The 60,948-nt window shown below is 38.6% G+C and overlaps 1 protein-coding gene across 4 annotated transcripts; it reads right to left on the reverse strand.

The window, feature by feature from the left end:
* Nucleotides 1-15,073: 15,073 nt before the first annotated feature.
* Nucleotides 15,074-58,708, reverse strand: NDNF (neuron derived neurotrophic factor). 4 transcript variants are annotated; one of them, XM_033215143.1, is made up of 4 exons: nt 58,466-58,708; nt 30,982-31,170; nt 25,640-25,764; nt 15,074-23,437 (listed from the first exon to the last, which is right to left on the reverse strand). In XM_033215143.1, the coding sequence occupies exons 2-4, from the start codon at nt 31,167-31,169 to the stop codon at nt 22,044-22,046; spliced, it is 1,707 nt and encodes a 568-aa protein (XP_033071034.1). In that variant the 5' UTR covers nt 31,170; nt 58,466-58,708; the 3' UTR covers nt 15,074-22,043. The 4 variants fall into 4 exon arrangements, with proteins under 4 accessions (XP_033071034.1, XP_033071032.1, XP_033071035.1 ...); XM_033215141.1 differs by lacking the exon at nt 58,466-58,708 and adding an exon at nt 57,557-58,191; XM_033215144.1 differs by lacking the exon at nt 58,466-58,708 and adding an exon at nt 56,759-57,108.
* Between the last annotated feature and the right edge of the window lie 2,240 nt (nt 58,709-60,948).

The following is a 60,948-nucleotide window of genomic DNA, read 5'->3' on the forward strand; positions in this document are numbered from 1 at the left end:
GTGAGAGAGGGCATCCCTGTCTTGTGCCAGTTTTCAAAGGGAATTTTTCCAGTTTTTGCCCATTCAGTATGATATTAGCTGTGGGTCTGTCGTAAATAGCTCTTATTATTTTGAGGTACGTCCCATCAATACCGAATTTATTGAGCGTTTTTAGCATAAAGGGCTGTTGAATTTTGTCAAAAGCCTTTTCTGCATCTATTGAGATAATCATGTGGTTCTTGTCTTTGGTTCTGTTTATATGCTGGATTACGTTTATTGATTTGCGAATGTTGAACCAGCCTTGCATCCCAGGGATGAAGCCCACTTGATCATGGTGGATAAGCTTTTTGATGTGCTGCTGAATCCGGTTTGCCAGTATTTTATTGAGAATTTTTGCATCGATGTTCATCAGGGATATTGGTCTAAAATTCTCTTTTTTTGTTGTGTCTCTGCCAGGCTTTGGTATCAGGATGATGTTGGCCTCATAAAATGAGTTAGGGAGGATTCCCTCTTTTTCTATTGATTGGAAGAGTTTCAGAAGGAATGGTACCAGCTCCTCCTTGTACCTCTGGTAGAATTCAGCTGTGAATCCATCTGGTCCTGGACTTTTTTTCGTGGGTAGGCTATTAATTGTTGCCTCAATTTCAGAGCCTGTTATTGGTCTATTCAGGGATTCAACTTCTTCCTGGTTCAGTCTTGGGAGAGTGTAAGTGTCCAGGAAATTATCCATTTCTTCTAGATTTTCTAGTTGATTTGCGTAGAGGTGTTTATAGTATTCTCTGATGGTTGTTTGTATTTCTGTGGGGTCGGTGGTGATATCCCCTTTATCATTTTTTATTGCGTCTATTGATTCCCCTCTCTTTTCTTCTTTATTAGTCTTGCTAGCGGTCTGTCATTTTGTTGATCTTTTCAAAAAACCACTCCTGGATTCATTGATTTTTTGGAGGGTTTTTTGTGACTCTATCTCCTTCAGTTCTGCTCTGATCTTAGTTATTTCTTGCCTTCTGCTAGCTTTTGAATGTGTTTGCTCTTGCCTCTCTAGTTCTTTTAATTGTGATGTTAAAGTGTCAATTTTAGATCTTTCCTGCTTTCTCTTGTGGGCATTTAGTGCTATAAATTTCCCTCTACACACTGCTTTAAATGTGTCCCAGAGATTCTGGTATGTTGTATCTTTGTTCTCATTGGTTTCAAAGAACATCTTTATTTCTGCTTTCATTTCGTTATGTACCCAGTAGTCATTCAGGAGCAGGTTGTTCAGTTTCCATGTAGTTGAGCGGTTTTGATTGAGTTTCTTAGTCCTGAGTTCTAGTTTGATTGCACTGTGGTCTGAGAGACAGTTTGTTATAATTTCTGTTCTTGTACATTTGCTGAGGAGTGCTTTACTTCCAATTATGTGGTCAATTTTGGAATAAGTGCGATGTGGTGCTGAGAAGAATGTATATTCTGTTGATTTGGGGTGGAGAGTTCTATAGATGTCTATTAGGTCCGCTTGGTGCAGAGATGAGTTCAATTCCTGGATATCCTTGTTAACTTTCTGTCTCGTTGATCTGTCTAATGTTGACAGTGGAGTGTTGAAATCTCCCATTATTATTGTATGGGAGTCTAAGTCTCTTTGTAGGTCTCTAAGGACTTGCTTTATGAATCTGGGTGCTCCTGTATTGGGTGCATATATATTTAGGAGAGTTAGCTCTTCCTGTTGAATTGATCCCTTTACCATTATGTAATGGCCTTCTTTGTCTCTTTTGATCTTTGATGGTTTAAAGTCTGTTTTATCAGAGACTAGGATTGCAACCCCTGCTTTTTTTTGTTCTCCATTTGCTTGGTAGATCTTCCTCCATCCCTTTATTTTGAGCCTATGTATGTCTCTGCATGTGAGATGGGTCTCCTGAATACAGCAGACTGATGGGTCTTGACTCTTTATCCAGTTTGCCAGTCTGTGTCTTTTAATTGGAGCATTTAGTCCATTGACATTTAAGGTTAATATTGTTATGTGTGAACTTGATCCTGTCATTATGATATTAACTGGTTATTTTGCTCGTTAGTTGATGCAGTTTCTTCCTAGCCTCGATGGTCTTTACATTTTGGCATGTTTTTGCAATGGCTGGTACCGGTTGTTCCTTTCCATGTTTAGGGCTTCCTTCAGGGTCTCTTGTAAGGCAGGCCTGGTGGTGACAAAATCTCTAAGCATTTGCTTATCTGTAAAGGATTTTATTTCTCCTTCACTGATGAAACTTAATTTGGCTGGATATGAAATTCTGGGTTGAAAATTCTTTTCTTTAAGAACATTGAATATTGGCCCCCACTCTCTTCTGGCTTGTAGAGTTTCTGCCGAGAGATCTGCTGTTAGTCTGATGGGCTTCCCTTTGTGGGTAACCCGACCTTTCTCTCTGGCTGCCCTTAAGATTTTTTCCTTCATTTCAACTTTGGTGAATCTGGCAATTATGTGTCTTGGAGTTGCTCTTCTGGAGGAGTATCGTTGTGGCGTTCTCTGTATTTCCTGAATTTGAATGTTGGCCTGCCCTACTAGGTTGGGGAAGTTCTCCTGGATGATATCCTGAAGAGTGTTTTCCAACTTGGTTCCACTTTCCGCCTCACTTTCAGGCACCCCAATCAGACGTAGATTTGGTCTTTTTACATAATCCCATACTTCTTGCAGGCTTTGTTCATTTCTTTTTCTTCTTTTTTCTTTTGGTTTTCTCTTCTCGCTTCATTTCATTCATTTGATCCTCAATCGCTGATACTCTTTCTTCCAGTTGATCGAGTCGGTTACTGAAGCTTGTGCATTTGTCACGTATTTCTCGTGTCATGGTTTTCATCTCTGTCATTTCGTTTATAATCTTCTCTGCATTAATTAGTCTAGCTGTCAATTCTTCCACTCTTTTTTCAAGATTTTTAGTTTCTTTGCGCTGGGTACGTAATTCCTCCTTTAGCTCTGAGAAGTTTGATGGACTGAAGCCTTCTTCTCTCATCTCGTCAAAGTCATTCTCTGACCAGCTTTGATCCGTTGCTGGCGATGGGCTGTGCTCCTTTGCAGGGGGAGATGCGCTCTTATTTTTTGAATTTCCAGCTTTTCTGCCCTGCTTCTTCCCCATCTTTGTGGTTTTATCTGTCTCTGGTCTTTGATGATGGTGACGTACTGATGGGGTTTTGGGGTAGGTGTCCTTCCTGTTTGATAGTTTTCCGTCTGACAGTCAGAAGGACTGTCTGTTGGTCTGTTGGAGATTGCTTGAGGTCCACTCCAGACCCTGTTTGCCTGGGTATCAGCAGCAGAGGTTGCCGAAGATAGAATATTGCTGAACAGCGAGTGTACCTGTCTGATTCTTCCTTTGGAAGTTTCCTCTCAGGGATGACTCCACCCTGTGAGGTGTGGGGTGTCAGACTGCCCCTAGTGGGGGATGTCTCCAGCTAGGCTACTCAGGGGTCAGGGACCCACCTGAGCAGGCAGTCTGTCCGTTCTCGGATCTCAACCTCCGCGTTGGGAGATCCACGGCTCTCCCCAAAGCTGTCAGACAGAGTCGTTTGCCTCTGCACCGGCCCCCGCTGCTTTCCCTATTGGACCTCAGCTGTGGGCTGTCCCCAGAGGTGGAGTCTACAGAGACAGGCAGGTTTCCTTGAACTGCTGTGAGCTCCACCCAGTTCGAGCTTCCCAGCGGCTTTGTTTACCTACTTAAGCCTCAGCAATGGAGGGCGCCCCTCCCCCAGCCTCGCTGCTACCTTGCGGATAGATCGCCACAGACTGCTGTGTTAGCAGTGAGGGAGGCTCTGTGGGCGTGGGACCCTCCCGGCCAGGTGTGGGATATATTCTCCTGGTGTGCCTGTTTCCTTAAAGCGCAGTATTGGGGTGGGAGTTACCCGATTTTCCAGGTGTTATGTGTCTCAGTTCCCCTGGCTAGGAAAACGGATTTCCTTCCCCCTTGCGCTTCCAGGTGAGGCGATGCCTCGCCCTGCTTCAGCTCACGCTGGTCAGGCTGCAGCAGCTGACCAGCACCGATTGTCCGGCACTCCCTAGAGAGATGACCCCAGTACCTCAGTTGAAAATGCAGAAATCACCGGTCTTCTGTGTCACTCGCGCTGGGAGTTGGAGACTGGAACTGTTCCTATTCGGCCATCTTGCTCCGCCCGAGTCCTATATTTTTTATTTCTAATAGAGACAAAATCTCACTATGTTTCCCAGGCTGGTCTTGAACTCCTGGGCTCAAGCAATCCTCCCGTCTTGGCCCTACAAAGTGCTGGGATTATGGGTGGGAGTCACTGTGCCTGGCCTCTGGCAGTTTTGTTTTGTTTTGTTTTTTCTTTTTGCTCCCTTTCTTATTTTATTTTGGATTTGTATTGAAAGTGTTTCTAAAGTCCTGGGTACCTTCTTCTTCCTTTGTTCCCCATGCTAAAGGCTCAGAAAATATCTGGGATTCTATCTGTTGGCTATACGTTGCTACTGCTGGAGCTGGAAGTCACCTTGATAGGCATTGCCTCCACTCAGCTATCAGAAAAAAATAGTTTAGTAATCAGTAGACTAGACTTTCTGGGAATGCAGTGACCATGTCTGGTTTTTCCCTATTTTCTGCCCATTATCTAGCATGGTGCTTGGGTCACGGGAAGCACTCCATAAATATTTGCCAAATGCATAAGTGAATAAACCATCATAAAACTCGTCACAGGTTGTTTTTCCCAACAGACCTTCACTATTTGTTTCATATCCAGTAACTTCATACAGTGGATACATTTGTCTAGATGCTAAGGGGTATATTTACAACTAGAACATCCTTGTGAATTTATAGGAAACCATGTTTTCCAATATTAGTCATGTGCTGATAGTGTTTTCCAGCTTTTTCTAAGATCACAGGGCAACATGTATTGTAAAATAATAAACTTTATTTTTTAGATGTACATTAGATTTATAGAAAAATTATAAAGGGAGGACAGAAGGTCCTCATCTACCCCATAGCCGGTCTCCTATTATTAGCATCATATGTTAGGATGGCACATTTGTTACAATTAGCAGACCAATACTGATACATTATTATTAAACAAAGTTCACACTTTACAGAGATTTCCTCAGTTTTTACCTAACGTCCTTTTTCCTTTCTAGGATCCCATTGAAGTTACCACGCTACATTTAATAGTCATGTCTGTTGGCTCCTCTTGGTTAAGATAATTTCTCAGGCTTTCTTTGACTTTGATGACCTTGATCGTTTTGAGGAGTACTGGTCAGGTATTTTACAGCAGGTCCCTCAACGGGAATTTGATTATCTTTTTCATGATTAGATTAATATAGTAGGATTTGGGCACCCAGAAAGACCATAGAGATAAAGTACTATTTTTCACCACTTCATGTGTCAGAGTACTTACTATCAAGATGACTTATCATTGCAGATGTTGACCTTAATTATCTGGCTGCAGTGGGGTTTTGTCAGGTTTTTCCACTGTGAAGTTACTTCCTCCACTTGGCTTTCCATACGGTACTCTTTGGAAGGCAGTCACTGTGCACAGCTTACACTTGAGGAGCAGAGAGTTTTGCTTTCTGCACCCTCCAGGGAGAGTATGTACATACATTATTTGGAATTCTGCCTGGAAGATTTATCTCCTCTTCCCCACTTATTAATTAATTAATTTACATTAGTATAAACCCATGAATATTACTTATGCTTTAAGTTGTAATCCAATACTACTTTATTAATTTTGTTGCTCAAATTGTTCCTGGTTTGGCATTGGGAGCACTTTCAGTTGGTTCCTGTGTTCTATTGACATACACTTAGCATTGTGGGGTTTAAAACTTTTTAATTATTTTTTTAATTATTTCCTTACTTTCTGGTGGTATAAAATGTTCCAGGCTCATCTTGTATATTTTGTGTCCCAGTCACAGAATCAATCATTTCTCCAAGGAACGCTGAATCCTTTTTTGGAGAATGGTGTTAGAAACAAAGATTTGGGTACTAGATGTGTTCATTGTGATTAGGGTGTCATTGCTTCTAGGCCCTCTCAGCTAACAGAGCATAGGAATATGTGTATGTATATTAACCTTTGTATATACAAAACTGATAAATATTATATTTCTGCATTTAAATATTTATATTAATAAAAACATGAACATATACTGGCATCTCTGACTTTCATTCATTATCACATGAATCATTCTAGCCTTCTGTCCTACTTACCTGTAAACTCCCACTCCAACAGTGAGAAACCTGCCTTCCACCATTTGTAATCCATTTACCTAATTGCACAATTTCACTATACACGCGTAGCATTCTCAGAATTGTATAACTTTTGCCCTCATTGGGAAGAACTTTATCAAGTAGACTATGGTGCTTACATACAGCTTATTTTGGCCTGAATCTTACAAAATTTATTTACCAAGTTACTGAGGTCAGCAACTTGTTTCCACACTTTCTTCAGTGAGGTTGTTTCATACATTTGTAATACAGTAAGAATCTATGATTAAAGTCTGCATTCTATTCTGGGATCCCCCAAGCTCCTAAATGATTTTTTAACATTTGTATACATAGTCATTGTGCTGTAAAGTTTAATGGATTTTTTAAAAATGAAAAGTGTGCAACATCTACTTTTTTAACTGGCCAAAATCATTATGGCCACGTTATACACTGTAAAAATGTGTATTTTTAAGCAATTACTTCCCATGTATAAAATGGAATCGTTCTTTATAAAAATCGTGTTGTTTGTGGTTGAATACTCTATGTGTAGTTGAGATGGCCCTCCATTCTGTGTATATTCTTGCTTAGATTCTTCAATTCCATGAATTGAATTCCACGTAATTAACACATCTTCATGTTTTGCTTTTAATGTACATGGTTTAAATTTCAATCCACAACTCAAAACTTCAGATCCTCACCAGAGAATTCAATCTGAAGTGACTATGCTATTCTATCTTTATCAGAATCTCACCTTAGAAAAATATTCATGATCAGACTAAATCAAGGCTATGTTTTGTGGAACACTGACTCCCTTGTAGGATGTTCTTAAGTTCTATCAAATCAGATTATCAAGTACATGCTGGTGCCATATTGTCCTGGCCCCAGGCAGATTGTCTATATGGACCTTGTGTTTTAAGGTTAAGCCTTAGGATTTTTGTTGAGGGATTAGAGGAAACAGCCACATTAACAGCCCTCACTGCACTTGCTATAGGAAGGCTGTTGAAGATATTTTTATTACATAACCTCATCTCTCTACCTTCCAGACAGGAGTTCCAAATGAGAAATGCAGGCATTTTTTAATGAAGAGCTTTTCAGAGATTCACTTAGGAGAATGTAATTATTCATATAAGCTTTTCAAAGAAAATCACTCTTAGCTAGGAAGATAGCTCCTCCTAATATGATTGTTCAATTTTGCACAAACAGGAATGGGATGAATACGACACACGTTTTGCCGGTCAGGTCATATGAATAAGCTGTGGTAAATAAATGTGCTGACTTAATGCCAGATCACTCTCACATCCAATTCTGTTTAAAATTTAGTGCTAGGAAACACTTTATTTCTTTAAGGAATTGGCATGATACCATTCCTCTATGGCATTATGATCTATGTAACTGACCATGTCTCCTTTTTAACCTGGCCATCAAAAAGAGTTTAGAATTTGAAATTCAACTTGAATAACTACCTAACCTTTGTAATTAACACATCACTGTTACCAATTTTGTATTCTCATGATGTATTACTCCATTTTCATGCTGCTGATAAAGACATACCTGATACTGCACACTTTACAAAAGAAAGAGGTTTAATTGGACTTACAATTCCATATGGCTGGGGAAGCCTCACAATCACAGAGGAAGGCAAGGAGGAGCAAGTCACGTCTTACATGAATGGCAGCAGGCAAAGAGAGAATGAGAGCCAGGCATATGGTGCAAGCTGTAGGTGGATTTACCATTCTGCGATCTGGAGGACAGTGGTCCCCTTCTCATGGCTCCACTAGATGGTGCCCCAGTATGAACTCTGTGTGAGAGCTCTGACCCCATATTTCCCTTCTGTGCTGCCCTAGCAGAGGTTCTCCCTGAGGACCCTGACCCTACAGCAAACTTCTGCTTGGGCATCCAGGCATTTCTATACATCTTCTGAAATCTAGGCAGAAGTTCCCAATCCCAATTCTTCACTTTTGTGCACTTGCAGGCTGAACACCACATGGAAGCTGTCAAGACTGGGGGCTTGCACCCTCTGAGGCCATAGCCTCAGCTCTACAATTCCCCCTTTCAGCCATGGCTGGAGTGACTGGGATGCAGGGATCCAATTCCCTAGACTGCACACAGCATGGGGACCCTGGGCCTGGCCCACTAAACCATATTTTCTGCCTAGACCTCTGGGCCTATGATGAAAGGGGCTGCCATGCAGACCTCTGACATGCCCTGGAGACATTTTCCTCATTTTCTTAGGGATTAACATTTGGCTTCTGGTTACTTATGCAAATTTCTGCAGCCTGCTTGAATTTTTCCTCAGAAAGTTGGATTTTCTTCTCTATTGCACTGTCAGGCTGTAATTTTTTTGAACTTTCATGCTCTGCTTCCCTTATAAAACTCAATGCATTTAACAACACCCAAGTCACTTCTTGAATATTTTGCTGCTTAGAAATTTCTTCCGACAGATACCCTAAATCATCTCTCTCAAGTTCAAAGTTCTACAGTTCTCTAGGGCAGGGGCAAAATGCTGCCAGTCTTTTTGCTAAAACATAATAAAAGTCACCTTAGCTCCAGTTCCCAACAAGCTCCTCATCTCCATCTGAGACCACCTCTATCTGGATTTCATTGTCCATATTGCTATCAGCATTTTCAGCAAAGCCATTCAACAAGTCTCTGGGAAGTTCCAAACTTTCCCACATTTTCCTGTCTTCTTCTGAGCCCTCCAAACCGTCCCAGCCTCTGCTTGTTACCCAGTTCCAAAGTCACTTCCACATTTTTGTGTATCTTTTCAGCAATGCCCCACTCTACTGGTACCAATTTACTGTATTAGCCCATTTTCACACTTTTGATAAAGACATACCTGAGACTGGACAATTTACATAAGAAAAAGGTTTAATTGGATTTATAGTTCCCCGTGGCTGGGGAAGCCTCACAATCATGGCAGAAGGCAAGGAGGAGTAAGTCACGTCTTACGTGAATGGCAGCAGGCAAAGAGAGAATGAGAGCCAGGGGAAATGGCTTTCTCCTTAGCAAATCATCAGATCTCGTGAGACTCATTCAGTATCAGGAGAACAGCACAGAAAGACTTGCCCCATAATTCAGTTACCTCCCACCAGGTCCCTCCCACAATACATGGGAATTCAAGATGAGATTTGGGTGGGGACACAGCCAAACCATATCACATGTGTATTTTTACCATTATGCTTTTCAAAAGAAATGTAATTTAAACATATTTGCAAAGGGACAAAATAAAAGCTGTACCAAACAGCTACTAACCTAAAGAAAGTTGGGGTAGAAATAAAAATATTAGACAAAAAACTTGATTAAGGAAATGACTATATAGTATAAATATTATTCTTTAATGATATAAGGGAAATTCATTGAAAAGTTATAAATATTGAGCTCATATGCACATAGCAACACAACTTTATAATATATAAAGCAAAAACTAACAATATTACATGGAATATTTGATAATTCTACAATTATTGGAAATTTTAATTCTCAGAAATCATGTGTCAAATAAACCAAAAAGAAAGGATATAGAATTTTTTTTGTTTTTAAGAGGGAGTCTTACTCCATCACCAGGCTGGAATGCAGTGGTGCGATCTCAGCTCACTGCAACCTCCACTTCCCATGTTCAAGCAATTCTTCTGCCTCTGCCTCCCAAGTACCTGGGATTACAGGCACGCGCCACCACACCCAGCTAATTTTTGTATTTTTAGTAGAGACGGAGCTTCACCGTGTTGGTCAGGCTGGTCTCGATCTCATGACCTCATGATCCGTCTGCCTCAGCCTCCCAAAGTGCTGGGATTACAGGCATGAGCCACCACCCCTCACCAGGATATAGAATGTTCGAAGCACACAATTTACAAGCTGTGTGAATGGGCATATTTTTTGTAGAAACTTAATGGTCTGAGAATACATGTTCTTTACAAGCTCTCACGAAACATTTATACAAATTGAACGTGAATAAGACACAAAGAAAATCTTAATAACTATAACTCCTATAGAATTAATTGCATACAGACCACCTTCTCGGACCATAATAAAATTGTCTATATAAATAACCAAAAGAAAATAATACTCCAATTCTTGAATAATAGAAGAAATCATTGTGAGAATTATGAATGTCTTATCACCTAACAAAACATTTTATATAAAAACAAATAGAACACTACTTGAGTTATACTCAAAGGGAACGTTATTGTGGCACCCAGAAGGAAATGTAGGGTTGGAAAACCATATATTAGAAAGTAAAAACATAAAAATAAGTAAGCTAAATGATTAACTCAGGCAATTAGGAAAACAGTAAAAATGCAAAGAAAGCAGAAGAAAGACAATAATAACAATAAGACTAGAAATCAACAAAACATAAGACAAAGAAACAATTTAGAAGATTAACAAAACTAGAAGCTGCTGAAAAAATACAGCAATAGGTAAGCTCTTGGGAAGATTTATTTTACCATTATAATAAAGAAAATGATAAGACACAATTTAAAACATAATAAAGGAAACAATGCTATAAATAGGTAAAATATTTAAAGACTATAACATAATACTATGAACAACTTGAGGGCAATAAATTTGAAAATGTAAGTCAAATGGCAAATTTTAAAGAAAAATATAAATTAAAGTTTTGACTCAAAAGGAAATAGAAAACTTGAGTAGAATATAATCAGTAAGGAAGTAGAATAATAAAGTAGTCATAACACCCCAAATGATAATAACATATGATAAAACACAGCTGTGTTTTTTCAAATATTCAAGAAAACAATAATTCTTAATATTATACAAAATTTTTCTTAGATAGAGAAGGAATGCCTCCCAATTCGTTTTGTGAGGCAAGGATAACGTTTACAAGAAAACCAGACAAAGGAAGTATGAGAAGGAAAAATTAAAAATAAAAGGCATTCTCATTCTGGAACATGAAAACATAAATCTAAGTATGTAAATCTAAATCTAAGTATGTAATGGTTAATATATGCCATATATAGTTTTTATACATAACCTTATATCCTCTGTTTATTCATATAAAACACACATACATTCCTGTAAATACACATAAAATCAGGACATATACAACAAACCAGATGTTAGCATAACTGTGTATTTTATCATACCTCAAATGCAGATGCAATAAAAATTTTTACTATATACTCCTTAAATATACTTTTCAAGTCTTAGTCCTCTGTGGATCCCTTGAAAGTAGTTTCAGTTTACTTTTTTATTGTCATTTCACTTAACCAGAATTTGGAATGAGCATGCAATGGAAATTTTAAAGTATCTTTGCTCAAGCTCTTTACAGAGACAGCTGTCGTGACATTTAATTCCCAGACAGCAGAGACACTGAACCCGCATCTCTATCTTCTTTTGTGTCTGCCATGTGTCAGTCTTCTGCCTGAACATTCCAAAGAGCAGCATGCAAAGGAGAAAGTGGCCAGAGAGCTTGAAGATGTTTATCTTTTTCACCTATGCCAGAACTGTTTGGCAGTAATAGATGAAAAGGTAAGAGTCTTTCTCTTCCCACTACCTGCTAACCAACCAAGAAATTGTCAAACCCTTCAGAATATTTAATTGTGATTCAGAAATACATGTAAAGATTTACTTTGAAAGGGCATGTTATGACACCAAAAGCGCAGGCAACAAAATAAAAATAAACAACTGGGATTATATTGAACTGAAAAGCTTCTGCACAGCAAAGGAAATGATCAACAGAGTGAGAAGGCTATGGTTCTATGGAACCTATGGGAGAAAATATTTGTAAATCATGTATCTGGTAAACAATTAATCTTCAAAACATATTTTAAAACTCCTACAACTCAGTAGGAAACAACTAATAACTAGGTAGTGGGAAGTGGGGGATAGGAAGAGATTAGTCAACGGGTACAAAGTTACAGTTAGATAAGAGGGAAAAGTTCTGGTGTTCTGTTGCACAACAGGATGATATGATTAACAATGTTATATCATATATTACAAAATAGCTAGAAGAGAGGATTTTGAATGCTCTTGCCAAAAATGATAAACGTTTGAGGTGATGCATATTCTAAATATCCTAATTTTATCATTACACAATGTATACATGTATCAAAATGTTGCACTGCGCCTCACAAATATGGCCAATTATTATGTGTCTATTAAAAACAACATTTAAAAAATGGGCTAAGGACATAAATAGACATTTCTCCAAAGAAGACATACAAATGGCCAACAAGTTTATGAAAAAAATGCTTAACATAGCTAATTATCAGGGAAATGCAAATTTCAACCACAATAAGATTATCACCTCACACCTGTTAGGAGGTCATTATTAAAAGAAAAAATAAATAAAAGACAAATATTGGTGAGGATGGGAAGAAATGGAAACCCCTGAAAACTACTGGTAGGAATGCAAAATGGTGAAGCTACTGTGGAAAACAACACGGAAGTTTCCCCCAACATTAAAAATAGAGCTACCAAATGATCCAGGAATCCCACTTTTGGATATTTATTCAAAGAATTGAAATCAGGATACTGAAAAGATATTAGCATTCCCATGTTCATTGTAGCACTATTCACAGTAGCTAAGATATGCAAACAATCTAAACATCCATTGACAGATGAATAGATAAAATGTAGCAAATACATACATTGGACTACTATTCAACCTTAAAAAAGAAGTAAATTCTGCAATATGCAACAACATGCATGGAACTTGAGGATATTATGCTGAGTGAAATGATCCAGTTGCAGAAAGACAAACACTGCATTATTCCACTTATATGATGTATCGATCATAGTCAAATTCATAGAGTGAAAGTATGGAAGGCTGAGTGTGGTGGCTCACACCTATAAATCACAGCATTTTGAGAGGCTGAGGTAGGTGGATTGTTTGAGGTCAGGAGTTTGGGACCAGCCTGGGCAACACGGGGAAACTGCCTCTCTACAAAAAATTCAAAAATTAACTAGGTGTGGTGGCACACACCTGTAGTCCTAACGACTTGGGAGGCTGAGGTGGGAGGATCACCTGAGCCTGGGGAGGTTAAGGCTGCAGTTAACTGTGATTGTACCACTGCACTCCAGCACTTGAGTGACAGAGCAAGATTCTGTCTTACAAAGAAAAAAAAAAAAGAAAGAAAGAAAAAGAATGGAATGGTGATTGTCAGAGGCTGAGGGGAGAAGACATAGAGCGTTACTAACCTATGGGCATAAAGTTTCAGTCAAGCAAGATGAGTAAGCTCTAGAGATCTGCTATGTACATTGTACCTATAGTCAACAATACTGTATCATACACTTAAACTTTTTTATTAAGTAGACTTCATGTTAGGTGTTTTTACCACAACAAAATAAACTTTTTTAAAAAAGAAAATACTTGGTTCCTTGCTTTGATTAGATCAAGTGGTTGGGGGTAGAGGTTTGTGAGGAGATAGTAAAAGAGAAACCAGGTGATGACCCGCTTTTTAAAATTTATTATTTTTTATTATTATTATTTTTGTTTCTGATCCCACTCCACCGGGATGGATGACCTGCTTTTAACCCAACCTCTTTGTCACATGTACTCAGGAAAAATTTCTATACAGAATGTCATCTTTACTTGCCAAATATCAACTTGATTAGTGTGAGACAGAAACAGTATTCAGTAAAATTTTAATATAAAAAACACTTAGTTGGGCTTTAAGAACATTTTGTTTGAACTTATATTTAAATGTATTTGTCTGATTCTTAGAATAATGTGTCCATGAACCCCTAAGCGATATCCCATATTGTCTGGGAGACACCCCCACAAAGACACGATAAGTCTAAAGATGAAGACAAGTTCTAGAATATGTTACTTGTTGGGAGAGGAAGCGCATATGCAACAGTGAATATAGAAGAGGTAGGTGATGGTTCAGCATTAAATTTCAGGATGATTTAATATGTGTGTTCATAAGACACACACCTTCACAAATCATTGGAGAATGTCTGGGAAGAATTGATTTTTTTTAAAGGTCAAGTTGGCAGGTAATGTAACTCAAAATATCAAATTCAGTGAAAAAAGCAAAACTGTGTATTCAGTATAATTCCATATTTGATAAAAATGAAAGATAATAAATATTTTATTAACAGGAAACAAAAAGTATAGGAATGCAAGTAGAATTGTTAAAAATAGTTTTCTTTGGGGAAAATAATAAGGGCGAATGTTCAAGTTTCATGTCATGTGTTTCAATAATTTGTAGTTTATATATATCTATAATATTACTTTAGCAATTAGAAAAAATATTTTCAAGTTGGAGGAGGACCCAGAGAATCAACACGGCCATCATTCCTCCCTAGCACTGTCCAGGATGGAGTCCAACCAAACAAGCGCTGATGACACTACCTGAATCTTGTCATCAGCTGGCTCCTTTCCCATGCAGGACATGAAGTTCACTAGCTCTCAGCCTGGGACTCTGGAAGCGGCTGTGCGAACTCTTTCACTATGAAGTAGATGAGGAAAAATTTATATAGAAACAAAAGTGTAATAAAGCAAATCACAAGAATGTCAGTAGTAAGTATCTCATGAGCCATCAAAACAAGTGCTTTGTAGACCGAACACAAGTCTAACAAATTTTAAAAGTAGATTTGTGCCAATGAGTTCCTTGAAAAGCAGTCAGAGGATCTTTCCCAAAGGCAGTAAATAAGTATCATCCCTTCCTGCACTGGCATGATCTAAAACCCTGAATTGGACACAGAACTGCACCCCATATTCGCTGCATGAAATTGGGGAAGTTACTAAACTTCTCTGACCCTCGGTTTATTCATCAGTAAAATGTGGAAAATAGTAATGTCTACTTCATAAGGTTGTTATGTGGATTAAAGAGATGCCTCAGCTCAGTCTATAACTCTCATCTCAGGATGTGGCATCTAATGAAGGCCCAGTAAACATTTGCTGCTAAATAATGATAACAGAAGTCAAACATGTGCAAAGGCAAAGCAGGAACAGAAACAAAGACAACCACAGACAACTCTTGATATGCTAAAACACAAAAGCATTAAATAAAGGTTTATTAACATCATATTAAAGACACATTGTATCATATGTAAGCATTACATCAAACTCTATATTATAAGACACAAAGAAACACCAAGCAAAGTTGTTGTGGTAGTATGAGTCCCCATTAAAACGGGAAAGTTCTACACAATAACAGTAACTTAGCAATACTTTGTCAATTATTCGTCTTCGTCTTCTGTCCCTAATGCTTGATTTGTATCTACGTCAGAGAAAACTTGCTTATAAATATGCAGGCCAAGCTTTAATACACTTTAACTTTCCCCAGTTTTAGTAAGGAACTCGTCATGTATTCCATTCTGGTGAGATTCACTAAGTAGCACTGGAACTCACAAGCATACAGGTGGATGTGGAAAAATGCATTCATTTGGTACCAGATGTATCTGCGTTTAAATTCCAGCTCCATCTTGTATTAACTTTGTGACCTTGAGCACATTATGTAATTTCTTTGTTCTTTGGGTTTCTCCTCTGCTTAATAAGAATACAATAATGTCTTCATCTCAGGGTTGTTATAAGGATTAAATAACGGTATTTCAAATGCTTGGCACTCAGTATGTGCTTAAAGGTTGTTAGTTTCCCTGCTTCTCCAAAAAGGAATCTAGGAGATCATCACCCTTCTCATTTTACAAATGAGGAAGCTCAAGTCCACAGAAGTTTAAGAAAATGCCCAAAGTCCCACTTCTGCACTTTTTCCTCTGCTATCCTCTTATTAGCTTGCTTAACTTCAATAGAGAAGAGAAAACTCAGTGGAATCAAAAAGAATTCTTTTCCTCTTTTTAATATAGGTAAGCCACCAAGAGACTTTTAAAGTAGGAGTGAGTTTTATGAAAGGTAATAAGTAGTCTAAGAACTGTTTTAAATCCTCAGAGATATTAAAAACAGAAGTTCCGTTCTTCCCAGATTTCCATAGCAGAAAGTCAATATTCTGTATGCTTTGGCACCAAAAAACTCCAGAACTGAGTATTTATCTGCACATTTTAACTCGGGCCTCCTGGAATGCTTGCCCATGGAATTGGCAAAGGAACTGGCATTCAGTATTTAGAGCAGCCAAGTTTGCTCAGTCCACAGCTGTATTTGAAGCACAGCTCTCTGCCATTAGTCAATGGAACTTGCACAAAATTCAATTTAGATGTAAATGTTGTGATTCTTACCCTGCTTTCATATCTCTTTCATCTTTTCCCATACCTGAAGATCACCCCAGGACAACCCAACAGAACTTGGGATCCTGTGCATAATAGAAGGCAAAATTCCGCAATCTGTAATTTACAGCTTGACCTCTTTATTTGAAGAATGACAAGCTTTATTCAGCAGGAATGAGATATTCAATATTACTCTTTTAAAATAGCCATAAAATAGAAATAGAGTCTGCTATTTCTTTAAAAATGTTTTTAAAGTTATATTTTACCATAATAAAAGTGGTTGAATTTTATTTGATGATTTAAAACATATATGCATGCTTGTTTGTCTCTCTCACTTAAAGTTCTTACCATATCCAGAAGAGCTGGAAACATCAAATGTTGCTAAAACTAGTGTAGCTACTGTGATACATGAAAACTGAACCATTGGAAATGGGCCATATTTGTGACTAGATCAGTTGCTCTTACCAAATTGCTCATGTAGCAATCTATGTCTACTGTTATAACTGTGACATTGGTTAAGCCACAATCTTGTTACTTCAGCCATATGGACCCACAGAGCACAAACCAGGTCGGACAAATGCAGATGCCTATGAGACATTTACCAGTGGTTCTTGAGTGTGACATGCTTCTTCCAAAAACTGTTTGTTGGTCTGGCAATGTGGAAATTATCAGGCCTGTATGATGAAAGGAACTAATATATTAATCCTATTTAAATAGGTCTGAGTTCATTTTATAGGAAGGGATGAGAACGAACAGTCAGACTTCTATGCCTGTAATGTATTCATATACTTGGTTCTGTTTATTATAAACAATCTTTCTCAGAAACACACTACTGTCAGAGTTATATGGGCATTTTGGGGTTTTCAGTCTATCTTGAAATAACTATTGGTGTTATTCTGTTATATCTTATTTACACAAGTTGAAAGGATTATCCTAAAAGGTAATTATAGACAAGAAATGAATATTTGTTTATTTCCAAGTCATGGCATTTGATTGGGTATTAATCTGGGCAGGTGTTTACAAGAAAAGAGAGACACAAACAACATTTTGAAGTTGCACCTAAAAACTGACCAGTTTCAGACAGTAATACTACTACACTCAAAAAAAACAAAATAACACATCCATCATACCCCCTCGTTGTAAGAGTTACTTTTTTCGAGACTGTTCTGTCTGGATCTCATCACCCATAACCAGTACTGATCTGCTCTGACCTCTCTGTTTTACACCTCTGTTTCAATTCAAAACATTATGCCCAGTTCTGAAGAGGCTTGGGGCCTGGCTATACCCTGGGAGGTTGCTTGATTGTGTTCCTGGCTCAAAGGCTAGACGACATTTCTAACAAGTTACAGGGAAACCTTACACTGCCTTGCAAGTTCTCCTCTGTAGCATAAAGGGATGATAAATTACATTCTGGTACTTCATTCTTATTTCTGTTTTTTAATGGATCTTTTACTAGGAATCAATGTCCTTCCCTGCATTGCCCTCCTCCCCGCTATACTGTGGCATAGCCAATCTCACCCTCTCTTTTTTGGGATCTAAATAATGACAGTGTAAGATGAAATTGTGCCTAAGACCTTGAGCTATTCAATCTTGAGCTAATGGTTTTTCCGTAATGAAGATCTACAGCCTTTTATTTCTATTACACTTAGAGTGAATATTTACAAACATCTTTGAAAGAGTTCTAAGGGTCCATCTGGAAAGGCATTTTAAAAGACTTTATTTCTATACTTTGATGACTGTTTCTCAAAGGTCAGGAATGGAGAATGTAAAGAGAAATGAAGGAAATCTTGCCCAGATGCATGATCAGCCACTCCTGGGAAATGAAAATGTCCATCAGTGAGATGCAATTCTGACAGAGAGGATGGTGATCCAGGTACAATGCTCCAGCATAAGGTTACATGAAGGACAGAATGCAAACATTAATAAAATCAAATTACACTGGATCTCTTGCTTTTCTTGACTTCTTAGATCTCTCAGAGAAAGAAATGAGATAAAATTATACTTCTCTCCACACCCCACTTCTCTCCCTGTTCTCCTTTCTCCTACTTCCCACTTTCAAAACAACAAAGGCCCAAATCCCCAAAGACTGTCTATTTTTCTGGCTAAAACTCTCTGGGGAAACACAATTGTGAGTGCACCTTGGTGCTTCCCAGGTCATTTGGCTGACTACATATAAAGACCAGCTAAAGTCTGGCAGTGGCCACTCTACTTGGTCATAGGGAGAGGGCCAGAAAGTAGGTTCCCAGCCTATTGTATCTCTGTCACACTATATCAGAGTGGGGGAAGGAAGTGGCTGGAGATGCTCCAGATGACATTGTCCTCCAAGTTAGATGCTTGTTTTTGTGTTGTTTTGAAGCTAGCCAGTGAATAGAGACAAAGAAGTATACTCTGGGTGAGTTGTCCCATGCTTTCTATAGTGAGAAAGTGCTTAAGATGAAGTCCTGAGTGAACATTAAACTGTGAGTAAGGCAGTCTGGATTCTAGTCTTAATTGGGCCTCAATTTCCTCATCTGTAAAATGAGATGATATAACTAGATCATCTCTAGAAGGGATTGGTAAAATATTGGAAAGGATACTAGATTGGTTTCAGCTACAACGGATTCCTTGAATATATACAAAAGTGTGGGTGTGTGCGTGCATGCGCATATGTGTGGTTTCATTCAGAGTCAAACCATTAAGAATCATTAAGCCTTTTTCAAACTCTGAAGTTCATCTTTGTCATTTTGTCTCTTCATCATATCAAAATCATAATCGTTCAAATGTGTTCTGAGTAATGAAAATAAGTGCTTTTCAGCACTAATCCTTAAATGCATGTTTAAACATTTAATCTAGGACTTGATTATAAAGTAATTTAACAAAGAAAATAATGTTATAATTCTCATAGATTTTTTATTAGTTTTAGATTTTAAAAAACAGGGCTTATAATTAAAGCAATTGACTAATTATTTCAGAGCCTCAAGGTTGTATGTGCATGCAAACCTAGATTAGAAATACTTTGTGTCTCTAAAAATAACAAAATGACCATAAAATTTTTTTCTTACAAGTTTGAAATGGTCGATTATGGGTAACACATACATTCCTAAGGAAATCTGAAATGGTCTTGAAGAATAAGTTTCTTTGAAATGGTAAGTAACACAAAAAGTGTACTTCTTTTTTTTGGAAAATGATTCACAAATAACCCCTTTAAACCAAGAATTGGTGATTTATATTCTGGTCAGGATTTTGGAGTCTGGGCAATGCCATTACTCAGCTGTTTTGACTATGAGAACTTTTACAAATTTATTCTGACTTCTATGATCTTTAATCTCTTTTCTACACCTGAAAAATAAAAGATGGTAAACTAAATGTCCTCAAAGATTCTTCCCTCCCCAATGACACATGACTATACTTGGGACTCTAAATGCCCTGCTGTCAACAGAGCTATCCTGAAGCTCACTGAACACAAGATGGTGCTTTCATATGAGCTTCTTTCTAGTTCTTTTGTTAATTAAGAACAAGTTTTTGTTTTTTGTCCCCAGTTTAGCCAAATGCCCCTGAAATAGAAATGCATTAGTAAATAAGAGAGCTTCATTTTTAATAGGTTTTCCCCTTTCTTTAGGAGTGATAGAAGTTTCACAATGTGTATTTCATTTTCCTAATAATTTCAAAAAGGCAAATTTCACTGGGGCCATGAAAGAATTCTTAGATTTATCCAGACTATGTAGAAACCACCATCACAGCTGGCTAAAAAGCAAAAGCTTGGTTAAATTGACTTGGCCTGGTTCCCAGGGTTTCCCAGGCATTAAGCAATATCTGAAAGTTAAGTCTGTCACCTTCAGAAGCTGCAACAACTCTTTGATTCACTGTAGTCCCATTTAACACATTGTTATGTAATAATATATATATGTGAGTAATATGAGAAAGCTGATTCTTCTTCAGTGGCAGCACATTCATAACTTAGGATACAGCATCTCTGGGATGCTTTCAATTTTAAAGTCTCTCCTTCCAAGTTGGTTGGTTACATAACCATGGGGGTACTGTTCCTTATCTGTTAAAAAATTCAGGTGTCATTATTGTTGGGTACAGATGTGGTCACTTTTGTTTAGATATCTTAACACTGAGGAGTTGGATGATAACGTTTTTAGGAACTATCTTTTCCTAAGGCAAGCAGAGCACATTTTATAAGGACCACCACGCACACTACCTTGGTCATAGCCATCTATACTCCACAGGAATGTTGCTGTTGAATGCTCGCCATACGAACGGCAGGGTCAGCATGCAGGGGGCAGTAGAGGTAAAGGGATTATACCTGTCCACACTTGTAGTCACAGTACTTTAGAATCATAGAATTCCACCAAAGACACCTCTTACAATAGAAAGTATCTAACAATGTCATCTCATCTAAATCTATCACCACCTAATGTTACAGATGGGAAAGGGAGATGATGGGAGGTAACAGATTTTCTTAGTCATATTGCTTTAGGTGATGGTAAATTCTAGACTTTTCTGATTCCTGGACCAATGTTCTTGTAACCCCTCATGATTCATGTATAGAACCTGTGGAAAATGAAATTACCTAAAAGTGCCCTTTGTGCACAGTCTCTGATAAAATATTTCTATCATGATTTGCCTAAATTGTCTCTTACACTTGAAATTACTTTTTAAAAATCCATGAAAAATCAGAGTTCAAAGTAGCAGACCATTAGTTTTATAAAACAACAGCTTTCCTAGTTTTCTTCTTACTAATGAAAGTCCTTATTGGTATTTGTTAAGTTGCGTCAGCTAGAGGTTAAAGTAATTATTTAACTATTCTGCTAATATTCAAACAGATGGAAAATACTTGAAATATCTCAATTTTGTACTTAAAATAAATGCTTATAATGTGATTGTTTTAGGTTATTAAGGACAATTTGTTAAATACTTATCGAGTCAGTGTTTGGTTTGTCCTATTCTTTTAAAACAAGTCTACTGTAGCTCTCTCAACTCTCCTAACAGCTGGCTCCTATTCAACGTCAAAAATACAAATTTTAATAACTATTTCTAATGACATAGTAACTTAGAGAGATGGGGCATCCCTTTTTAGTTACTAAAAATGGGTCTGTTTTGATGCCAAACTACAGAAGGTGCAGTTTTGAGGACAGATTAGAAATTGAATACACCAAGGTAGCTGCTTGGGAAAACGAACAGTATATAATCTAATATCTTTAATTTTATGTACATGAATATAATGTATGTCAACTTTGTACATGAGATACATATAGTATTTAAACATTTTACTCAACAAACAAGAATTTACAATAGCAATATAACTGACTAGAGGGCTATTCACTTAATAATACTTAGATTAGATCTGTAATAGGAAAAGAATTTAATAGTTTACAGTCATAGAAACACTGACATTTAAAACAAGAATTTATAAAATAATTTATATATATCCTAGCATCTATAGAGAGGAATGATTTGCATTTGTGGGTGTGTGCAATGAATGGCATATTTTAAATTTTTAGGTAATAAAATAATTTAGAAGCAGTTCATGCAGTGGTCAAAGCAAGGAATGGCAAGTTCCTTTAAGAAGTCCTCTATCTTTGACACCAACCGGCATAAGACACACACTAGGTACCATGGGGCACGCTAGAGCAAGTCTCCTTCAAGAGTTACTTATATAAACATCAATATACACACGTTGATATCCTTCCTTCCATAGTACAAGTACAGGTCACAACTTCTCTCAGCTGTGGGAGTAGTCAGTTTATACTTAAAGTGATTTAATGTCCCTCCTGGAGTTCTACATAATATATCTCTATAATAAGGTAACTAACAGAACTTTCTAGTTTTCACAACCTTACTCTGATACTTTACAGAGTGCCCCCCATGTCCTATGACATAAACATCCAGCAGGTAAGATTTGCCAGGCTGAAGACCTTTAATTGTTTCTGTGGTCACTGCTTTCTGCAGGTTTTGACTGTGGAAATATTTACAGAGGACCTTTTCTGACTTCTTCCTTATATCTGGTCCTAGGCATTGGTTTTGCTCTCTTCTCTTCTGGTCTTCACTGTAGTTATCATCCACCTCTTTTTTGTAGATGCAAAACTTGTTCCTTTCCTGAGTGCCTAGCCAAGCCACAGTGGCCGAGGAACAGGTACGGAGCTTGTCAAAGGCTTTGATTCTTGTGTCTTCAGGAAGAGAGGGAAATGACTGCTTAGTAGGTCGTGTGGTAGCTAGTATTTTCAACATAGATGCTCCTTTCTTGTTTCCTTTCAGTCGAATGACGTATTTCGCTTTAGGTTTTCCTCTAAGCTGAAACTGCTGAATGCCTTCCACATTCTGAGACAGAAGAAGTTTCCCATCTCTTCTCACTTGGAGTTGGACAGCATCCAGACAAGAGTGAATAAAGAAGGTGACTTTTTGGTGAGAAGAGACTGGAGCAAACCGTAGAAACTTTGCTCCCTTCCTTTTAACAAATACATCTGTTACCTTCCCATCTTTTAGCTCAACTGTCTTCTGTTTGGCTTCTTCCTTGGTCCTGGCAAAGGTACCTACGTAAGCGGTGCTCATGTTGCTGTTGATGTTGACCACAAATACATCAAAGTAGTACTGCGTGTCGGGTTTCAGATCAGAGACGGTGAAGATGTTCTTGTTTCCTATGCAGATTTTCTGAATGTCAACCTTGGGCCTGGAGTAGACATGACGCCCCAGTTTTGGAGAAGGCTTTGCTTGGAAACTGCGTTCTTTACCTGAATTATCGGAAGGAAATCCAAAGTGGGCAAAGTCAAAGGGGCTGAAGTCCAGACCAGGTTTCGGTGCCATCATAAAAGCATCATCTGCACTCAGTTTTGCTTCTACTGCACAGAGACTTTTGAAATTGTGCTCTTTGTTGATGACCACACAGTACTGAATGGGTTGTTTCAGCAAAGAGGCAGTGGGGCTTGGTTTCCAGGCCAAAGTGACCGTGGTGCGCCCCAGTGAGGTCACATCTACTCTGGGGTCATAGGGTAGCTCAGGGTATGGCTGATCAGATTCTGGAGTTGTGGTGGCATATACTTTGAAATGTGTGTCTTTCTCTGTTGAAAGAAGATCCAACTGATATAAACCGGATGGGGAACTAGAAGATATAAAATACTCAACATCATTGCCTTTGTAGGAGAATAACTCAGTGCCTTCCTCATTAATGATCTGCTGCTTCTGCTGCTCAAGAGGTTCCAGATCACCTAGAAGACACATAAGAAGCACAGGCTACTGTCAGGGCATACACTGTGGCTTGCCAGCCTTAAGTTATCCTTTTATCTTATTTCTTCTCCATTATGAAAATAGTACATGTTCATAAGTAAAAATATTTATAAATGTATTCAAGATAATATTTATTTTGACCAATATACATCATGCTCTTATATATGTGTAAGGCTTTTCTGAATTTAAATTAATTATTCAGAGCAGAATCCAATTAGTAAAAATTTCAGGTCAGAGACTATAAACTTTTGAGATACTATGAATCCTGACTGTCAATCTGCTTACCAAAAGAAATGTATCAGCTTGCATTTGGATGGCCATTTTGCTAATTTCACTACTGTTAGAAGGACTAGACAATCTGATTAAAATACAGAATATAAAGTACCAGTAAGAATGTTTGGCCGGGTGTCATGGCCCATGCCTGTTATCCTAGCACTTTGGGGTGCTGAGGCTCTAAGATTACTTGAAGCTGAACCTGGACAACAAACAGAAATCCTGTCTCTACAAAAAATAAAGATACAAAAATTAGCTGGGCATAGTGGCACATGCTTGTAGTCCCAGCTACTTGGGAGGCTGAGGCAGGAGGATTGCTTATGCCCTGGAGTTCAGGGCTGCCGTGAGCTATGATTGCACCACTATGCTCCAGCCTGGGCAACAGAGCAAGACCCTGTCTCAAAATAAAATAAAATAAGATAAACATTTTTAAAAGAGTGTTTAAGGTTCAACGTATAGAACATGCACCCAGGAATAACATAGGAATAGTGTTAAAACTAAACTAATTTTTCCATATTTTGTTACTGTAAGTAGCAGATATCACACAGATACCAGTGTACAGATAAGTTTCCAGGGCTTGGTGAATGAATGGGTAGCTACAGTGAGAAGAAACCTTTCCCAGTTTATCACTGCAGGTTGAAAGTGAGCTATACAGAATTTCAAATTCCTAAACACAATCATCAAACGGATATGTTAACATCAAGATTTGGCCAGGTGCAGTGGCTCACGCCATAATCAGCACTTTGGGAGGCCGAGGTGGGCGAATCGCTTGAGCTCAGGAGTTGAGACGGGCCTAGGTAACACAGTGAAACCCTGTCTTTACAAAAAAAAAAAATTAGCTGGGCATAGCGGCATGCACCTCTGGTCCCAGCTACTTGGGAGGCTGAGGCAGGAGAATTGCTTAAGCCCAGGAGATGGAGGTTGCAGTGAGCCGAGATTACACCACTGCACTCCTAAGCGACAGAGCCAGACCCTGTCCTGGAAAAACAGGCCCATCAAGATTCGTTTTCTGTATCTTGGTCCCTTTACTTCCCAAACACACTTCCATAATTTTCCTAATTGTGATGTTTGCTCCTCTTTGTAACTACTATAGCTAGCCTTTATTGCTATATATACATAGCTATGTATATATAGCTATATATGTATATGTACATATAGCTATATATATAGCTATGTATATGTATAGCTGTATATAGCTATATATATAGTATACATATATAGCTATATATATGTGTGTGTATATATATAGATTATATATATGGTCTTTTGTAGGGCACCATTGTCAAGCCTTCACCTTTAACCTATGATGCCCTTAAAGAGCTTTCAGGGCGCCATACAGACTCTTCTCATTTCCCTCTTATCTTCTTATTTGCTCTCCATCATCTGTCTTCTTTAAATGCTTAGCCCACTCATCCTACTAACTTTGTTTTCATCTTGGCCTTTAACTGCTACTAAATGCCTCTCTGCTTCTCTGTCACCATCTCTTATTCCCTGGAGATTAGAGGTTCTTAACTTTGGCTGTATATTAGAATCACCTGGAGGGCGGGGCTAACAATCCCAAAGTTTGGACCTCACCCCGTGGCAATTAAATCAGCAGTTTTTAAAGCCTTATATGTGATTAGAATGTTTAGGCAAGATTGCAAACCACAGCCATAGAGGCTAGTCCAAACCTCTCCCCTTCTCCTCAGGGCATCAGTCCCCGTACCTGTCTCTCCTAACCTTTTGTCAGGATCAATGTCATCTGATGCCACCCTCCCAGGTAAGATACTTCCCTTATCTCTGTCTCATACCTTCAGCTTCACCTGTGCACCCATGCTGCTTTTTCTTACTAACACACAGAAGTTTGTATGTTTCACAAGCCTTAAAACCATCCATTCAAAGGTCCAGGGGCAGATCTATCCACTGCTTACCTGAGCCTTCCCCACTCGTGTCCTCCGGAAGCTCCTGAAGGCTCAGCTTCCACTCCAAAGGTGCGTCACAGGGCGTCACTGTGACTGATAATGGAGTATTGTCTTCTTCAACCACAAAGAAATACCTGTGGGAAAGTGAACCAGTTTAGATCGTGGTAACTCTTTCTAACATTTACAATCAAGACTTACCAGAGAAATAATTTGGTTTTAATTTTGTTTTCATTTTACAAATTTTATAAAATTTCCATAAAATGTCACTGTATTTTCTCTTAACAGAAAATAAACTTGGCGATTTGACACAAAAACATGACACGGCATTAACTGTGGAAGTCCAACAGCCCCAAGGATCTGCAACCAGATTTATCATCAACAAATACAGTGTGAAATAAAAGACACTGAACCCAAAGTATTTTGAGTTAAAAAGCAACACTTACCTGTTGTCTGGTATTATTTAACACATGCCCTGCCATTGCCAAATGAATCACAACCAAGAAAATTTCCAGGTTTGATGCCCTAAAGGTGCTGTGCTTTCCATACATTTGGTGATAAATTTGTACATTACCTTGAGGGCACTCTGACATAGTTGTAACTATTTCAAAAGATCATTTTCACAGCAACCTAGTCCTAAAGTGTATGTTTGTCTCTGGCACTATAATGCTGTATTCACATTTTTACGTTAGTGACTTTTATTCACAGCTTTACTATTTCATATCTTTTTATTTGTTTGTTTTGAGACAGGCTTGCACTGTCTCCCAGGAAGGAGTGCACTGGCATGGTCAATAGCTCCCTGCAGCCTCAAACTCCTGGGCTCAAATGATCCTCCCACCTCAGTTTCCTGAGTAGCTGGGTCTACAGGCATGTGCCACTATATCTGGCTAATTTTTAAATTTTTTGTACAGATGGGAGTCTCACTATGGTGCTCTGACTGGTCTCAAATTCTTGGTCTCCAGTGATCCTCCTGTCTCAGCCTCCCAAAGCACTGGGATTACAAGTATGAGGCACCATGCCTGGCCCATTTCATATCTTTTTGAATGGTATTATCTAATCACCATTTGAGAAATACTTTTAAAAAGTAAAGAGCACTGTGTCAGTCAGTAGAAAGACACATTCCTCTATCACAAGTTTTCTGTTGAATTAAATAAGTTAATGATTTTAAAACAAAATTTAAAAAATCAAATGTTCTACTCTGTGCTTTCCCCTCAGCCTTTATTGTAATGCCTTAAAAAGAATAAAAATATTGCTTAACTATAGAAATACCATATATTCTTACTCCAAATGACTTAAGACAGTTTCATTTAATTATCTTTCAAAACCTATAATCTTGCCAATGAGGAAACAGTGGTTTCGGTTCTAGCAAGCCCAGAGTTGCTCACTGATTCCATGCAGAGAGAAACAGGCTTTGCCTCCTGTGGATTGAACCTCCTGGATATCTCTTGCCTTCCTATTCTCTCCGTAACCCTGACCAACACTGACCGCCGAGCCTCCGACCACAGCCGTCTCCTCTGCTGGTTCCTTCTCACCTCCCTGAACTCTAATGTCGGGAGGGAACCACAGGACTGTGCTTGAACATCTCTTTTCTACCTATGCTCACTCCCTGTGCTACCTCATCCAGGCTCATACAATTAAGGAATTTTTCCCCAAAGCTAAAATCTAAAGCTCCGATAGGACTCTAAGCTGGAAATCACATAGTACATTTGCTGTTTTAGGAGATTCCTCTTGCTGCAGTTTTTGATTTGGAGTTGGTGAAAGTGGATGTATGGGAAACTACTCATTAATTCATCCAACAAACATTCCTTGAGAAGTCTTTGAGACTAAAGAAAAAGCATCCCTGAAGAAATGACTTTAAATGTGAGTTGGGGCAAAGGAGTTCTTTTCAGGCAGAGAAAACCACATCCCATAGATGGTAGGGTGGGTAGGGTTCAGAAACTAGAGAAGTCCTTTGAGGTTTGAGCACAGAGAGTTAAATGGGTAGTGACAGGACAAGAGACAGGTGAGGTAGGCAGAGGCCCTGTCACTACAGAGGTTTGTGACTCATACTCACATTTAAAGTTATTTCCTCAGGGGTGCTTTTTCCAGCTCACTCTGGATCAGGTCCTTGTATGTATTCTCAGAATGTCCTATACTTTTTACTTGTGGGCACTTATTGTTACTCGTGACTATATAATTGTATTATTATTTGATTAATGTCATTTTCCTCACAAGGGCCCTGTTAGGGTTCATTTGTCACACCTTTGTGTTCCTAGCAATTAGCACAGATTTTTGCATGTATGTACTTGATCAATATTTTAAAATATCTGAATTATTCAATGAGTAAATAAAACCTAAGAATCCGAATGCCACACTTCTTGTTCTAGCCTGGTTCATATACCTAGAGTCTGCTTCTATCTGAAGACATAGAATCTGAATTGAAATATAAGTACTTCCCCTGTCCACCGCCACCATTCTAAGATGCTTTTGGAGATGGAGAATGGCCGGGGGGCAGTGGGCAGACAAATAAAGTGAAGACCCTATAAATGCAAAAGCAACTTATTCATAATACAGTAAAGTTAAACCATCATCTAGACAAAATAGATGATTGAATTGTTTACTGTCTGGAAAGTTTAATGTACCATAAGCATTCCTGAACAGAGTGTCGGAAGGCTTAATTTTTAATGCAGTCTACTTTTTGTGAGTAGAATTTTGTCTCTTTGGCTAGATTGCATGGGAGTTATTAACCACATAAACACAACTGAACCTATCTATATTACAAAGAAATAAATACAACAATATAACTAGATTGGCATCATGTGAGTAAAAGAGTGTTCAAAACTTCTTGTTTGATTTTAGGTTTTATGTGAATAGCAGAGCTAACCCAACGGCACAGAAGAAAACAATGTCCAAGTTCGTCTATTACCTTCTGTTCTCATTTCACACAAGGAAGTAGTTTATTTCCCAAACTGTGTCTTAGTAACTTAAACATAGGTCATAGGTGACCAATTACAAATAAAACAATGCTTGCATTCCACAAGATAATCATTATGCATACAAAGCAGCAGGGAGTCCCTCTTAAGTCAACATTTTCATATGGAAGCACTTAGATTAGGAATAAATGATAATTTGAATATACTTAACAATTTGATGGTTGCACAATTCTACAGTTGCACAAAGCAACTGTACAAGAGAGTGACAACCAGAGATGACAGGACGTAATCTACATGTTCGAGATATTTACTGGCTAGTGAGGGACACAGAAACATAATAACTAAGGAAACACAGCCACACATTATAGTGCCAAAGCTGAGGGATAATCACACCATGAGCCATTTAGCCTTTGGAATTTATGTACAAACATAAGAATAATTAATGCATTTGTTGTCTTTTTAAGTTTACTGCTGTGAAACTTTATCTGGAATTTCTTTTATTATTTGGAATATCAACAACATCTATGTGTGCTTATCACTGCATATTTCACACCTAGAAATGAAGTTTCTACTTGTGGCTATAATTCTTTATTAGTATAAGTCCGCTTTTATGTTAACATTTTTTCATATTGTGGATACCAAGGGCCTCAATAACTATTGGTGTAAAAAAGATAAAAATAATGAATAAAAGAAAGAAATAAAAATAGAAAATGTTTTATAATGTCTCATAATAAAAACATGGAGCTTTTCTTCAGAAGTGTAATCTCTAAAACAACTCTTAAAGGCAACTTATTTTTAAGAAACTGGAAGACTAAACAAGATGAACTATTTAATTAAGTGATTTGATTACATAATGTGGAATGCTGTATTTAAAGTATACTGCAAAGAAGGCAGTGCACAAATGCATTTGGGAAATGAAAGTAATTTCTACAGAAAATTTTTTATTTGATTTCACTCACACGTAAATTTCAAAGGACAAAATAATATGAAAAGCCAAACGTGTTCGCAAGAACTCAGTTAATAGTTAAGAATAACTAGAAGTATGAGGACTGCTTTGTATGCCTTTTACTGTTTTCACAGATTCAATTTTAGTCAGGACCAAGACAGTAATTTCCTTCAATATAATCATTTCCTTCTCTGCCTTTACTCTCATGAATGTCATTTAAAGATTCAATATTATTTTATATGTTATTGACAAGTCAGTTACTAGCCTGATGTGGTCATGCAAACAAATAATTTCACTCGAGCAGTGCCAAAATGATATCCAAACAATAGTTCGCTCTAGTTAATGCATTTTGACTAACCAGATGGAGATATGACTGGGCCATTAAGTGGAAGGGGTTCAGACCACCACCTCCCATGATTACTGTTAATGAAAACTGAAAAGATGACTAATGATCTGATATACCTCAATCTCTAGAAAATGGGTTATTAATGTTCTGAGACAGTTTAATCCTTTGGCATGTCACTGTATCCCAGGTTAGAAGGAAAAACTGGTTTTGAAATATAATTATCCAAAGATTAACTGTGTGTTCTAAACTTATAAAGGGAGAAAAGAGTTTGAGCCCTACAAAGTAGGTAATTTTAAATGTAATTAATTTATAACATATTACTTACATTATTTATATATTTTTTAAAGGTCAAAATATTTAGAAACTTTATGTGAGCCCAATTTCTTGATGTTGGAGTAAAGGTAAATAAACAGTGTCAGTTTTTATGACTGTTTAGTTTGATTCTCTCAGAATCTGATAATATTTGTTGAAGAAATATTATACTCCTAAAACATAACGCATTAAGTGTGGTGTCTCACGCCTGTAATCCCAACACTTTGGGATGCTGAGGCAGGAGGATCACTTGAGCTCCGGAGTTAGAGACCAGCTTGGGCAACATAGTGAGATCCCCATCTCTACTAAAAATTTTAAAAATTTGCGGGGCAAGGTGGCACACACCTACAGTCCCAGCTACTCATGAGGCTGAGGTGGGAGGATTGATTCATCCTGGGATGTTGAGGCTACAGTGACCCATGATCATGCTACTGCACTCCAACCTGGCAACAGAGACCTTGTCTCAAAAACAAAAACAAAACTTAATGCAAATTCTTGAAGAATTATACATATTCATGAAAATTGATTTCATTTTAATCCTACAGAATCCTTCTTAGAAATAGCCTACTGTACTGAAAAGAAGAAAATAATCATTCCAAAATATAAGAAGTGCAAGCATTGCCTACTCCACCCAAAAGGAGATGACAATCAGCAAGAATCAAACAGCCTTTATTTCATGAGAAGTTGCAGTACCATTTTCCCCCTTACTTACAGAAAATCGGTAATGCTATTCATAGGGTGATATGTAAATTACCTAAACTAGGTCTAAAGGTTACTTTCTTTTTTGGAGGCATCCTTTGTGAGCTTTTTAATAAAGAAAATACTGCAGGGAGAGTACCTTTTAGGTGTATCTCTAAAGAGATAACTGCTAATTTCAGCTCCATCTGGAATTACTGACGAATCATGAAAAAATGCCTTGTCCCGGATCTGCATCTGAAAAAGTTCCTCATCCCGGGTGGGTAACTTCTGGGTCCTTGAGCTGAGTGGAAACAGAAGCCACAGCAGACACCAGTGGAGCAGCACCATCCTGAGGCAACAGAAATGACTGCTTTATTAGTTTTGCAGGCAGACACTCGGGCAAATCACAGACTTTCTAAAGGGTTAACACTATTTTAGCTTTGATGGAAATTTAGGGACGCATCACGTATTTTTGATACATGCACATGATCTTGAAGGCAACTTTACTACATTTTTTCTTCAAACGATTTCATGATGTTGAGAATAAATTCACTAGAATTTCAGACATTAAAAAGATTTTGAAATGAAAAGACTCTTGCTGCATTAACTTCTCTGGGTATTCAGAGAGAAAATCCTCACTTCATTACAGCAGAAGCCTATATGGACATTGTAGATAACATTGTATCAATGTCTCAAAGCTTGTATGAAAATAATCTCTTAAGGTCAGTTCTTCAAACTATTATAAAAGTTAAACCAATGGTCGGCTGGTATCACTGCTCAGCAGTCAAGTTGCTAATTGCTGATATGATTGAACTATTACATTCAACATAAGTCAGAGACTCTTTGAGAACCAGAAAATCATCACTGCTCAATTATTTTTATTCTTCCCTAAAATCTGACTAGGGATTATACATATATAACTCTCTATATAGTATTATGCTTTTTCCAAGATCAAATTTTCTTAAGTCAGGGATTTATAAATCATAAAGTTCATCTCCCTCACAGATTAAGCAATTTATCCAGAATCACAAGATGAGTTATTTGTTGATGTCTAGTTGTTATCAGGTACCAGAGTCTTCAACACAACATTGACATATACACCTCTATCGTTTCAGAAAATGGGCTTGAACCCCCACTCACACATCAAGTCAGAAAGGTGTATATTTAGAACATTTGTCTTAACTTCCAGCAGAGTACTTTCACTAAGTTACGTTTTGGCATTTGCCACTGACTTTCATCAAAGATCCTCTAAGTAATGATGGATCATTCTCTACTGCACATTGTTGTAGTGGTGTTGTCAAAGACACTGTCTTCCACATGTCTTGATGTTCCCAACAAGAAGCCTCAGGTAGGCAAGTTCCTTGACATGACAGTCATGAAAAAACTTTGCTTCCTCTGACCATTTGGTACATTTTTTTTCTCACAGAAAGAAATATGTAAATAATTGTTTTCCTTTACCTCTTTGACTTAACATGTGTCAGGGAATTAAAGCATTAGAGAAATATAGTGTTTTTACACTGAGGTACTTGAAATAGCAAATGTTTGTGATAATTCAAGATGAAGTGAATGCCAGTTTTATTTTTAAATAGACATTACTGTAATCAATCTCTACTTAAAACATCATTTGATTTTCATTTTGTCTTTCTTTGGATGCTATCAAAAATAGATTCAGATCGCAAAAATATATAGTTTGAAAAAAATAAACATTCTCCTTTTTACAGTGTGGACATGAGAGGTGGATTTTTCACAGCGAGCTTGTGCAAAAAGCATTTTACTTTTTTCCAAATATTCTTTTCTGCTCTGTGTTCTGCGGTTTTCCATACAACATATCTGCAGTGATTTAGAGCTAGTATGTTGAAAACACTGTGCTAAGTTCACGAGCTGCATTACAACTTTTAGTCCTCACAATAAGCCTGTGAAGTAGCTGCTATCCTATGCAAAAATAAACCTCCATTATGTAAGCAGAGAAAGGATATAAATACAGGTGGATCTGACTGCAGAGCCCAATGTTCATCCTCTGTAATAACTCTCCAGAAAGCCATAATAACTTATTATGAGGCTTTTCCTTCCCACTCTTATTTCTTAATTGTATTGCAAGTGTAAGAAAATTCAACTGAGAGCTAAGAAACTTGATGTTTAGTTTCAGTTCCTAACTAGATGTGTGATCTTAGGCAATTCACCTAGCCACTCCGGACCTCAGTTTTTTGAAGATTTTGGATGGGTGATCTCTAAGGAGCAATGCTTCTGTGACTGAAATAAACTTTTCTTCCTAAGAAGCTGGCAGTTTAAGAGTAAGACCAGGCCTTCTTAAGTTGCATGAAGTAATCCAGATGATTGTCAAGGAGAAATCCAAAAGAACTTGGGGATGTCAGTGGGAGCTCATGAGAGTTGCTAACAGTAGACAAGGGCTATGTCTGCAAAAGATGGCTGGATGGATCAAAATCAAGACTAAGTTGATCTAATCTAACCAAGCAAGGACGTGGTGGACTGACCGGAATGGGACCTCCCTCACCGCTCTCTGTCCCTCCCCTCTGCTCCTCTTTTGTTTGGAGCTAACAAAAACAGAAAATCCAAATGACATTTGTTATGCTGCCTCTCTTTAGAAATACCACAGACACGCCACATACAATTCTACCAGTTTATTTCTCTTTGTAGTACCATCCCCAAAACTTGCCTTGTGAGAACAGACGAGGCCAACTAAAGAAGAAAATCTCTTTAGAAATAGCTAGAATTTCACTTTCTGTACTTGTTAGAAACTTATAGCAAACATGCTACCAGAGCACTTGAAAGCGAGATACACAGGCATATTTGCCTCAGAGCCACTCAAGGCTTACCTCCTTAGGCCCCATGCTTGCCCACAAAGCTGCCAACCACAGTGCCACAGTATGACTTAGCAGGACCAGTTGCCTAAGGACCCAGGATATCCGGGATATTTAGGTCAGCCCCTGAGTTGGAGAAATAGTGTTGACTGATAGGAACTTTCCCTGCATCCTCAACTGCCCTAAGAAATAACTCTCTTTTTATTAAATCAGATACTTATAAAAAATGAATTCTGGCTGGGTGCAGTGGCTCACGCCTGTAATCCCAGCACTTTGGGAAGCCAAGGTGGGTAGATCACGAGGTCAGGAGTTTGAGACCAGCCTGGCCAAAATGGCAAAACCCCGTCTCTACTAAAAATACAAAAATTAGCTGTGTGTGGTGGCAGGCGCCTGTAATCCCAGCTACTGGGGGGGCTGATACAGGAGAATCACTTGAACCCGGACAGTGGAAGTTGTAGTGAGCCAAGATCACGCCACTGCATTCCAGCAAGACTCCATCTCAAAAAAAGAAAAAAAATTCTGAGATAAAAACAATATTAATAAATTTTGTCATGTACATGCCACATGCCAGGCATTCTTCTAAGTTCTTTAAATTTATTATTTCATCTAATGCTAGCAACAACACTATAATGTAGGCACTATTCTTTTTTCTCATTTTAAAAATGATCAAAGTGAGACTTAGATTGTAAGGTCATACAATAAATACTATCCGACATAAAAAACATGAACTATTTATTATAGGTGGCTTAAAATATGGTAAATCTGATTATTATATATTCTCCAATTCAGCTACTTAACAAATGAATATTAGTAAACAAATTCAAGTTATAGGATTATGCAGAGTAAGTGTTGGGAAGCAATTCTCCATGGGTCTCTGTGTTTGTTTTTGCAGAAGCACTTGGGAGCAGAAGTACTGACTGCTTTTGTACCACATTATCTTTTCAAGGATATTTGTATAGTGAGCAGCCTTGGAAGATAAAGCCTCTGGAGCAAAGAGCAGGCATGGCTATCACCCATTATAAAAGATTTTAGGTCCCTAAATTCAGAAATCCTCTCCTGTAATAAAATCCAAACATGGCCTAGTGCCCTCTGGCCCTCTTTGCATCATCCTGTGCAAAGTGGGGGTCAGGAAGCCAGTGGAAGAAAATAATGATATTCTGCCTGAGTAATAAATACATCACTGTGAGTAATAAAGGCCTTTGTCTCTGACCCAGGAGTATCGTGCCTTCTTCTAGCATCCATGAAACTATGACAGACTAATTTACTAGCTTGCAAGTGGGCTAAAATCTCAAATCTTTCATAGTTTTTGACACTAAGCTTCTATTTATTAAACTATTTTACTGGTTTGCCTACTTTATTGGTTCAGGTATATGTTTTTATTTAGATGATCACCAATAAATAGGTAACAGACTGAACTTTATCTCTTGCTTTATCAAAAACATCATATTTCCCAAACTAAAATTCCATCAGGCCACATTTTTTTTTTTTTTCTGAAACAGTTTTAACCATCTTAATTGCTATACCAATTATGGGCAAAGCACACTTTTCAAAAAAGTTTTAAAAACTAGTATGGACCCCAAACACAGAAATTTATACTCTGTCAGATTCTGGTTCTACAAATATTATCTAATAACATACAACTACTGTTGGGGAAAAATTTAAATATTAGGGAGCATTGATGGCTTGTTCGATTTGGTGAGGTTACAGGCAGAAGTTAAAATGTATTTAAAAGCAGCACAGAATATAGCTAATCAAAAAAATGACGGTACAGATATATTGTATATATTTTTACAACTTACATTTACTGATAAAAATTATTCAAATGGTGGTTTTAAGATTTTACACATTTTTCCCTCCCAATAAAATGTTCTCTCTCAGATACACAGTTTAAGAACTAGTCATTTAGAATAAACAATGAAAATTCATTCTTCTTAAGCATAAGCCTTAAATTACTTTATAAGAACAGACTTTTTTTCTAAAATTACAAAAGTGCCCTCTAATGGCATAACTTTTCCTCTCATTTCTTTTCGTTACTTCTAGGTAGGCAGAGCTTATCCAGATTTAAACTTTACATTAAATAACATCAATCAGAGTTTCACTTTAAGCACTATTTCTTTTTTCACGGCCATCTGGTGGATGATGTAGGAAATGTGTTTGCACAGCAACAAATCTTGCTATCTTTCTACAACTGAGGCTTTAGTTCAAACATAAGTTGAAAGTTGCTAGGATAATTCCAAATATTTTTATTTTGCTAGGCAGATCAACTTGGTTGCACAGTTATTATCCACAACCCAGAAGAACTTGGTGGTGTTATTCGGTAACTGAAAAAGTTGACTTTGTTTCAATTGAAAAGTACTAATGAATAAAAGATATAGATGCTAATATATAATTAAGCTATTTTTATGTTGTCAAAGGCCTTCATATTTGGCACAAGTCCTCAGATACTGCTAAAACTGAGGTGAGAAAATAAAAATGATCCAATGATTTGATACACCTCAATCTTTAGAAAACAGATAATTGGTGATATGACATTTTTCTTTGGAATGCCCATATCCTACAGGTTAAAAGGGGAAATAAAACTGGCCAAAGATTAACCATATAGTCTATACTTACAAAGGTAGAGATGGATTTGGATAATCCAAAGTAAATTAATTAGTTTATACGGTGTATGAATATATACACACACACATATTTTTAGATCAAAAATGTGGAAACATTATGAGTTCAATCAGTTGATATTGGAGTTAAGGCAAATGAGTAGTAGTCCCCAAAGAGAAAACTTTTAAGTATAAAAATGGAGTATCTGTTGCTCACTTTCTGGTGAGCAGGTAAATACTATACAACCCAAGAGATATGGAGAAGGGATTCTTTCTAATATTTTAGGACTATGGTGATGGGTACTTGCTTCTCCCCTTCATCACCTCCGGTTTTAAAGAAAATGTCAGTGAATAGATTTAAAGCATTTTTATTGCTCTTCAAGGAGTAGGGAGTGCAGCAAATGATGGATAACTGAGCATGTACAAACAATTCTAAGACTTTCTTTAGCATTAATTTGAACTTCATAGTCTATGGAACTTTTAGGTAAATTAAACAGTCCAACTGACCTGGCATATCCTTTTCCCACAGACCTGTGGAAATGCTTGTGAATTATAAAACGGTCAGTGATAAGCAAAGTAAAACTTTAAAGGGAGTTTGAGTAATTTATTGTATCAATTAAATGCCCAGAATTACCTCTATCATCACAAAAAAGCACAACATACCTAAAAAAATTAAACTTGCCCCAGAATGTCTATAGCAGTTCCACTACCATCATTTTGCAAAATTTATCTGCAATTACATAAGATCAACTAGTCAATTTATTCACCGTGGTTAAACCACTGGTTCAGTTAGCTAACATTTCTTATTTGAAATTGTATGCACAGTGATAAGAAACAAATCTGGCTAATTTTTTTTCTTAAAATTCCACTAAATGGTTTTACCACATATGACAATTAAGACTCTTAAGAGCAGACTCTTATTTCAACCACTAGAGAAAGCTTGTCTTTAATATTTACAGACTGCTATTTGGTTGTATTATCTGAGCAATTCAAGCAATTGCAAATCTGGTAGATATAAAGTTCTTTTAGGCTTTCATGTAATGGTCCAAGGCTCTCAAAATAGAAGATGTGATATAAATTAAGGTACCGTGACCTTTCTCAAACTGTAGCTTCCTCAGAACAGCAGCCAACAGCTTTACCTACCTGTGACAATATGATCAAAACAAATTCCTCCATCCCTCCAACACCAACAACAAGTTCTTTGCAGAAATGTATAAATGTAGCTGTCAAAAATGTCATCAAGCTCTTATACACGTTACATGTTATAAAATTTAAGATCAGATTCATCAGTATAAATATAACATAAAGTATAAAATTTGAAAAAATATATAGTATCACTGAGATTCGCATAAAAATTATCTAATGTGCCTGGTCATGTGCAGGCCACGAAGTTGGAACAAATTTACAATGACAAAAAAGGATGGGCATTCTGATTTACTTGAAGCGAATGTACTGAGAATAAATGGAATCTAATGTTTAATTAAAGAGAGTGGAAAGTGCATGATTATAATTTAGCAAGAATAATTTCAAGCAATGGTCTGCCACAGAGATTTCTGTTATTTTCTTTTCCTAAGTGCAAATATTTAGTCTTTTAAATTTCCATTTTTAAACTCAAGGCCATTTGTTTTTGTTTGAATCATTCATGTCACATTTGATAATAAATCTGAAGCATTTGGTCAAGGTGTAAGAAAAACATATATCGCTTTGGTTGGGGGAAGAACCTTGTGTCTGGTGTTGACTTGCTGGGCAGCAAGCAAAGGGGACTGCACACTTTAATACTGAATGTCCACCATGTGTCAGCGTGAACGTACGGATTCCCTCAAGGCAAAAATGCAACAATCAAAAGTTGAATTCCCAAAAGCTGTTTTATTTTGTTTTCTTTTGCAAACAATGAAAATGTCTGAAGCTAGTTGTTCTTAAAAATCCGAATCTGTTAAAAATTTGAAGGAAATATAGCTTATTACGGACTGACATTTCCATATTTGAAAAGGGAGAAATAAAGCAGATGGAAGTAAAGGATTCCTGGTCTGCCTTGAGGAGTGGTCTCTGGCACATGCTAGGTGAGCTTACACTCTGCGATAACATGCCAACTTCTACACAGCTCAATAAAGTAGAGCCGACATTATGTACAGAACTCATACACTAAAGCTCTCTAAATGCAGGCTGTCAGTGCACAGTGGCATGATTATTAAGGGTTTTAGAGTTCATTATGTCAATAATCTATGGATTAGGGACTTGCACACGCATTTCAACTGCAATCATTCCAACCTCCCTTAGCACTTTTCTAAATGACTGCCAACTTTCCTTCTGGAAGGAAATTAAATTAATATAAAAAAGCAATGTGAAATTAAAACATGCCAAGGATTCGAATAAAGTTTCCAGTCTGTCACGCACTCCCTCTGAGTCTCATGATGCAGAGTTCATAACAGGGATAACATTAGGGCATTCTAATTTAAAAGATGGCCAAGCCTACACAATCAGAATTATTTCAAAGAGGATCAGATTTTAAAGTAAGTAATCTTGTATTCCCAGCAATATTAATGCCAATGAGAAGAATAATGAACAATAGAATTGGCCGAAATAAATGTCCCATAGATAGTAGTCTGTAATTCAGGAAGCCAGACCCATTTTAATAAAGAAAGGAGTAAAACTCTTAAAATGTATCAGATGGGTGATTAGAAGATACGACAAAGTTCAAAAGCAGTGTATGGGAGAATGCAAAGAAAAACTGGAACAAAATACTAAATACCTTCTTCCTATCAAAATGTCCTGTACATGTGAAACTGAGATAGCTGGGATAACTTCCACTGTCTTAGGTGATGCTAATGATTCTTAGAAAGCCCCAAAGGAAGGAATAATATGCTTGGTTGCTTTTCTTGCTTTTGTTTGGCAACTAAGCCTTATTTCCTGTTGATCTGCAACAAAATGAAAATGACTTCCTGTGCAACATTCCCCAAAGCAGTTTACAAACTGCATACCTCATTCTCTACTGAAATTTAGCTAAGATGGAGCATGGCAGTGCGCCAGTAGCATGTAGCAACAGCACATATTGGCCTGGAAGGTGAGGCATGAATTGTTGTGGTCAACAAAAAATACTGAGTCCCTGCAGTGTGTAGCACCCTAAAAATTTGATTTTTTTATAGCCATTTTATCCAAGAAGTTAACTCTTCAGTAAGTCACTCCATGGATTTCTTAGGATACCACAACCTAAATATGTCCAAAAGAGCAAAGATGAAGAGATTAAGAGTTTGTCAAGTATTGATGTCATACTCCAAACTCAACCGGGTACTGTGAGGTCTCAAAAAAATATATATTTTAGGAACTTAGAATCTTTTTATGGGCAAAATGTACCTGCCCAGCCAACAGAGTCCAATGTCAGCATTTCCACTCATTTATTATTTTAATTCAATATCTATATAATAAGTTTTTGCTACATGCCAGGTACTCTTCTAGGAACAGTTGTGACCTCAGGAAGTGAGTGTTCTAGTGGTCGTGACAGCCAACACATAAACAGATACACAAGAAAACATCATTGCTGGTAGCTATGCTAAAAATTAAAATAGGCTGGTGTGAAAGTGTGGTGATGGGCTGTTTTAGATTGAGTATTTAGAGTTTTCCTAGAGCAGATGACATTTATGCTGTCATCTGAATGACAATAGGAAGCCAATGAAGCAAATAAATGTCAGGAGAAAAAGCATTCTGGGCAGAGAAATAGCTGGTGTGAAGGCACTGAGATTGCACTAAGCAAGAGGTATTGACAAAAGGAAAGGACATCAGTGTGGAACAGAGTGGGTGAGGGAAGAAAGGAAGACCAAGTAAGTTATCTCGGCACCAAGTATGTGCCGATCACATAAAGATTTACACCCATATTAAGGGGTTTGGATTCTGTTCCAAGTGTGTTGGAAAGGCCCCCACCACCAACTTTTTTGAGACGGGGTCTTGCTCTGTTGCCAAGGCTGGAGTGCAGTGGTGCAATCATGGCTCACTGCAACCTCTACCTCCTGAGCTCAAGAGATCCTTCCGCCTCAGCCTTCTGAGTAGCTGGGAATACAGGTGTGTGCTACGTTACTCAGCTAGTTTTTAAATTTTTGTATAGAAGGGATCTTGCCATGTTGCCCAGGTTGGTCGCAAACCCCTAGGCTCAGGTGATCCTTCCATCTTGGCCTCCCAAAGTGCTGGAATTACAGGCATGAGTGGAAAGCTCTTTAAGCATGGAAAGGCCATGAAGTGATCCAAGCTTTTTCAGGAATAACCCTGTCTATTGTATAGAAAATGAATTTCAGAGAAGAGGTAGTGTTAAAGGCAGAAAACAACTTCATCTTTGTGAAAACAAAAAGATCAGATGAAGGCTACTGCAGTTGTCCATGGTAGAGATGGTGGTTGTTTCAACTTTGGAGAGGAGATGAGGAATAATGGAAAAATTGGGTATATGTTTAGCAGTTGGATTGCCAGAATGTGCAGGTAAGTTGGAGGAAGGAAGTGAGGAAAAAAGAGGAATAAAAAATAACACATTGATTATAGGAACATGCATATGATAAAATGACAAATAGAAAGTAATGCAAAGATAGAAGAAATGAGAGAAATAAATTAGTCAAACAGAATTTTCAGGTGGCATCTAATAGCCTGAATAGCTGTCTATCTTAGATGCAGTTTTAAAAACTAGTTATTATATTTAAGAAGGTATTAGAAGAGAGGAGAAAAAGAGGAAGGCATTCTCTTTAAATGATGAGAAACATAAATGAGGAAAGGCTACAGTGGAAATTAGTAGGAAGTGTGGTTAAAAAAATAGAAGACTGATTTCAATTATCATGGTGGGAAATGTGATCTGCCAGACACAAGGATGGTTGAAGAGACATATTAGAGAAAGGCAATACATACACACATGCACCGCCCCCCAAGAAGTCGCTTCTTTGAACTTAAATTTTAAGGGAAAGGATGCATATTATTTGAGGCCAACCCATTTGTTAAAAGTACCCAGAGGAGAAAGAAGTCCGAAGGCATATTTTCGTCCTGGAAAGTGGTTATGGTAAATGAGAAAGAAACAGAATTAAGAAAGACAGATACAGAAGGTACAAAGAAAATTTGACAAGAAAATATTACTGTTTGGTATATGTGACCAGACCTCTTCATATGCTGTATCCAAACAGATAGGCTAAATAAAACCTATGAACCTTCCTAGAAACTCACACCTGCCAAATACCATATAACTTATGCTACTAGGCATTTATTTGGAAAGAAGCACCATCCCTGGAGGAATTCTAAAGGCAATGGAGTAATCCAGAATGTAGTAAACTACACAAGCATGAGCAGGGAAGTGGCAGATGGTGAGCTCAGTGAAGAAAAGACTAGGAGGGAATTGACTGCAGTCACCGAGACAGTCGAGAAAACCAGGCTAGAGAGAGTAAGGAAGTGACTGGCAGCATCTTTAGGACGGATAGCAAGCTTTGATGTATAATACTTCACAGGGCAGCTCAGCAATCTTTTCATACATTTTGCAATACGCATGTTAAATGCACACTACTGATGGACCAAATTGAACCATCACTAGCTCTTCTGAACTGAGATAACTACTGATTTTGTTTGCTAGTAACAGCAAGGATAAAACTGAAAGACTAAAACAGAATAGTACAGCAAGAAAAAAAGATACTAAAAAACTATCAATCATTTCATTCAGTCATGACCTTGAATTTTTGTATATTTTCCATCTATCTCAGGCCATACGTACTATCTACTTAAAGGATCTTAAACATTCAAAAGGTTTTTCTAGTTCTACTCACCATATTAACAAGATAAGGTACTTAAAATGATTCAAGTTCAAAGATGTTTCTGTTCTTATGACAAACCTGGTTTTAAAAACTGCCTTGGTGATTCTGCTGGCGATGTCTGTTAAACACATGGGTTGAATCCTCCCTAAAGTTTCCGTCAAAGAAATCTTTTATAACCCAGCTTCGGTGATGTAACAAGAAGCAATACCCACTAATAAGGCAGTAACAACAGAAAAGAGCCAGCATGGTGGGATTACGGAGTTCAGTGGGTAATTCCACAAATATATGTAGGGCATTTACTCTGTACTAGGCACTGCCTGACATGCTGGGAATGAAGCAGTGAACAACAAGTGTGAAGATCTTGAACCTGTAGAGCTTATACTCAGTGGATAAGAGGGACGAGAAACAAGTACAGAACAAAGTATAATTAATATAATGATCCCAGAGGGCACTGAGCACTCTAAAGAAAATGATACAGGATAAGGGACTAGAGAGGACCTTTGGAAAGGTGAAGGCTGGGAAGAAGGGGCCCTTCTAAGCTAAGTGGTCAAGAAACCCTCTCTGAGGAAGGAACATTTCAGCAAGGGCTCGCATGAAGAGTAAGCCATACAGAGCCACGCAATTTTGGAACCAGAAGTGACTTTTAACAGATGAAAACACTGAGGAAGAGACAGCAGAAAGACAAACACTAGTCTCCCAGGCTTTGCACCTGCGAACCTGCGTCACCTGAGTTAACTGCAACCATCAGCCACTAAGAGGGACACGCTGCCAAGTCACGGGGACTGTAAGACAGGCCCTGGCTCACCGGGGCCCGGCAGTCAGGTCAGGTGAGGAATAACTGGCCAGTGTTAAACCCAGGGAGGACACCAGATGCTCTGACGTCCATTATCAGATGAGACGGATTAGAGCCTCTCCGGCTAGCCCAGCCAGTCCCCATGGTCAGCATGGTTTTAGAGGAAGGAGTTTGGAGCTCAGCAACAGAAAGGCATATCTGACAAAGCCATTCCACTGAAGGAAGCAGTTTGAAAGGTAGGAAGTGTTCCTACAGAGGGAGGATGCTTCCTGACTTTCCGGAGTGAGATACCCAAAACAGGGCTATAAAATCTCCGGGGAAATTCTCAATAGGATTGCGACAGTGTGGTGTTTACTTAGATGGTTTGTTATCTGAGCTCTCCCTGTACACTGTCAATAAGTCAACCAGTGTTTATTAAGTGCCTACTCCAAGTCCCCTGGGAACCTCAGAGGCCAATAAGGTGGAATTACAGTCCTCTGGTGAAACCGAAGACTTAGTTTCTTACGTTACTTTCTCGTCTCACTTGAATTATAGTTTTTTTTATATTTTTCTTGTCCCTATAAAAAAGCTCTTCATGGGGCCTATATAACACAAGTTTATGAACAAAAACTACCTTTTACTCCCCTTTATATTCCCTTCATAGCTGTTTTTAGTTTTCTTGTATAAAGTAGGCATTAGATAAATATTTGCTGAATTATACTGTTTTCAAGAAGCTAACAGTAGACAGCAAAGCAATCTGAAATATCTCCCATCAGAAAAATTCCTAAAATTTCTGTACTGTGCAAAGAAGTTAGGGGTGGCTGTTTACCAGACCCTCAAGGCTAATTCTTAGCTTCAAGACTCCAGAGTCAGGCTTGAATTTGAATCTGAGTTCCACTCCTTCCTCTGCCAGAATGCCTCCATACCACTGTGACTGTGGGCAGATGATGCAACTGCTCCAAGCCTCGGTTTCCATGTTTGTGGATTGAAGTGTAACAGTAGGTCCTGATGAGGCAGCTGAAGGGTAAACGAGGATGCTGCATGAAAATCAGGACATGCCAGTGTAGCAGTACCATCTTTCCAATTATGAGACTAGGGACCTTCATGCTATCTGACTTTTCAATCCCCATGTCCTATTAATCCTCAAATCCTGCCAATCTACTTGCTGCATATTCTCCAAAATTTGTTCTCTCTTTTCTATCCAAATTGCCAATGCCTCAAATTGTCCACTTATTGTGTCTCACCTAACTGCTCTCATACCCTTTTCCAACATCTCTCATTCATTGTCTATGGTACTGACATTGGCATCTTTACAAACAAAAATCTGTTTCACTCTTCGAAAAACTTAAAAGTCAGGTGGCTTCCCATTACCCAGAGGATGAAGTCTACGGCCCATGAGGTCCTTCACTCTCAAGCCCTGCACTCTGCCACACTCATTTCCTACAAGCTCCTCACCCTCTGCTTCATATTCCCAGTAAGTGCCTCTAGCCTGGGCACAGGCCACTTTTTTTGCTAGGATGCCTTTACTGCCTCTCTGGGTGGCAAACTTCTACTCATTCTTTAAGACTCAATCCTCAACAATGACAGAGAAATTTGGTTGTGCACTTTTCTATGCTCATATTTCTATTGAAGACCATCTTAAATTGTTTGTACACATTCTAGAGTTTTCTAAGGGTAGAAAAGGAATCCTACGTATATCTACAAGTTATAGTACTGACCACAGAGCCCAACATCAAGCAGATACTCATGACATTTTGTGGGTGCATAACGAATAAATGAAAAAGAACATTCAAGTTGACTACTGTAGCTGATGTACAGAATTTGTTTCGAGAGAATATAGGCTAAATAGCAAATAAAATATGAATGTTTTGACAATTTTATGGGCACTAAATTTATATATAATAGGTTATTGCATGAAACCTAAATAGTCTGGAAGCGTATCTCTAATCTGTTGAGGGGGACATCATGGACATCCACTGGCATGGCTGCCATATGGTGATGACATGTGCTGGATGGTCCAGGAGCCTGGTGTAAGGATGCATTTTTCTGTCTTTAAGAACACAAAAATGTCCTGATAAGAACAAAAATAGCATATTACTCAGGAGGGCCTCTTTCCCTCTGAAATAATGTACATTTTGGTTTGCTTAGGATCTATTCTGATCTGAGCACAGGAATGGCATATACGAGTGCTTCTCAAACCTTTGTGGGCACAGAAATCACTGTTTTCCCATTAAAATGCAGAGTCTGGTTCAACAGGTCTGGGGTAAGTCCTGAGAATGGTCCTTTCTAACGGGCTCCCAAGAGATGTTGATGTTGACAGTTCATGGACTGCACGCGAATAGCCAGGTGATGGATGGGTCTGTCTCTTCCAGTCTCGCGATTCTCATGTATTTTTAGGTGATGGATGGGTCTGTCTCTTCCAATCTCGTGATTCTTGTGTATTTTTATTTTGAAACTTCCAAAATATGAAGACCTATAATCTGGTAGTAGCAGCAGTAGGATTTTCATCTCTAGGATTTTGATTGTTAGAGCTTTCTGATCTTTAATTTTCATTGACTACCAAGTTTTAATATTTTAAACCTCTATTTAGGGAGAGGTATGAATGGGAGAGACATTGCCCGTATCCTTTCTTTTTCTAAGAAATATTATTATATCCATACTATTTCAGTTTTCTCTTTTCTCTACCTTCTTTCTTTAGTTTTATTTTTTTAGTTTTGAGACAGAGTCTTGCTGTGTCACCCAGGCTGGAGTGCAGTAGTGCAATTATGGCTCACTGCAGCCTTGACCTCCCAGGCTCCAGCAATCCTCCCACCTCAGCCACCTAAGTAGCTGTGACTACAGGCACATGTCACCATGTCTAGCTAATTTTTTTAGTTTTTGTAGAGACGAGGTTCAAAACTAGGCTGGTTTTGAACTCCTAGCCTCAAGTGATCCTCCTGCTTTGGCCTTCCAGAGTGTTGGGATTACAGATATGAGCCACCGTGCCCAGCCTACCTCTTTTACATTACAAAAAAAAAGTTTATTCCCTCGAGCAGTTTGTGTTTATCACAAAGCCCAATAACGGACCAATGGACTATTTAGGAGATGGTGACAAGATTCAAAATTACACCAAAGTTTCTGGTTTGTTCATATACTTAAATAGAGTTTGCAAAAATACTACTAATAAATAAAATGAGATCAAGAAGAAACCATTTATTACTACTACAGAATAATAAATTGCATAGAGTAAAACAGTGATGCTTCATTCTGTCGGCCTAATCCCACATTTACCGAAATATCTGATGGTCTGGAAGCTTCAACTCTCCCTCATCTTTACCCCCAAGGTCCCCAGCAGTTCTTTTGATGGGTCAGCACTAAAGCCTAAGTATTTACTATTAAAGGATGTGTGGTGGCCTCCAGTGCCAAAGCACAAGACATAACCAAAAGAGTAATTTTAAAAAACTATAATAAAGCTAATATAATCCATAGATAGATGAATGAGTAGATGTACCAGTGACCTTAAAGAGTTAAAAGGGTTAAACCCTTTCCATGCCCTGGAAATATTACTTCCAGAAAAAAGGGGAGGACACACAAGTATGAAGTTAACTTGTTTTTGTAAAAGAAAGTAACTTAAAAGGAACAGTTTTCAAATATGTATTTATTCTATCAGCCCTCTTATAAAATCCAAGGCCCCCAAAACACATAAAAACACCTCTGGAGAGATTAGAAAATATTCTCCAAAGATATTAGTTCCTGATAATTTAGTAATTTGAGAGCTTGTTTGGAAGTTCTGGCAGGGGAGCGCAGCTACTCATACACCCTTGACCAAAGACCGGTCCCCCTCCATCGGGACAGTCATCCTCTCTGGCCCAGTACGCAGCTTCAGGAGGGATGCACATGGAGCAGGGAGGGAGGAAAGGACACGCGCCTAGCCAGCCAGATCAGCCTAATCAACCCTGGCCATCAAAGGGGTGACAAATGTCGCAGCCAGATCACCCTCACAGCCACCATCTCACAATTTGGAGAAAGAATAGGTAACATATCATTTCCTTTTCTTTCTCTCTCTTTTCTGCTAGCTCAAAGTTCAGTGTCTCAGGTGACCTCTTCCCATGTCTGAGTTCCTCATCAATTCAGGATTGAGTTTTCTTGCAAACACCTGAATTTATTTTTTGGTCTGTTCTTTACTTCCCCTTCTCCCCCCACCAACTACTATGTAATTTTTATTATTTATTCATCTATTCATGCATTTATTCATTTAGTCAAGTTTTGAAACAGTTTAAAGGCTGCCAAAGCAAAATAGAAAAAGATCACTCAACTTAAGAGTAAGATCTGAGTCAAAGATCTAAGTTGAAGAAGTCCTTGATTAAACCATGATCGGCTTTGGTACTTTGACTGAGTCTCTTAATCCCCTTCAATCTGAATTACCTCATCTACAAAATGGAGACAATTATTCCCAGGATTGCTATGAGATTAAATGAAATAATTGATATGAATGTTCTTTTAAAATTAAAAAGGTTCTATTGATCTTCAAGTAGTGTAAGCCAGTTTCTCAAAACTGGTTGCAACGTTTTATTCGGCAGCAAAAACCATGTCTTGACTTACTCTTAAAACAGAGATATGTGAAGGAGTTTCAGCATCAGATTATTCCATCTTTATTTACCTCACCTATCAGGTAAAAGATTAGGACCCTATTCAATTAGATACTCATTAGAAGCACAGAGTAAAGGCCAAGATGTTGGATTTTTAAAAATAATCACAAAAATAATTGTAAACTCTTAATATGCTTTCTGTTATCCTTCATACACCATTGCTGAGGACATCAACATTTTTTAATAAACAAAACTAGATCAACGCTGGTTCAAAGGTGAGTGTGCTCGGGCTCTTTAGGCACTATATCTAGCAAAGGATTTAAGAGGCACGTGTTGAGATCAGAGCACTGAGGATTAGGATCAGTTCCTGGGATGTTCTGCATTATTATTTCTGGATTAAGAGATGATTAAAGAAAAGTACACTTTCAAAAGGCAAACAACACAGACAGATCCCACAGTCATTTTCAATAGTTTATAGCAAATTGTGATGAAATAATACAAGCATGTAAACTTCCAACAATTAGAGAGATGACAAACCACAAGTACTGACACAATATGGGAATTCAGACCCACAATTATGTAATCCTTTCCCCCCGAAGGAAGTAAGATATACAGTGAGGTGTGGTTTTTCTTCTCCTTTTTTTTTTTTTTTTAAGGGAAGCACTAAGGAAAAAGCTGCAGCTAGTGAGTGTTGCGGTCAACAATGTTCAGTGATCATTACACAAGATCGAGCCTGCCAAGAGAAAAAGAGGTCTTGAAACTGCCTGCTTGTTGTCACTGCTTTGTAAGTGTGAATAAACTTTAAATGTGGAAATTAAAAAAAAATATATAGACTGAGTTTGGTGGCTGAAGTGCTGAGTGTATAAATACTTTCACTATCTGAACTTATTTTTCTTAGTAAATCTTAAAGGGTTTTAAACTTTTGGAATTTTTGGCATATCATTTGTATATATGTTTATAGGTGCTCTCATTTTGCTGAAATGTACAATTTCATCCAATTTTTAAAAAATAATTTAAAAATAATTTTTAAAATCTTAGAACTGATCTAACCTCAACTCCTGCCTCTCAAGAATGCCACATAATTAACATTATAATGGAATAACTTGATAGGTAAATTTACTAACTGCTTCTAATTTCACAAGGGATTCTGCAGCTTATTGATTTTTCAGTGATTGCAGCTACCATACATAATTGGAATATGTTTCAATATCATGGGTTATGTGTCTCTAATAAACTTATGAGTTATTTTTTGAATCCCAAATTTTCTTATTGGGCTCTATTTACTGAAGAAAATATATTTTATTATTTCCTTTTTCCGATAACTTGTCTCCAAAGTATGTGAAAGGCTTTGTCTGTCACATATATGTGCACATACAGACACACACACATACACGGGGCGGGGGGGGAGAAATCAAACTCAACAAATAGCATATCCTAGAACATTGCAATACCCAGATTTGAATGACTGGGTTAGTAGGACTAATTAAAAGGAGGGCTGAAGAGAGAAAATTTGACTTCAAGAGATAATTTCAGGCTATAAGTAGACTTAATAAAGCCAACTGACAACCTAGTTTACCTTTTATGATTGGAGGAGAATCTATGCAAATGGTGACTGGGGGTGTGGGGGGGCCAGGGGAGATTTACATCAGAACCTATGCATGTTCAGAGATTACTTCACTTTCAATGATTTCCCCTATTAAAAAAGACTTTAACCTTCTGGAAGGAGAGATACGGGGATTACGTATCACTGTTAGCCCTTTGTGTCATTTGTAACTAGTGTTTTTTACTCTCAAAGGTAAGTTTTGTTTCTGTTTTACCTGAAATAATGATTTACAAGTAAAAAAGTTTAATCAGTTTCCACTTTAAAAATTCCCTGAGAAGTTAACTATTACCAAAAACAAACAGTGACTGCATAGACAGTCTACAATTATGGTCTTGTGGATTTAGGCTAAACAAGTGGTATTCTGAATAATTAAATTGTAAAAAACTTCTAAGCAAATTGTCCAGACAAATTAATTTGGCAACTAATCTCAGCCTACGTTTTTAAACATTTTTGCTTCTAAAACCAAAGAGTTACGACTTTATTTTAAAAGTTTCTGTGAGTTTAGGTCAGTCAGATTTATCAGGAGTAGGAGGATAGAATATCTTCCTCACTGGGTTGCTGTGAGGGTTAAGGAAAGTGATGTATGTGGAAGTGCCTTGTAAACAATCAAGGGTTATATAAAGATATAACATTATTAATAAATAGAATCATTTCCACTTCCACTGTGAAATTCAAAGCATGGAAACAACTTTAACATTAGTTAATAACTGACAGCATTACTGAGAAAAAATATAATTTCAAAGAAAAACTGCAAAATGTAACACAATACACATGAAATATGATGGATGGAACATTTTAAACTCTCAGATTACTGAAATTTTCAAAACATAATGGGGCACAATATGTATTTATTCATAAAAGAGGAATTATGAAATACCTCTACAAATAACAGAATAATATTGAAAATAGTAACTAGTTTGAGAGCTTTTTCAGCTTCTTACTCACTTCCTTTCAACGCCTCTCACTCAGTAATGTGTTGTCTGCACTGAGGTCTCCAAACCTCTTAGAATTGTGATTTTAAGAAAATGTATATGCATGTGTGTGGGTTTGTGTGTGTGAGTCTGTATACACACATACATACTCACAGTACATTAAAAAATACTTAAAAGCACTCTATACTGGGATGAGTATCATAGATAATTATAGTAGATATAACTGTACATTTCAAATCTTTTTCTGGTTAATTTCAGAGGTGTTTTGTAAAGAGGGCTGATTATATTATTATTATCATCATATTTTTAGAGATGGGGTCTCAGTATGTTGCCCAGGCTGGACTGCAGTGGCTATTCACAAGGGAGATCATTGTGTACTATAGCCTCAAACTCCTGGGCTCAAGTGGTCCTCCAGCCTCAGCCTCCTTAGCAGCTGGGACTATAGCTGTGCCACTGCACCTAGCAGAATGTCATTATTTTTATCTTGCATTATTTTTGCTTCACACATGCTGTCACCTCTGCTGTTCTTTGTTGTTCCATGGCCGTCTGATATCCTGAGTAAGAGTGCTTTTGTTAATTTATACAGTATTAACCAATATTCACAAAACTTGACTTCATTCTTTACAGATAAAAGTGACTATAAATAGATCTTCTGGTATTTCCTTCTTACACCATAATGAGGCAATCTCTGCCACACAATGAGGCAAAGAGGGCACCCCCTTTTAGAGACCTCCGCTTCACGAGGCTGACACTAACAGAAGCTGAATATCTGTTCAGTACGATTTGAGAGGCAATGGGCAACCTCCACTTTGATTGTTTAAAACAGTATCTTGTATCCTCCACTTTACTGCAATTAAAAGACAAGCTTTTAAATGCTAATATTCACTGGGCCTAACCTTGCAAAGATAATTTCAAATGTCCTTTTCTAATTCCTGGACAGCTTCTGATAGTGTCAACCTTGGAAAGCAGAGGTCTCTAAAAGGGGGTGTCCTCTTTGCTTCATTGCGGGGCACAAATTGCCCATTATGGTGTAAGAAGGAAATACCAAAAGACCTATTTATATTCACTTTTACGTGTAAAGAATGAAATACACACACACACATATATTATACACATACATATTGTATACATATATGTATAAAATAACCTCTTTCTAAAATGTTGTCTTAAGTGACCTGGCTTTACCTAGTTATTAAAATACCTTTGTAAAAAGTTAGCTGATATCAGTTTACCCATTTCCCATTGCAGAAATATTTTCATATTTATAGAGGACACTGAAAAATAAAATTACTTTAAAAGTTAAAAAAAAAAAAAGCATATTTTTTGAGGTAGTGTTTTGGTACCTGAGAGGCCTTGGGAGCAGGGTACCTCTAAGGCCATCTCTCATGTAACCCACCTGTTAGTTCTGCTAGTATGGTGAATCCTGCTATTGCTATCACTAAAGTGTTAAATGTTTACCTCTCATTTAACATGCAGTTTTCTTTTACCATAAAAAGTAATGCATTGTCATAGCACCCAAAGAACTGACAATATCAGAGACTCAGGAAGGCACAGCAATAAACAACTGATGTTTTTCCCCAGTTAACTACGTGTCTTAGCTAGCGCTGGTGTTTCTGATCTCTGTCCCACTGTTGGCAACAAATCTCTCTTGAATTACAGGATGCAGCGACTTATGAATCAATCCAAATTTGAAGCTTTTGATAATATCAGTAAATTTTGTGAATGTTGGAATTTAATGTAAAATGACAACATTTATTGAGGGCCACCAACATACACATAATATTTAGACCTATATCCTATATATATACACACACACACTAGTGTATTATTATGGGTAAAATGTGTTTATTATGTGCTTTTAAATGTATTTTTTTAAAGAAGATAACTCAAATGAATCGAGTACTTTTATGTTCGCATGGAGGGTTTTTTGTATAACTCTGATAATTTAATTGGAAATGCATTTTATTACTGGAATAAAATGCATAGCATTCCACATGGCAATGCCCACAGACTTAGTATCCCTATGACTTGCACGCAAAAGAGTCATCAAAGCCATCTCTGAGGTGTCTACGGATTACTATGGTTTACTTTTCACTACAGCATAATATAAATTATAACCATCTACACTCCAGAAGTCACCATACACTTGTAGCAGCTACACTGGAGAAAGTAATCCTAAATAAATCAATCAGGCCCTTTTACACTAGCTTTTCTCTCTCAAACACAGTATTTTCAAGTAAGTACCACAACACTACCCCCAACTGTCTGCCAACAGTTTGCCAACTGCCAGGATAGGGCATTGTCTGTCTTGTATATACCAATTTGTTCATAGTCCCTACATTGTAAATTTTAAAAACAGTCATGGTGATTTCAAAAACAAGATATCATATTTTACAGGTCTAATTATGAGTTCAGATTTTACTGCTTATTTTGGAAAATGTTAAATTTCAGTCTCCTATTTTATTACATATGTGTATACAAGGGCATTTCCTCAGAAGACAAGATATGGTGATTTTCAGTTGTTGATAAAACACATATTTGAATATAGTCCATATTTCTGGCTATGTTTTTAGATTGTGGAATATATGTTCTCAGAGTACACAGCTGGAAGAAGAGGGTGTTTACCTTGATTTCCTCTTAGAGAGAAGAAACACTGACAGAAACTTGTACAGTCTCCATTTACTTCAGCTGGTCACCACTATTTGTGATATCAGCTGAAATCATTCCAGTTAGAAAGCAAACATGCATGCATGTTGTGAACTGATTTTATAATTTGGTTTTTATATTTAAAAGTCTCCACACTATGGAGGCCGTGTCTAAGAGTCCTACTCAAATGAGTTGATTCTCAATCATGCGTAATCATATTTTTATTGAGTACCCTCCAAACTTTATATAATCTTCCCATTATTCCTAAAAATGTTTTTCTTTTAACTATAAAAAAGACAGAAAATTATTTTAAAAGAAGAATTGAAAGAGACATTTGATAAATTATATTTATGCTACTACCTCTAGCCATATTTTTCTTTTTTAAAGAAAAGATTCATTTCAGAGATTTCATAAGTGAAGCTAAAAATACATACTTCAGAGAAATATATAAAATATTAATTGTGTCATGTTCAAATTTACTACAGAAAAAATTAACAAGTGAAATCCAAGACCTATTAACTAACTTACTAAAATAAATCAGTTTCCAAAGGATACGGAAATTATTGAAAGAATAATGACATACAATATTGGAAGTTTCTATACCTTTCTCATAAACTTGAGGTCTGTGGACTTTAAAGTGAAGTTTAAATCAAAGTTAACTCAATGAGTTCCTTGAAAAAAATTGGCATTGTAATAGGGCCCAATACCCAGTTGTTCTGTGGCCAAATTTGTCTCTTTATCCCAAAGTGAAGAATCTACAGACACATTTTGCTAGCTTGCTTTTATACCACACTGATCAAATTTGTTATCCTAAATTTTTAAAATCAAAACAAGCCACAACTTTTTTTTATTGGGGGAATTAACATTATATATTACATGTTTTCCAAATATTTCAAAAGACTAAAATTCATGTGTTTGTTGGTTTGCAGTTTTTAGTAAAGTACCAGAAGGAATGGGAAAGATGTAGATATTGCATCTTTGGGTTGTGTGTTTAGGAAGGAAGCAGCCAAGGATACACCTGCTTTTGGCACTGGCTTAGGCACTGGAACAGCAAATGCCAGGTGTCATCTCAGAAGAGGCAAGAAATACGTGAAATACACACAGCCAAGCAAACAGACTTACACTGAAGTGGTGTGATTTTCAACAAAAATATAACTGAGTTTATGGTCAACATACCACCAGGTGATTCAATAAAATATTAGCATTCTTGTTTTTCTGTCTCATACTACATGATTATTTTTTAACAACAGCAGCAAAATATTTACTTTTTTCTACGAGGAAATTAACATGGAAGCATGACTGCATGCATGCTAAGTGTCATGTAATATTACATTTGTTATACAGTGGAAAAATACAGCAGAATTTATCCTAACTTCAGGGAATAAAACACAAAGTATTTTAAAATAGAGTATTTAAATACTGGAGGGTTTGATTTTAAAATCAGCTTTCAAAGCAAAGATTTCGTATGGTTTACTATTTACTATCAACCACGCTGTGGCTTCTATTAAATGATTATGAGCCCACAGGGGAAGAATAAATTATGTTCTTTAGAATAATCATTCTAAAATAAACATTTAGAGGTTCTAGATATTATTTCAGGGTCAAATGAATTAGTTGAACTATTTTGTTGGTTATATTGGGTATCCCTGCCTTTAACCCAATACAGATGACTATGAGACATACTTTCTTCCAAGTGGTTAGCTGATGGCGACTGACTCTGGCAAGGTTCAGCTGCTACTATAGGTGTATGGCTCCCCAAAGCAAGACCTGACAGGAAGGCAGGAAGCAAAAAAGTGAGAGAGAGCACTGCTTGGTCACTATCGACCACCTTATCATGGAGAAACTAAGGAAAGGAGATTAAAATAATTTTAATTAGCACATATGATGTGGAATTCACACTCTGTTTCTATGCTCTTGGTTGATTCTGTCATCATTATTCCATTTCCAATATCTACTCATCCATCATACCAAAATGGTATGTCCTAACAACTACAATAAAAACACAATCAGTTTTAAAATAAAAATTCTGACCTCTAGATAGGCTGAAGAGAACTGCTATAAAAATAAATATTTTATTTCTACCTTTCTCCCCTTCATGTCAAATAATTTAAGAGTTTTAAAATACATTTTTTTTTCCCCTTCCGCAACAGAGTCTGGTCGATAAATCCAAGTGAGAAAACTAAAATCTGAAACAGCAAGGTTCATGCAGCCAACTGGAAGTGTCTCCACATTAAGTTGACAACTGACCCACTGTGGCTATTTTCAAGGTAGCATTCCATCGGCCTGATACTGGCAATGTTGTGACAATAGTCTTTACTCTTTAACATTCACACTTTACTATGTGAATGCTAAACAGACCCAGGACAAATAAACTGAGGGTGGGGGCTTCTCTTATCCTTAGAAGGATATTTTTCAATTACATATTTTGTTACATCTTAAGAGATAAAAGCTGTATCTGCAAGTGATTAAAAGATGTTTTATATTCATGGTTTCATTTCTGCTGAAATAAATGCGTAATTTAAACCACACATAATTCATAGCAATTTAGGCCTATTACAGAGTTCTAGCTTCTTTTTTATGATAGTTACTAATTAAAACAGAGTGTTACTGCCACACTAAGCCTAAGTCTTTGACATACAGGTTTAATGAATAAAATGTCCTGACACAAAAATGAAAGCAATAATGGAGACAAGGCTGCAAGCTGTTATGTTTCAAGTGTGTGGTAAAGATTAAGGGCATTCACTGAAGTGATGAACTGTACAGAGAAGGACTTTGTAATTTCTTTCTTTAAAGGAAGAAGTAAAGGAATTTTTAGAGAAATCTGAAATAGTACTAATTTCTCTAACTCCTAGGCCCCTCATTCCCAGTTGTCCCTCTCTCCCCTCCAAGAATTTAAACTCATAAGAGTCACTTTTGAGGAATAAATGATGGGGTATTTTAATATAATCCTGAATATAGGTTTAGATTGAAAATGGGAATTGGGACCATAATTAATTATGTTGCCAAGTTTTTTAAAGTTTAAGAAGACAGATGGAGGCAAATGACATTTTATGACAGTGCAACCTTCTAAAAGTTCATAGATTAAAACTTTGGTAAAACAACAGTATCTTTTTTGACATTTGATTAATCCCATATGCAGAATGACTGAAGAATTAATACCGTTTTGGTGTTTTCACTTTCTGAAACCACTGTAATAAGAGACTGACATAAACTCAAACCCAAGTATATAAACACAGTCTGAGCGAGGGTTGCGGCCTTATTATTACTCTTAACAAACAATAATGAATAATCATACCGATCGCCCTCACCACACTCTGCTTTATATACATATTCCCTCTCGGATCCATCCATCACTTCTTTCAAGATAATGAAACAATTCAATCCCATCAAATCCCCCGCAACCGCTCCCTCGGGGAGGGATGTTTTATCTCTACTTCTGCGAGCCCAGGGAGGATTTTACTTGTTTGAAGGGGGCGGAGAATAGAGCGGGGTCCTATTTATTTCCATTGATGACTCCCCTGGTTCTCACAGGCGCTCAGGGACCGGGTGGGAGGAGGAGAGGAGGAGGTGCGGAGATTCCCTCCGTCAGAAAAGAAAAAAGGGTTCAGGAAGCGAGGCAGGAGGAGGAGGGGTGGAGGGGGAAAGAGAGGGTAGTGTGTTTGGGGAGAGCAAACTAATAAACTGTTCTTTGTGATTTAGCGGGATCGACAGATGAGAAGCAAATTTATCAACCCAACAAAGTTGCTAAAAAGAACTCTGTAAATAAATTTAAAAAAAAGAAGAAGGAAAAAATATAACAACAACAAAACCCAGGCTTATACTCAGGTTCATTTCCAGCTCAAGGTCTTGGTTTTAGGGAGCCACCCGTACCCAAGAGCAAGAAATGGACAGCGCCCGGAAGGGGGCCTGGAGGGGAACCGCGACTTGGCCAGAGGGACAGCTCAGAGACAGCGTAGAGGTGCCCGCGGCAAACTCCGAGAAGCTGGTGCGGGGCGGGTCCGGGGAACTGCGGGGAGCTCTCACGCCTGGGCCTGGGATAGGGTGCGGGAAGAAAGGGGAACCGAGAGCGCACAATGCAAAGAAACCGCACCCCAAATTCAGCAGTTTGCAAAGTGCCTCCAAGAAAACAGCTGGGACCTGGAATCACTCGTTCGGACTCCTAGGTTGTCGGGGCCGAGGCGACTCGGCTCAGGAAGAAAAGTAGCGCGGGTGAGAGCGAACCCCAACTCACGCACAGACGGGACGAGGGCACGAAATCGAGTCTCCGGGCTGGGGGCGGAGCGGGCGTCACCTCGGTGGCAGCTCTGCTCCCCGGAAGAAAGTATGAGCCGGTCCCAGGCCACCTCGCTCAGCCCAAAGAAGTTTCTATAACGATGCTCGCCTACCACGCAGAGGACACATGAGGAGCCAGAGCGGCTGGGGGTCGGGCCAACTGAACTCCCTGCCCCGGCTGCGCAGCTCCCAGACGCCCACCAGGAACTCGCGCGCTGCCTGGACCTCTAGCTTTTCGCCCCACAGGCAGACGCCCTCTGCAAAATCGCAGTCCCGCAGACTTTCCTTAGCGGCGGGCGGAGGGCATGAACCTGAAAGAGGGAGGCAACAGCCCTCTTGGCAGGCGGGCAAAGTAAGTGTCTAGGCTAAGTCCGGGATAAAGGCTCCGCGACTCCCCGGACCCCACCGCACCCCGAGATCCCCGGTCCCAGGTCTTCCCCACCCTTGCGCTGTCTGTCCAACTCCTCACATCTCTCCGGGCCGCCCAGCTTCGACAGCAGCTAAATTAAAAACAAACAAACAACAAAAATAAAACAAAACAAAAACAAAAACGAGAGAAACCTGCTCCTGTCCCTCATGCCCTCAGTTCCTACTGATAGGGCGCCCTTGAGAAGCTTATTGGGCCCTGACGATTTGAGGGCGCGCGCCTCGAGCCCCCATCTCGGATGACCCTTCGGGCGTGAATGCTCCTTGTGCTAGGTCTAGGGGTGGCGGGCTAAAGCGTCAGGGCTCTGGGGCATTGCTTTCCTCTCCCCACTTACCTTAAAAAGATCTGTTTGTTTTTCATAGGGAAAAGAGGAAAAATCCCTCACCGAGGTGTGGTGTGCGAAATAGTCCACGTCCCCGGACCCTGCCAAGATGCTAAGCACCAATATTCAGGAACTAGAAGCCTGGAGGGCGGGGACGGAGGCAGATAAAAGAGAAAAATTCAATCCGCTGAAGTATCCCAACTTTGCAGTCTGCACAGCAAACTTCAAAGGCGGGCGAGGGCGGGCGGCGGGCGGCCGCCGAAGTTGCTGCGAAGTGGAGTAGGGAGCCGCGCGGGACTGGGGAATCCCGGGGCAGAGCCTGGAAGCTGCGGGAGGTCCTTTTAAACGGCCGGGAACGTTCGGGGGCTGGGCGGCGGGAGGATGCCGCAGCGACCCGCGGGGCTGGCGCGGGCTTCGCCGGCGGCCGCGAGTCGCACAGGCGCCTTGCTGGAGCGCCGCGCGGGGTGCGGGTAGAACCGGGCGCACGGGGCGGCAGCGGCGGTGGCGGGTGCGCAGCTCAGTTAGCTCCGCTCTCTCGCGGCTGGAAGCGGGGAGTGTGTGTTCGCTCCAGAGTGTCACCGCTGAAGCCCGGAGTCTCTTCTCCTCCCAGCCCTAACCCCTCCCGCCTCACCGCTGCCCGCCCGCCCCTCCCTCCTCTGCCCGTTGCCTCCCCCTCCGTCCCTCCTTCTCTCCCTCCCGCTGCGCGCCAGCGCGCGCGCACGCACACACACACACACACACACACACAGACACTCATACACATACACTCACACACAGACACCCTCTCCCTCCTTTTCTCTCTCCCTGTAGCCCTCCCTCCCTCTCTTTCTCTCACACACTCACCACCCTGCTCCACAACCCAGCGCTCCCCAAACAGGACCCTCGCGGGCGGCATCGCAAGGGACACACTGCTGTCCTAACCTCAGTGCCACTCGGGGAGAATGAAGGAGGCCCACCGAGTCCCCGACAAAGCTGCAAAATCCAGGAGACGCGCACGCGGGACCATCACACTGTCAAGGAGACCGGGGTGCACAATAGAGGGAAACTCTGGGGTTGATTTGGGGGCAGGGAGGGGGACGTGTTAAATCCAGAAGGTTGGTGGTTGGAGGCGGAAAGCAGAGTGTGCAAACTGTGCATTCATGTCCCACTTTTCACCCGAACGCCTGCCTATCACAGCCTTCACTCAGAGAGCGCTTCCCCCTCGGCGCAGACCGAGCCTCCTCCGGTTTGAAACTCAGCAGCTGTTTTAACAATTGAAAAGCGGCCCTACAGGACCAGTGAAACTGAGCAGTGTGTGTGAAGCCATTAAGACTGACTAGGTAATTATGATAAGAAGTTACCTAATTAGCAACCTGGCCTGGGCTTAGGAAAACCAAGAAAAAAAAAAGTACCGATTGATTTACTGATCTCATTTTTGCAACTGAGAACCTGATTTCCTGCAAACCTGATTTTATATGAGTTCTAATAATATATAATTATTTATTAAGATATAGTGTCAGTATTGAAAACACTAGTTCTGTTATTGCCACAATGAAATTAAGATAGATAAGATGAAAATCAGCCTTACCTCGGTCATATTAAGAAAGAACTATGTTCTTTTTTGTTAAATAGCTGGTCACAGAGGGTGGACCAATGCAGCTCCTAAAGTTTTGTGGCTCCTAAATGAAAACACTGCAGGAAATGGATTTGTAAAACCGTTTATATGTCACAAAATAGTTTCGTAAAATTTTTAAACACTAAAAAGGACATTTCCGATCTCTGTGCAAGCATATTTTTCGCAGGTGAGACACTGAGGTGGGAAAAGCCCTGCACTTAGGAGATATGATCTAGAGCAGACCACTGGGTCAATCATTAACAAACACTTATGAAGCCCCTGCTGTGTACCAGATACGTCTTAGGTGCTGAGATTTAGAGGTGATGGTGCTGCCTTTAAGGAACTCACCGCCTGACGGGGAGACAGAGGCATAAATGAAAATGTGATTAGCACTATAATAAATGCAGGATCCTGGTCATATGGGAGCATGGAAAAGGAAACAGCTAACTCCTCTTCAGAAGCTTCTCTTGGTAGAGATTTCAGTGTAGAGTTCTGAAGGACAAGGAAGCACAAGCATGTAGTGAGAGGGGGGAGGGCATTCCACAAACAGAAACAAGTGAAGAGGTTAGGAAAGTGTCAAAGTACATGGTGTGTCCTGGAAACTAGGAGACTAGGTGCGGCTGGACTGCAGGTGAAGTAAGCAAGGCCAAGCCGCACAAGGCTCTCTGGGTTAAGGAGCCAGAACTTGCCTGGAGGTGGTGAGTAATTGGGAAACTGTTAAAGGTTTTAAGTTAGGAAAGATTTTAAAGTTTGTAAGTATTATCAGATAATGTGTTTTAGAAGGTTTCCTCTGGTTTCACTGTGCAAGACAAATAGAAGAGAGATCACAGTGAGGTTATTTCCAGAGGAAAAATTAGGTCTGAACTAAGGCAGCAGAAATGCTATTTGGAAGGTTGAGACAGCTCTAGAGATATTTAGGAAATACAATAGACAAGGCTTAGTGATTGATTGGACATAGAGGGTAATGCAGAGAAGAGAGTCTAGACTGACTCCGTTTTCTGGCTGGTGCACTAAGGCAGGGATGGTGCCACTAGCCAAGAGAAACACACAGAGGAGCAGTTTTAGGAGGAATGTAATGAGTTCTGTCTTAAACTTGTTAAGTTGGGGGTGCCTCTGTAACATCTGGGTGTCCTGCCATGTAGGCAGCCAAAAGGGGAGTTGCTAGGAGAGTAGATAGGAGCTGGAAGGGTACATTCAGGTGTCTGGCAAGCATGGGGGAGGAGTAAGGCAGCCAGGAAGAGAAGACTTAGGATGGGACCTGGCAGAACACCAATGTCTTAGGTATGGATGAAGGAAGAGGACCCTGCAAAACAAAGGGATGAACACCAGAGGAAGGGTAACAGAGTAAGACGGATGAAGCCAAGGGAGGACAGGGCTAGTGACCAGGGTAGAATGAGGCAGACAGAAGACAACCAGACTGAAAAGCTGCTGCTCCACTACAAAACGTCTTGGTATTCTTGAACAATGCAGTTGTAGTTTATGCGTTATGTGTATGAGGATCACTTCTCTCTTTGGTACATTGAGTTAACACTATCTACCCCCGTGCATTTCACAGGGTTGATTGGAAATTCAAATGAACCAGTGACTGGGGTATTGATTTAAAATTGCCATTAAGAAGAAACTGAGTGCTAATGATGTTAGAGAGACAACATTAATTCAGGCAATTAATGACAGACCTGACTATATAGGAGAGTTCCTAAGGACTCTGTGAATTTCATAAAATTCATCAAAATATCTGTGTTTTGCGTATATCAATATACTCTGTCTTCTCAAAAACTATGCCACCAATAAAACCAGTGGCATTGTATCT

Source organism: Trachypithecus francoisi, unplaced genomic scaffold (assembly GCF_009764315.1).
Source record: "Trachypithecus francoisi isolate TF-2019V2 unplaced genomic scaffold, Tfra_2.0 Lachesis_group1, whole genome shotgun sequence".
NCBI lineage: Eukaryota > Metazoa > Chordata > Mammalia > Primates > Cercopithecidae > Trachypithecus > Trachypithecus francoisi.

Coding starts and splice junctions, on each gene's coding strand:
- NDNF (XM_033215141.1), bottom strand. CDS start 57,582: ATGAAAAACAAACAGATCTTTTTAAG. Junction 31,171..57,556: donor AACAAACAGATCTTTTTAAG/GTAAGTGGGGAG, acceptor CTGTTGCCTCAG/GATGGTGCTGCTCCACTGGT. Junction 23,438..25,639: donor CACGAGTGGGGAAGGCTCAG/GTAAGCAGTGGA, acceptor TGTGTCTTCTAG/GTGATCTGGAACCTCTTGAG.